Consider the following 72,089-nt stretch of genomic DNA (forward strand, 5'->3'; position numbering starts at 1 on the left):
AGAGAGAGAGAGAGAGAGAGAGAGAGAGAGAGAGAGAGAGAGAGAGAGAGAGAGAAAGAGAGAGAGACGCCAAGAAACACTAAAGAGAGCACCGGATCATCCATTCAGACCTATCGCCGCACAGAGTATTCGAAAGTTGAAATATTTGGACGTGTCGATGAAAGAGTCAATATAACGGTTGTTCAGTTTTTGCAAAGGCACCCGCACTGCCCATTACCATTCCTGGAGTTCTTGGGCTGTAACCCATGGAGACTCAAAACACAATTAAGCCTCTCTCTCTCTCTCTCTCTCTCTCTCTCTCTCTCTCTCTCTCTCTCTCTCTCTCTCTCTCTCTCTCTCTCTCTCTCTCTCTCTCTCTCTCTCCTCTCTCTCTCTCTCTCTCTCTCTCTCTCTCTTTCTCTTTTTCCTGCATATATCTCGCTGTCTCTCTCAGCTCTGTGAGTCTCTCTCTCTCTCTCTCTCTCTCTCTCTCTCTCTCTCTCTCTGTCTCTGTCTCTCTCTCTTTCCGTTTGTGTGTATGCATGCGTGCGTATGTGCGTGCGTGCGTTAGGGCGTGCGTGTGTGCTTTTAAAAGAGAGAGAGAGAGAGAGAGAGCGAGAGAGAGAGACAGAGAGACAGAGACAGAGAGAGATAGACACAGAGAGAGAGCTAATGTTGATACTTATTTTCTCAACATGTCTCTTAGCAATTGCGTTAGTGTCGACCAAAAATGAACTATTCTAACCCCTCCCAGCTGTATCGACTGTATTTGGCAGGGTAATACACTGGAACTGATATGAAATAATTAGTTTCGGTCAGCTGGTCAAAGTATGCTGACCTCTCGACAGCGCCCTACGTCCACGCAGCTTCCTGGCAACGTGTTGAAACCAGCAAGGTCCATGCGGTGCGTTTAGTTTGATTCGTTAGGTAACGTCATTCCAATGTCCAGCCTGCTGTGTACTGAGTGTTTAGGCCAACAAAAAAAAGCTCTGTTTACAGTAACCCGACCGACCCTAGTGTTTTCGCGCGACCCTAGACTTTTTTTTGGCATTTGGGAAAAAAAATTGTTTTTTTGGCAAAATAACGTAAAAATATGGTTTTTTGGAAAAAAAAAAAAAAAAAAAATCCCGACCTACCGACCCTATTTTTTGGGCCTATGTTACCGTAAACAGACCTTTTTTTTTTTTTTTGCCTTATGTGTGTCTATCAGGTGGAAGCAGACATTTTCGTCAGAAACGATGTCTGTACGCAGTAACAGAAGGACTGTCTATGGTTATCGAGGAATTATTTTAGAAGTTCTGTCAAAGAACAACCACTTGCTTTTTTTCTGACATTTATTTTATGCCTGTAATATCTACCCAAGCAAAAAAAATCTGTTTTCGTACCATCTTTACCCTTAAACCACTAAATTTAGCGTCACAAAAATATCGTAGGAGCGCGTCTGCATGATTTTGTCCAACAATAATAAGGTTAACTTTGCTATTTCAACCTCGACCTACTCTTTGAAACTAAAATAGACGACGATTTTAAGATTATTTGTTTTAAGCAAATGCATTGAAAGGCATCCATAAGGTGAATCATGCCCCCCCCCCCCCCCCCCTCCACCCGTATTGAGATAATTTCTGTTGCTCTGATTTGGGATACCCTGATGATCCCCCTTTATGATCTGTTTAGCTGCAGGAAGTCGATCGCGTTATCTTATGTTCAGGGAAACCAAATGGTCTATTTAAAAAACCAAATAGCCTACCCCATGGTCGCTTCGATCAGTTTTGTAGACGCCCCTATAGCTCTTTGTCTTGGAAAGATTAACATAAATGAGAATGTATGTAAACCCGTATATAAGCACAAACGTGCGCGCGCACGCACACACACACACACACATACACACACATACACACACACACTCACACACTCACACACACACACACACACACACACACACCGTGACACACACACATACACACATACACACACACACACAAATACACACAAACACACGCACACAAAACACACACACACACACAATCTCTCTCTATCTCCCTCTATCTCTCTTGCCCTCTCTCTCAGTCTCTCTCTCTCTCTCTCTCTCTCTCTCTCTCTCTCTCTCTCTCTCTCTCTCTCTCTCTCTCTCTCTTAGAGTTCAGTCACAGTCTCAAACAGTCTCTCTATCCTAAGATTCGTTTAAAAAAAATTCAAATCCGGCCCAATTCTAATCTGCATTATGACCTACTTTATTCCGTGACGGAGACATACCTGCCCACCATATGGTTTCCCCGACAGACCTCGATAGGGGCCACCAGTCGTGGGGATGCATGAAGCCGACCTGGCCCGGAAGTCACGCCTAACATCACGCTCTCTTGCGCGGGAAGTCAGGATTGGTGCTCGCGGTAGTTTCCGGTCGACTAGACGAACTAATGGACGAAGGTGATTAACATTGAGATAATCTGAGGGATCGTTTGGAGCGCGTGCACATGATCACGAAGTGACAACGTTTGTTTGACGGGTTGGCCTTTTAGCCTGTGAGTGTGGGGGTGACCGCGGGAACTTTGCAAGAATGTGTTCGAAAGCCGGTGTAACGATATCAGGTTTCTCATACAACCAGCTTTCTCAGTCGATTTATACTCGAGACTGAAATGTTGTTTCCTGGTCAAACTGAATTAAAGAAGTACACTTATTTACAGGACAAAAGCACGTCAGTTTCTTGCAAGTGAAGGAAATTGGTGGAGAAATTCATTAGATTTCACCCCAAAATTCGATTTCTTCGAAAACGCCCACCGAGTGGTTATGTCCCTTGAATGAGAAAGGAATGATTTTTTGATAAAGCAAATTGTTAAAGGCACAGTAAGCCTCTCGTAAACCATCACAGAGCTCCCCGAGCGTCTAAATACAGTACAAGCATACTTCCATTTGAACGCTCACCGAACGGGAACATCCTGGCTGCTTTCTGTCGAGCGTGAGACATTTTCCAAGAATTTATTTTCGTGGACTTGGCCCTGAAGAACAATGGCGCCACGTTTTTGCGCTAGACCTAACTTTTAAAATCTAAATAATAAATTGACAGCTTGTTACACAAACATTCTTTAATCATAAAAGAATTCGTTTTTCATCAAGACAAGATCACAACAATTCGAAGTTGTGAAAGTTTAAAAAAAGAAAAGCCCGGAAGCAGGGTCACGCAAGGGTCGTGGCAGACGACGGTTTTATCAGTGCAAATCGCCGTTCCTCTCAACAGTCAAAAGCCATCGCTAGAGTTCTTGTGAACCACAGCCGTTGTTTCGTGCATAAAAAACGTGCTATTGTAGATACGCTCACGTCGAGTCGCATTCAAATGACTAACTATGACGACTGCATTGTGAAAAGGGAAAACTGGATCACACGGGTTCACGATGGCTCAGGGGTAAGATAAACCACGCAAAAATAAATTCTTTGAAAATTGTTCGCTCTTTACGGAAGGCACCTAGGATGTTCTCAATTGGTGAGTGTTTAAATGAAAGGGTGTTTGTATTGTGTGTAAAAGCCTGACCGTATCTGTGATGGTTTACGGGAGGCTTACTCTGCCTTTAAGTTTAAATGCCAGTTTCATTTTTTTTAACGAATTTGACCCCATGAATGTAAAGAACCTAAGGTCGAGCATCAGTACTAGGGATTGAAGGGATGGGGGAGGGGGGGGGGGGCTTTTCAGTACGGAATTGATACCAGATGAAGCTGGTTGAATGAGAAAGCTGGTTGAATGAGAAAGCTGGTTGAATGAGAAAGTTGGTTGAATGAGAAAGCTGGTTGAATGAGAAAGCTGGTTGAATGAGAAAGCTGGTGAAGGGGCGGGGATGGTAAAGGGCAGAGGCTACAAACAAACAGTGATGAAAAGCGAGCATGAGGATTATTTTAAGTGCGACACTTCCTGGGTTGGTTACTTCATACGACAGTTTGCAATCTTGACATCATCACTTTAGAATTGTTGTCATCAACATCGTCATCAAGATGGAGAGAAAGCAAGCAAGAGGATTATTTGTAATACAACAATTTGCAGTTTACTTCCTATAGCCGTTTGTTACATTGACGTCAGCGCACTTAGAATTGTCGTCATAGACTTTGACATCATTGCATTAGCCTTAAGTAGAAGTAGTGTGAAACGAAGCTGCGTGAACTCCCTACAATAGAATTATAGGCAGGTCAAGCTTCATGCAGTGTTATCATCATTCATTCAGAATGACACACAGACAAAAATGCAAATTCCCATTGCGCATACCAACAGTTGAAACCACTTCAGCCACCTTAAAGAGATACGATATCGATTAAAAACACCATGGCCTCTCTATTTGACCCTCTCTTTCGAAGTGAAATCTCTGACTTCAGAAGCCAAACAATGTTTGAAAAGACGGCATAACATGTATCATGCCGTCACGTCAAAAATCTGTCACTTCTTCTGCGCGTCTCCGGAGAAAGTGACAAAGAATTTCGAAAACGAAATTTGTTTCGGTGACTTCAACATAATGATCAGCATTGAAAAATTAATGGCAAGGTCACCACCAGGCTGTGCATGCATGTATTGGTACCGTATATTATTAAAGTGACGCGGGTTATTATTGCTGGAACATCCTGTGGTGACCAGCTGTATTTCACTGTAATATGATTTAATGAGGAGAATGTGTCCATACGTGAATGAGAAACTGGGCGAAGGGAGTGTTAAAAAAGAAATAAAAAGATAAAGAAACTAAATTCATAAATTCATTTATAAGGTATTAATCAATCAGGAAAAAAATGTGTGTTGGTAAATTTAGATATTCATTATTAGTACATCTCTTATGTATGTTTAAGTCGGAGTTAGGTTTGAGACACGTTTCGAATAATGATATTAACAGCGGTTATTGTAACCGAAAAAAGAACTGTCAATGTTAATTGTTATGTGTTTTAGTCAATGAGAATCAAAATTCGGGCTAAGTTGAAAAGAAAAGGCCAACGAAGAAAGATGAAGAAGTATTCACCCCGCCCGAATAGAAAGGAAGGAAAAACATAAATTACTCAGCATGCGAGATCTTCAAGCGTTTCTATCTAGACGAACTCCGGAAATAACTCTGTCGGATTTGTATCGGTTGTGAAGAGTGAATACCCTTGCTTTAATTGAGTCAACCTTTCCCACGTGACATTGTAGGCCAGTCACTAGCAAGGGATGTGTCTGAAACACGTGGACAAAGAGCACGTGTTTAAAAACTTGCCTCACTAAAAGCAAGAGGATTCACTCTTTCACAACCAATATAAACCCTACAGAGTCATTTCCAGAGTTCGTCTTTTCATGCAAAGCCAAGATATCTACATGTTTATACGATACCCCGGTGTCCACGTCCGCATAATAATGCTGCTTTGTGTTGAACCAAAGATGAGTAGGACATTCGAGCTAGGGTGTCTGTTCAAACCGTTTATACATGAGGGGATGGAGAGGGGGGGGGGTGCGGACCCTCCGATCAAACTAGGTTTTTTTCGGATTTCCTCTGTAGCTTTGAATTTTGAAACAAAACAAAACTATCAAGCAACAGAGTAATACAAACAAACAAACGTAAAATGCCTCCTGCTATGAAATACAAGATTCGATGTTATTGTCTTCCTGTCTTTATTGTTCCTTTTCTTTTCTTCTTTTTTTTTCTCTCTCCTATTTTTGCTTTTATGTTTTCTTAAAGCGATCAAGGACAGGGTTAGGACACCATAGGCAGTCTCTTGTGCACGTCAAACACTTTATTGTTTCTTTGCTGGTTTTTCTTCTTATTTTTTCCCCGATTAGTTTCAATTCTGATGCCATTTTGTTGCCCTAAACGACTTTCACGCGTCACCTAACACACAGCTCATTATCCTCACAAAAAGCTATAACTAATCGGATAAGCTATCTTAAAGCAAACAGACTTTCGAGCCCTAGACGAGGGCTCAAATACTTGGGACTTATTTCCATTGCCCAAACTTCCATAGACCGCCCGGGCAACAATCCATTGCTCAATATCTGGTAGGCCTCTGATGCTTGGCCACTGGCTGATCGTGATGTGAAAGTGGACGATTGTAATGCAAATCATTTTGATCCTCACCCATCAAGTGCCGCCAAGTCGCGAATCCGTGAAGAGGGAATGGCAGACGGAATAACTTATCATGCAAGAGCCCCCCGGATTATTGAGGTATACGGCAGAGCGGACTATTAGTGCGCACCGCTTACACACATCTGCCCAGCCCCCAGCCCCCAGCCCCGTCGTAAATCTTGCCTCCCTCGCACTCGCTGTAACATGGCAAACAATTACAGATAACAGATATTGTTTTGAGATTTCTAAAAATGAACATGATTATTTGGTTTACTGAGTTCGTTTTTGTGTGTGTTTGTTTGTTTATTTGTTTGTTGGTTTCTTTCTTTTTTAATTCTGTGTTTGTTTCTTTGTTAAACAAAATCAGCCCTCAGTTCGTTGTTTAAAAAAAAATTTAAAGGGGGGGGGGGGGGGTGGTGTGTCGCGGGCTGTGGCAGTATCGTTGCTTGGTTGTGTTTCATGTCATTCATTCATGTAGAAAAAGAAATTGCCATACAAAACAAGTGCTGTTTTTAGTTTAGATTTTCTCGTCGACTTTTTATTGGTGTTTGCTACTGCCATCTCTGGTGCTTTTCGTCTGTTTGTTTGCTTGCTTGTGTTTGTTTGTTTGCTTGTGTGTTTATTTGGGTGTTTTTTTGGTTTTTTGTGTGTTGCTTGTTTGCTTGTTTCTTGCTTTTGTTTGTTTGTTTGTTTGTTTATTTGTTTGTTTCCTTGATTGATTGTTTGTTTTTTAGAACCAGTAGGTAATACACTTGTATATATTTATATGGTCTCCTCAGCAAATGTATAAACTACGACTCTGGCATCACAAGCGTACGTGATGAATTTCATCAAACCACACAGACAGGCAGACTGAACAGGATGGGGAAACTCTGCGTAATAAGGGAGGAGACTCGGAGGACTCAGCATCCGCTGGACACCCAAGCTTTATTGCTAAGCAAGAGGCCGAAAACGATGCATCAAAGGTGTCAACACACCAATCTCCTTGTGGTCAATAAAATGTCCAAACTTCGTGCGGGCGCGCACTGTGACGAACAAATACGCTTTTCACGTGCAAAGACTTCGCTTGTCTTTGTCAGGGGGGGTGACAGGACAGCGACTGAAGACACTGCGAGGCTGCGCCTTTTGTCTCCCTTTCTTCTTGCCCTTCAGCCAATCTAGGATTGTCCCCCTTGGAGGACTGTACTGGCTTTTACGCTGCGGCGGCGCTTCCAGTGTGGTAGCATGTCAAAAATGCTTCCATCATACTCCTGGCTTACGCCGGGGTCCTGGCAGATGTTTTTGTGTCCACAGCTAAAGTTAGATCAGTCCATTGGCCCAAGACGTCGTTGGTAGCGATGAAAAGTGTATCTGTCTGTCTTCCTGTAAGCTTACTCTTCATGTGACGATTTCCGTTGGTGTGGGTCCGTACTGTGTATTGTATGCCAGCGAAGAGTCCGAGTTGAGAACTAAGGGGTCCCACTTGTGCGCTAGTCGAACCTGCCCTGGGGACCACCTCTTGAAAACGACCACTTGCCCATTACGACCACACTAAAGAAACCCCGACGAAGTTCTTACCTCTATAATTCCCCTTTCCATGATGACCACCTGTCTGTAAAGACCATTTTTAGTTAGTCCCTATGGAGGTCCATTTAGACAGGTTCCACTGTATTTGTTTTCCTGTTGCTTGCTTGGTTCCTTCCTTCTCTCTTTGTAGCTTGCCTAATTGCTATTGTGCTCAGTTTTTGGTTAATTACTTCCTTCCTTCATTTCCGTTTTTGACTCTTCTTCTTTTGATTCGAATGCTATATTTCAATCTGCTAAAACATCTCTGACGATCCACTTACAGAGCATCTCTTTATGTCGATGTTCAGTGATGGATAATGTAACTGACAAACCTAAAATGATTGGGTTTATCTGCCTGTCTGTCTGTCTGTCTGTCTGTCTGTCTGTCTGTCTGTCCTTCCGTCCGTCCGTCCGTCAGGTCTCTCTCTCTCTCTCTTTCTCTCTCTCTCTCTCTCTTTTTTTCTCTCTCTCTCTCTATCTCTTTGTCTATCTCTCTCTCTCTGTCTATGTCTCTCTGTCTATCTCTCTCTCACTGTCTCTCTCTCTCTATCTCTCTCTGTCTATCTCTCCCTTCTCTCTCTCTCTCTCTCTCTCTCTCTCTCTCTCTCTCTCTCTCTCTCTCTCTCTTTCTCTTTGTTCATGCTCATACATACATAAATACTTATTTATATATTAAAAATGATATGCATAAAATAATATGTAACTGTGACGTCTGCGCCACAATCAAAGAATAGCACAAACAACTTCTAAACATGAGGGTGGCATCGGATCGCTTTCCGTAGGTGGGAGTCACTGCCGAAGAGTTATTATTGGCCGATTGTGTTGCAAGTGCGTGGGGGCGGCTGGGGAGGGACAATTAATCCATAGTTCCTGCAACTGGCCAAACTCTGGCACCATGTTGCTGGGTTGTTCACAAGGATCTGGGCGTGAGTAATTGACCTGCTTGGGTACTGAATCAGTGACTCCTATTAATATTCGTTGGTGATCTGTTTGCATCCTTTAAAGGTACTATATATACCCTTCCTAAGGTAATCGTCTGGTATTCAGAAGAAAAAGAATCAAATCAGAAGCGGAAGCTGTTAATTCTTGTTTGTTTGCTTGTTGTTGTTGTGTTTTTGTGTGTGTTGTTTTGCACTCTCCCAAGGCTGGAAAATGTGGGTCGCTTTCTACCAGTGGAAGGCTAGCATCAACAAGAGTCGCTTTCTACCAGTGGAAGGCTAGCATCAACAAGAGTCGCTTTCTACCAGTGGAAGGCTAGCATCAACAAGAGTCGCTTTCTACCAGTGGAAGGCTAGCATCAACAAGAGTCGCTTTCTACCAGTGGAAGGCTAGCATCAACAAGAGTCGCTTTCTACCAGTGGAAGGCTAGCATCAACAAGAGTCGCTTTCTACCAGTGGAAGGCTAGCATCAACAAGAGTCGCTTTCTACCAGTGGAAGGCTAGCATCAACAAGAGTCGCTTTCTACCAGTGGAAGGCTAGCATCAACAAGAGTCGCTTTCTACCAGTGGAAGGCTAGCATCAACAAGAGTCGCTTTCTACCAGTGGAAGGCTAGCATCAACAAGAGTCGCTTTCTACCAGTGGAAGGCTAGCATCAACAAGGGTCGCTTTCTACCAGTGGAAGGCTAGCATCAACAAGGGTCGCTTTCTACCAGTGGAAGGCTGGCATCAACAAGAGTCGCTTTCTACCAGTGGAAGGCTAGCACCAACAAGAGTCGCTTTCTACCAGTGGAAGGCTAGCATCAACAAGGGTCGCTTTCTACCAGTGGAAGGCTAGCATCAACAAGGGTCGCTTTCTACCAGTGGAAGGCTAGCATCAACAAGAGTCGCTTTCTACCAGTGGAAGGCTAGCATCAACAAGAGTCGCTTTCTACCAGTGGAAGGCTAGCATCAACAAGAGTCGCTTTCTACCAGTGGAAGGCTAGCATCAACAAGAGTCGCTTTCTACCAGTGGAAGGCTAGCATCAACAAGAGTCGCTTTCTACCAGTGGAAGGCTGGCATCAACAAGAGTCGCTTTCTACCAGTGGAAGGCTAGCATCAACAAGAGTCGCTTTCTACCAGTGGAAGGCTAGCATCAACAAGAGTCGCTTTCTACCAGTGGAAGGCTGGCATCAACAAGGGTCGCTTTCTACCAGTGGAAGGCTAGCATCAACAAGAGTCGCTTTCTACCAGTGGAAGGCTAGCATCAACAAGAGTCGCTTTCTACCAGTGGAAGGCTAGCATCAACAAGAGTCGCTTTCTACCAGTGGAAGGCTAGCATCAACAAGAGTCGCTTTCTACCAGTGGAAGGCTAGCATCAACAAGAGTCGCTTTCTACCAGTGGAAGGCTAGCATCAACAAGGGTCGCTTTCTACCAGTGGAAGGCTAGCATCAACAAGAGTCGCTTTCTACCAGTGGAAGGCTAGCATCAACAAGAGTCGCTTTCTACCAGTGGAAGGCTAGCATCAACAAGGGTCGCTTTCTACCAGTGGAAGGCTAGCATCAACAAGAGTCGCTTTCTACCAGTGGAAGGCTAGCATCAACAAGAGTCGTTTTCTACCAGTGGAAGGCTAGCACCAACAAGAGTCGCTTTCTACCAGTGGAAGGCTAGCATCAACAAGAGTCGCTTACTACCAGTGGAAGGCTAGCACCAACAAGAGTCGCTTTCTACCAGTGGAAGGCTGGCATCAACAAGAGTCGCTTTCTACCAGTGGAAGGCTAGCATCAACAAGAGTCGCTTTCTACCAGTGGAAGGCTAGCATCAACAAGAGTCGCTTTCTACCAGTGGAAGGCTAGCATCAACAAGAGTCGCTTTCTACCAGTGGAAGGCTAGCATCAACAAGAGTCGCTTTCTACCAGTGGAAGGCTAGCATCAACAAGAGTCGCTTTCTACCAGTGGAAGGCTAGCATCAACAAGAGTCGCGCTACCCAGGCGTGTGCGTGTAACAGCCACCTGCACTTCTGGCAGAATCACCCTGAAGGTCTTTTACGTGCCATGTTGTGACACGGGAGTGGGACATGGATGCTGCTCTTAAAGTTGACCTGCTGTGTCCGTCCTGTCCTGGACTTGAACCAGCAACCCGAGGATATCTCAAGTCCTCGAGTTTACTAACTGAGCTCCTGGACCACCCCACCCCACCCCACCCCCCCCCCCCCCCCCACCCCACCCCCCCCCCCACACCTCGACGCCACCCCCCCTCCCCCCCCCCTCCCCCCCCCCCTTCATAGGGACTGGGTGGCCGAGTGGTAACGCACTTGCGCTCGGAAGCGAGAGGTTGCGAGTTCGACCCTGGGTCAGGGCGTTAGCAATTTTCTCCCCCCTTTCCTGACCTAGGTGGTGGGTTCAAGTGCTAGTCTTTCGGATGAGACGAAAAACCGAGGTCCCTTCGTGTACACTACATTGGGGTGTGCACGTTAAAGATCCCACGATTGACAAAAGGGTCTTTCCTGGCAAAATTGTATAGGCATAGATAAAAATGTCCACCAAAATACCCGTGTGACTTGGAATAATAGACCGTGAAAAGTAGGATATGCGCCGAAATGGCTGCGATCTGCTGGCCGATGTGAATGCGTGATGTATTGTGTAAAAAAATTTCATCTCACACGGCATAAACAAATCCCTGCGCCTTGAATATGTGCGCGATATAAATTGCATAAAATAAAAAATAAATTAAAAAAATAAATCCCTGCGCTTAGAACTGTACCCACGGAATAAGCGCGATATAAGCTCATATTGATTGATTGATTGATTGATATGTCCTTCTTTTTCTTCTTCTTCTGCGTTCGCTCAGACAGGCGCTCCGGTACTCCTGACAAATTCTGCTGTCCATCGAAGGGTCTCAACAGGGCCGTAGAGCTTGTCTCTCACCGGTGTGTCAGAAGGCCAGATTTCTGCTCTCAGGTTCTGTTAGATTGGACATAATTTTGTCCAAATGGAAGGAACCCCTTATCTGTGGTGGTTTATTTGATCGTCTACACTGACGGTTAGGAATGTACCTTTAACACTAATGTAAAGTCAACGTCCAGGATTCGCCTCACACTGTTTAACGACTGTCTTTCGCTTTTGGGGCAATATGATATTTTTTCCTTGAAAACTGTATTTCTTACATCCCGCTTGGAGGACAAAATTAAACTATCTCGAAGGCAGACACTGCGAATAGACAGTGACTCCACTTCGATTTTGCAAACATTCGTTTGTTTTATTTTAGTGTTGTGTGTGTATTTTAGTGTTTTGTTGTTGCGTGTGACTGAGAGCACGTACGTACGACACGCGAATAATTATGGTTTATTTTTCTGTATTTTGGGAAGGGGGGGGGGGGGTTACAGAATACAGAATACAGAATCTTTAATTGCCCAAGGTTGGGAATTTGTTATGACATTGCGGTTAAAAAAACATTCAATCCAGCCATGTACACCGACACACGCATCATTCATACAAACTGATCAACAGCATCAATTTAAAAACAACACTGGACAGCATTTAAAAATACATTCACTAAAACTAGCAGCATACACTCAAAGCTTCCTCACCTCAAGTCCCCCCCCCCCCCCCCACACACACACACACACACACACACGCGCGCGTTATCACTTTTCTGCAATCAATAAAAACCAGGTTATGGTTGTCAAAGATATATAACTTGATCTCAATTTGCATTGTTTTGTTGCAAGTTCTTTCTTTGTTTATATGTTGATAACTTCTTAAAGTTACTGAACTTGTCACGTCCAGGTGCACTCAGCCCCTAGAGCTTTCAGTCATGCTTCGGGCAGGTGTTCTTTAGAAAAAATACCAAGTTTCATTGAATTTCATGCAATGAGTCAAAAACTGCAATTTGTTTTACGAATTAGTGTGTGTCTGTTACCTGGCAGGAAAGAGTCGCCCTCGACCAGGCTCACATCAGGTCCAGCACGTGAACTGTTTACGTCAAAAGCCTTCATGGAAGTCTATTAGCCTGGGCGAGAGGGAGAATTCTTTCTATGTTGGGTACTTTGTGTTTGATTACGTAAGAACATTGTAAAAGATGGCATGTGGGTCCATTTTGACATACCGCACACAGCCTTGAGCCCCAGAACGTGTTCACGGGGAATGTTAATTACATTTTGACATACCGCACACAGCCTTGAGCCCCAGAACGTGTTCACGGGGAATGTTAATTACATTTTGACATACCGCACACAGCCTTGAGCCCCAGAACGTGTTCACGGGGAATGTTAATTACATTTTGACATACCGCACACAGCCTTGAGCCCCAGAACGTGATCAAGGGGAATGTTAATTACATTTTGACATACCGCACACAGCCTTCAGACCCAGAACGTGATCACGGGGAATGTTAATTACATTTTGACATACCGCACACAGCCTTCAGACCCAGAACTTGTTCACGGGGAATGTTAATTACATTTTGACATACCGCACACAGCCTTCAGACCCAGAACGTGTTCACGGGGAATGTTAATTACATTTTGGCGGGAGATGCAAACTGACAAACCGCAGAAAGTTTCGTTTGGCTGGCAACAGTAAAGGTATATGTATATTGGCAGCTGTGCTTCTAACTCTTTATATCGCCATCTGCGACAAAAATACAAATCGTTGCTTCAGCAATGCTGTGACCCCTGTTACCCCTACATTGCCCCTTTAACGTGTGTTAGTTGATTATGTTATATCAATTTATCTGTCCTAATTGTACAACACAACACAACACAGACTTGCGAGCAGTAATGTATGCCAGCAGCTTAACTTGTCTCGCCTGATAACCCGTTGTGTCCATTCCCCATTTCAGTCTTGTACTTGGTCGTCCGATCCACATCAATTAGGCAAGGGAAATCACTGCTGTGTGACAGCAATCACCTGATTGTCGACCTTTAATGGCCACCAACTTCTCCCGGTAGGCGGCGCTCTGGCACTGCCGTCAGCGCATGCGCCGGCAGATTTGCATAATCCGTCCCGGCGACGGTCGTGTCGACGGGCCATAAAGATCTCCTCCTTGTAAATGCGATTCGTGAGCCAACGATTTTCGATGTGCGAACTTTTCACCAAGTCCTGAGGCTTTTTTGCTGAGCATGTTAAAGAGTATACTGGACAACTTTAACAGACCTGCTGCGACGTCATTCAGTCGTGTGTTTGTACTTATTCGCCATAAAAAGTCCGTTCTTGAGATCTGCCTACATCCCTGTCTTCACTCCGTCTTCAGTCACCCAGCCTCCCTCTGTCGGTCTTCCATCCCTTTCCCTCTGCATCCTCCTCAGTGGAAACCTCCCACACAGTAAGTCTGTTGTCCTCACTGCACTAAACGCTACTACTATTTTTGAACCCCGGTTTACGTGCATGTGTTCTGCGCGAACTTAGAATCCGGTTTCATTCTAGAATGGACCGGGTCCAGGTTGGAATTCTAACCCTGCGCAAGTACAGGGGTGCCATTCTAGAATGAAACCCTTGAATAAAGGGGGCCGTAATGTTTGTATGTAAGACAGAGTTGTCTTCCTTTGAATTATCTCCACCTGCACCTTCCCTTTGATAAAATGGGGCTGATTTGTCTACCCCTGAAAAAATCCTTTGGCGATCTTGCGAATGTCATGTCATGTCAAGAAAGTTGACACTCCTGAGTACGCAATAAACAAAGGCAGACCATAGCAAGGGGGACTACCAGGGCGGTATTGTTTGCAGGGCAGTTGTTTTTGTGATGAGAGCCGGTTGCGGCCGCTTGCAATGTCAGCGCTGTCTCCCTCTCGGAAATGTCCGGTTTTTTGACAATTTTTTTGACAGACAGACGGTCAGACCGACTAACCGACAGACAGACCAACAGAAGGACAGAGTGAGTTATAGAGCTGTTGTCACAGGTTTAAAAAAAAGTTGACATTATATCTTCACAATTCAGTGAATTTTTTTCTTTCGGCAGGGGTGGGGTATTCAGTTTTGGATGAGAGGGACTCGTGACTTTCTTTTCCGGGGGGGGGGGGGTAGGGGGGAGGGGGGGGCAGAGGGGGTGGTTGTGATGGGGAAAGCAAGAGGGGACCAATAAAGAAGTCAGGACCAGACTTATGCTGATTCATATCGTGCGATAGCGAGCCATCTTGTTATGTAATTCAAACAATTACATTGTCCGCAACAAGCAACGGCTTGGCCAGTAGAGAGGGCTCACACTAAATGTGGCTGATGCATCACTCCATTCTCCGTCCCTGCACCAGCGGCACGTCCTTTGCTTCACCTTCCAACAACATGTGGACCTCTAATTCGTGTTCAAATTTACAAAGCTGATCGCTCATAACTAGAGCCATTATCTTTGCAGAATCGACGAATTATGGAAATAACTCTATTGTGTTTTTCTTTACTTTTTTTTGGGGGGGGGGGGGTGGTTGTGCAAGAGTTGTTTTTTCTTGGAAACATCGAGGCAAGCTACATGTGACCGTTAAGACCAATCAACAGCAAGCAGTGAGTCTCCACACGTGGTGGCTCGATCTGTGCACTGAGGGACGCCGCGCAGGCCAAATGCCGTTTGACCGTCTCGATGCCGTGTGTATTTTCGAACGAAAAGAGCGTTTTATTGACCGGAAAATGCAGAGAACACAGATCGGAGCTATTTCTCACTGGGATGTCAGTCGTTCGCATCATTTCCCTGGCACAGATCACCGTGAAGAAAGTTGCTCTAATAAGCGCACACGGCTAATGCGCACAGCTGCCGTACTGTAGTGGGGGTAACTTGAAATAGGTGATACATTTTAACAACAACAACAACAACACACACACACACACACACACACACACACACACACACACACACACACACACACACATACACACACACACACGCGCGCGCGCGCGCGCACACACTGTGACACACACTAAATCACACACACACACACACACACACACACACACACACGCACGCACACAAATCGATACAGACGGGCAAATTGCGCAATGCTATTATGCGATGATTGTCTAATTAAGAACAATTTCTTCCAACAACAACAAGAGAGAGAGTGAGAGAGAGAGAGAGAGAGAGAGAGAGAGAGAGAGAGAGAGAGAGAGAGAGAGAGAGAGAGAGAGAGAGAGAGAGTAAATCTTATTTTACAAGGATAAAGCTAGAGAGAGGGAGAGACTGAGAAAGAGAGAGAGAGAGAGAGAGAGAGAGAGAGAGAGAAAGAGAGAGAGAGAGAGTAAATCTTATTTTACAAGGATAAAGCTAGAGAGAGGGAGAGACTGAGAGAGAGAGAGAGAGAAAGAGAGAGAGAGAGAGAGTAAATCTTATTTTACAAGGATAAAGCTAGAGAGAGGGAGAGACTGAGAGAGAGAGAGAGAGAGAGAGAGAGAGAAAGAGAGAGAGAGAGAGAGAGAGAGAGAGAGAGAGAGAGAGAGAGAGAGAGAGATATGTTCTGATGGATTAATTTTAGAATAGAACTTATTATAGAACTTCATTCATCAAAAAAGTCCAACTCAGTTCAGCAAGCAGTCATGGTGTTCAGTTTTTGGCACGAGACCAATTAGGGCGGATAATCTTTTCGGATCTCATGTACAAGCCTGGCCAGATCTGAGATGGTGAGTTAAACTGTTCTCACAAGAACGAGTGTGTTTGTTTGGTTGTTTGTTTGCTTAACGCCCAGTCCACCACGAAGGTGCTGCTTTGACATTTAACGTGCGCCACACACAAGACAGAAGTCGCAGCACAGGCTTCATGTCTCACCCAGTCACATTATTCTGACACCGGACCAACCAGTCCTAGCACTAACCCCATAATGCCAGACGCCAGGCGGAGCAGCCACTAGATTGCCAATTTTAAAGTCTTAGGTATGACCCGGCCGGGGTTCGAACCCACGACCTCCCGCTCACTGGGCGGACGCCTTACCACTAGGCCACCGTGTTGAGGTACAAGAACGAGTGTGCTTTCAATGTAATGGTCCCTTCCTGTATTAATCATTATTATAGACAGTGCTTTGAATGATTTTTGAAAGTTCACACCTAGAAGGACGATGTCTGCAGTTTAACGCCAACGTTTGACATCCATCACAACCTAACTCCGCGATGAGATGGTTCTGAGCATTTGGGAATTGTCTCAGGGAAATTCAAGCTGCTGTCTTTGCAGTAAGCTTGCTGCCTGCTTGGTAAGCTTACTACGTCCTACGTTCTAGTCATTTCACCAGCAGGGAAGTGGTCACGTGATCTCTTGTCTGGAACATCGCACGTGTGTTCTTCAGGGAGCCTGCAAAGTCTAGTTGACCCGTGCACATACTTATGATTGCATTGTCGTACTGACACACCGGGCAGCGAAAGAGCGAGTGATTTAGAGCAAGTTTGTGTCGATGATTATGATTGATTCTGTAATAAGAGTCAAAACTGTCGGTATCTAGATTTGTACTAAGTCTTTCTTAAGATTTACAATCATTCGGAAAATGTACAACCAACATGACAACCAAATAAGGGTTCATACTTATTCACACGCAGTATGTCGTTATACATAGATTTGTACCAAGGCTTTCTCAAGACTTACAATCATTCGGACAATTTACAACCAACAGAACAACCAAATGAGGGTTCATACTTATTCGGACCCAGTATGTCGTTATACATCTTTGGAAAGATAAAGAATGGTGCCGGCAAACTGTCTGTATCTAGATTTGTACCAAGACTTTCTCAAGATGTACAATCATTCGGACAATTTACAACCAACAGGACAACCAAATGAGGGTTCATACTTATTCGGACCCAGCATGTCGTTATGCATCTTTGGAAAGATAAAGAATGGTGCCGGCAAACTGTCTGTATCTAGATTTGTACCAAGACTTTATCAAGATTTACAATCATTCGGACAATTTACAACCAACAGGACAACCAAATAAGGGTTCATACTTATGCACACGCAGTATGTCGTTATACATCAATGCCAAACTGTCTGTATCTAGATTTGTAACAAAGGTTTGTAAAGATTTCATTACTATCATTCGGACAATTTACAACCAACAGGACAACCAAATGAGGGCTCATACTTATTTCCACCCAGTATGTCGTTATGCATCTTTGGAAAGATAAAGAATGCTTAACTGTCTGAATCTAGATATATACCAAGGCTTTCTCAAGATGTACAATCATTCGGACAATTTACAACCAACAGGACAACCAAATGAGGGTTCATACTTACCCGCACCCAGTATGTCGTTATACATCTTTGGAAAGATAAAGAATAGCATCAAGGCTGGAAAGTTTGACAAAGCTCTTTCTTGGAAAGTGGTTCTCCAAGAAATAAACCCACGCGCGCCAGGAAGCCATTTGTCTCTTTCAATCTTCCACTTTGATTAAGACTAATTATCTTTACATTTTTATGAGCAAAAATCGTCTTTTCGGCCGCAAAAGCCATTTACGATTTGTCAGCAGTTACTTCACAATGCCAGATAAAAAAAAATGCTTTTCTGCTCGAGGCCACGACTAGAACGGAAAGGGAGAGATTGAAGCAATTTAGAGAGAGAGAGAGACAGAGACAGAGACAGAGACAGAGAGACCGAGACTGAGAGACAGAGAGAGAGACAGAGAGAGAGAGACAGAGAGACAGAGACACAGACAGAGACACAGAGAGAGACAGACAGACAGACTGACAGACAGACAGACAAATAGACAGACAGACAGGCAAAAAGAGAGACAGTGAGAGACAGTGAGAGACTGAGACTGAGGGGGACAGAGACAGTGAGAGAGACAGAGAGAACGAGAGAGAGACAGAGAGAGAGACAGAGACAGGGAGAGACAGACAGACAGAGGAGCAGTGGGAAGCGATAGGGCGGGCAGCAACCATATGAATCTTCGTCTTCTTCTTAATTCTTCTTCGTCTTCTCGTTCGTTTGTCACACTGGGAGATCATTCCTCAAGATGAACTCCACAGGTCCGTGCAGTTTGTTCTCAAGGGTGACGGGGCTCGGCCAGATTCCCCCCCCCCCCCCCCCCCCCCCCCCCCTTTGGCTGTTGCAGGCATCCAGTGCATGGCTGGAGGATGTGATCTGCGTTCTGTTCTACTTCTTCGCATGGACACATCAGGGAGGGCACCAGATGGAATCTGTGCAGATGTTGGTTCACATGAGTGACAGTGTGAATGATGCGAGCATGTTCCCTGAATCAAAAGGAGAAATCAGAATAGGTCCCAAAGGATCTACAAGTATACTTACACGAAGAGACCCTTTTTGTATTGAAACTAACAAACTGGTGCTGGGTATATAAGGTTGTATTTATAGTAAAGTGATTGAGAACTGAACAATTATGACTCGATTTCACGTCATTCATACCAACTCGAATGCGGTAGCCTGATTGAACTGAGGCGACGGGCGAAGTGGCGCAGTGGTAAGACGTCGGCCTAGCCTAGTTAATCGGGAGGTCGTGAGTTCGAATCCCGGTCGCTGCCGCCTGGTGGGTTAAGAGTGGAGATGATTTTTCCGATCTCCCAGGTCAACTTATGTGCAGCCCTGCTAGTCACTTAACCCCCTCAGTTCGTGTAGAAGAAGAAGAAGAAGAAGATATTGTGGATATCAATCCAATGAACTGCGTTTCTGTTGTGTTTTTACCATTTTTCTCTCTAACGTAGTCACATTTTCGCTGAAATCAAGTTTTCTTGAGCGTTTGTGCTTAAATAACACGCCTAAATTTCAAGCAAAAAACACTGTCGGACTGCTTAGTGCAGAAAACATCAGTTCACACCCATAACTGAAATAATCTGTTTTTAGTACGCTTCTGATTCTTTTCTGTTATAAAATTCTAGCCAGTATACCTTCACATTGCATTCGCCTTCTGGGTACAAAACTGACTGATCGGGCGTAACAACCGTCTGGGTACGTATATTGGGCGTAACGTGTCTCCACCGTGAAACCTCTCCTTCAGTTCGGCACAAAACATCTTTTCATTTCCACAGTCCAAACATCCAGACTTCATAAAATCCATGTTCACACAAAACTGCCTTTAGAGAGAGAGAGAGAGAGAGAGAGAGAGAGAGAGAGAGAGAGAGAGAGAGAGAGAGAGAGAGAGAGAGAGAGAGAGAGAGAGAGAGAGAGAGAGAGAGAGAGAGAGCACTTTAGTTCGTCTGCTTCAAGGTGTAGCAGGATTTCCTCCCTTGTTGGCTCTTCTCAAAAGTTGAATCGAAAAAAATTAATCACCACTTCAAAGAGGAGAGAGAACGAAATCGAAATACTTTTGATAACATTTTGCTCCTCATTGTATTTCCTTGTTGATGAATAAATATACTGTCCCTTTTTTTATTTTATTTTTTATTTCTCAACATTTGGATTCCTTGTTTTTGAACTACCGATATACATACCAACGGAAGTAAACAGGTTCGAAAGCGTGTTCCAACCAAACCTTACACAGTGAGCAAATGTGTCGTGTTTTCTCAATGATTTCGTGTGAGCAACTCATCGTGAAGTCAACGTTACGTTAGTTTCTGGTTTGTATTTGTTTGTACGCTACTGTTTTGTCTTAAAACACGTAACTATTTATTGAGAGAACTTGAGCTACAAAGTGCTGCGCAGTGAAGATGAAGCGCACAAGACAAGAATTGTAAGATGTCCACCATTATTGTCTGTGACAAGCATTGTTCTCAGGTGTTGTTTTGTTGTTCTTCTTCTTTTATGGGGTGGGGGTGGGGGTGGAAGCGACCTTGGGGTTATCTAGAGAGTGTGGCTTTGAAGTAAGAGTATTGGGGAACAATTTTTAAGTTCGCTGCTCGGAAAACGAAGTGTTCTCTTCAGGAGCAGCTAATTCAGACTTGCACTGTTGCAGGACCCCGTGACCAGCATAACTAACAGGCCCAAGGTGAAGGTTTGTTGGGGGACAACGAACTTGTAGTTAAAAAGACATGGACAAAATACTTGGAAATTTCACTACAACATGGAATGCTTCGCAGGGCTGATTGACTTACAGTTAAGCTCTATACGCCATAACCTACCTGTAGCTACTTACTTTGCGAAAGAAAATACTCGGTAAAATGTTCTCTCACAAAATTCTCACATGCTACACCACGTGGGAAACATATTTTACCCTTTCCGATTAGTCTTTTCTCAGAGACAGCAAGAGGTTCACAATCACTTTCAGCTGTGGAAAAAAACCTTGAATTGATTACATCCCTTTGCTTTGTTGCATTTGATGTGGTTGTGACGACAATTTTCTAAAAATACACCAGAAGTGTGTTGCCCTCCAACAAGCTGAGGCTAATAATGGCGGCCACCATGCGCTTATAGTCGCAAACCTATAGGTACTATAGTATAGTGATATAATTTTTAAACAGGCAATGCATTGCTTCTATTTGTAGGCTTATTTTAGTAAGTGTGTGGGTACAATGTTTGCGTGTAACGCTATGATGTGAATATGCGAAAAGCGATGTGAATGTTACTACATGCATGGTTGATTGATTGATTAATTGATTGATTTTACAGACACACAGTCAAGCTTGTAATTTCTCTTTTAGAGATGAATAAAGATTATTGTATTGTATTGTATTGTATTGTATTGTACTGCAATTAAGTCGTGAATTAGGCTTCTGCTGCAGGCCTCTTTGAAGGAGTCAAACTCATCTGAGGTAAAATGATTTTAGAGAAAAGAACAGCATAGCCAGTCTTTATAAGCATTAATAAAGTTGCTTATAATTTGTATGTTTCTTGGGGTGGCTCGGGAATTACCCACTATAGTCAGGCAAGGGAACCAACAGTCACCAGCAGCTCTTAAGATAAATCTCCTTTGTTTTGCTCACAGTCACACTGATATCATTTGTAAACTGAAATAAAGGTAGCTTGTTGAGAGTGCCAGTCCCTGAGCCGGAGGGCTCTGTAACCGTCCGACTCATCGGTTCTCTAGCCTTGGCCTTTTTTGTAATGTATTTAAAGTGTTACGTCAGAGGCAGTCTTGGTTGATGAAAAAAAACTGCATGATAATAAATCTATGTTTGCTTGCAGAAAACATGCACAATAATGCCACCAGCAGGAATACAACAGACTGAGATGGATGAGCAGACACTGCTGGAGGTGGAGCTTCAACAGGAGCTTGACCAAATCAATCTCGACAATGATGACTTTGTTGACGATGACGCTGAAATCAACAACAATGACCTCTTCGATGTTGATGCAGAAGTTAATAGGAATGCACCTCAACCGATGGAGGGAGAGGTAGACACCGTAGTTATACAGCAGTACCTGCAATGTGTGGACCCTCCCATGTGAGGACACCTCCCTTAAAAGGACACCTGCTCTTGTCCCTGTTTATATTATCTGCACCAAAGTATACCTGTCATGAAGGGCCACCTGCAATGTAGGGACACTTGTGGCTGGTCCCAAGGGTGTCCTTTCATCACAGGTACCACTGTAGTACTATTTTATTGAAGAAACAAAATGCTTCATGTCAAATTTTGAAGAAGTGAAACGTGAGGGAATGCTATTTAAGCTTCATCGCGGAACTGGTATACATAAACTGAGGTCAAGTAAGTTGGAGAGGAAAAACTGCTTTGCTGAAAGCTTGAAATAATGATCATTTCAACTGATACGTATTATTTCAAATAAGTTGGATGCGTTATGTTTCACAAATGTGCATGGCTATCCTTATTTATGTATTATAATGTATTCATCTGCATCTAAAACTTAAAGTTAGTACCGTATTTGACAGATTACAAGACGCACCGTTTTATAAGCCGCACCCCCGACTTTTAAAAAAAAAATTGGGACGAGCCACATATAGGCCGCGTCACTATATTAGCCGCCGTCGAAAAAAAATATAATCAGATTGTGTCAATCAATCAAAACAACCAGGCAAACGAAAGTACGGTATTTGGCGAAATCGGCTCCGAGAATAAACAAGTGAAACAAAGAAGAAAAGTGAAAAAGTTTGAAGAAAAATATCACACACACAATTTGTAACCAACACACACAATGTAGTCCCGCCCGGAATAAGCTTTTTTGGGATGATTTACGACTTTTGCGCACATTTCGAGCAGACGAATTTTAACACAACATGGCGGATCTCGCTCCTCCAACTATCGCGAGACACAAAAAAACGAAATTTCGCACGCGCGCGCGAGATCCGAAATCATCCGGTGTTTCTCTGTACGCTATCTTGTCACGACGACTTGTTGACAGACGAAGATTCGCGAAAGAAAGAGAAAAGCGCCGAGTCTTGAGTAGAGAGCTAATAAAGTACCGGTAATCGCTAATCGAGCGAAATGAAAATCCGCGGCGACTTCCATTAGGTGAATGCTATTCAAGTTTAGGTAACGTTTTAGCAGCATCGTTTTATAAGCCGCAATGCGATCTTTTTTGAAAAAAAGTCGCGGCTTGTAGTCCGTCAAATACGGTAAGTGGAAATTTGATGCAATTTCATTGTCTGATCAAAACATATGGTTCCATTCTTTGTTTTGTTTCCATTGTTGAGGGCTTTGGTTGTAAACACACACACAAACACACACTAACATTAACACACTCATGCGTAACCACATACTTTTTATAGGTGTTGTTTTCTTCTGTGCAGAGTGTCCCTGCAGAAATGCAGGATTATCTCAACACAATTCAACAGCAGCGCCTCAAGTTTGAGGAAGAACTGGAAGAATGTGACGCTCTGATCGACACAACCATTGCCAGCGTCCGAGGGGAGAAGAAGACAGGTACCTGCAGATCTCTTACAATATCGAAGTCAGTGAGGTTGTTTAGCCGGATGTTTAGTCAACTTATGTGCAGACCTATTTGTGCCTTATCCCTCTTCCTGTGAACATGCATTCACAAGACCATGTACGCACGGAAAAGATCCTGTCATGCTGCCAACCCTTCCGAATTTTTCAGGAATCTCACGATGTTTTAAATCCATCAGGAAATCCCAAAATTTGTTCGATTTTCCCAAAAAGGAAATGTTCTTAAATAATTTGTGAAAGCAGCCTCTTTTTTGTGTTTTTGTTTGAATTCTTTTATGGAATGATTATAAGTTATAACATGACTGTATGTGTTGTTCTTTCTTTTATTAAATGATTGACAATTTTGAGCATAACATACCAGAAAAAAACCATTTTTGGCACCTTTATTTACAAAAAATCTTCAACTTCTGGGAGCACAGCCCCCAGACCCCCACAGGAATTTCATAGTCATAAGGTTGTCAGCCGTGGTTACAAAACAGAAATAAATTAAGAGATTTTGAACAAACAAAACTGGAAAAAGCGAGGACATTTTAAAGTGGAGGAGGGGGGGGGGTCTTAAAATGGGGGTTCCACTGTAATGAATGAATGATGCATTTGTGTGACAGAAGAGGAGAAGGGCGTTGTGCGGTACGAGGAATGGCAGGCACTGGAGGAGGGGGCTGCCTTGGTGGGGATGACGGTGCAGGAATACAGACAGAAGGTGAGATCACTCAGCTGCTATGTTTTAAATGAAATTGCTACAGTGGAACCTCCCTTTTAAGACCCCCCATTTTAAGACTCCCTCCTTTTTAAGACCGGATTTTCTCAGATTTGTGGAGGTCTTAAAAAGAGGAGTCCCACTGTACACTGTTACGCCAAGATTAAAATTGCTACGCTCAAATGAATAATCACAAGCATTCAACAGTTCCCTCCTTCTTGTGAGTCATGGTACTCATTTCTGCTCCTCACTCTGTGTCATAGTCAAAATATGCAGGGTTTCATTTACTAGTGCGCCATTGGCGCATTAAATCTAAAAATGTCCCATCACAATTCCCTTCAGTGCGTCAAAAGGCGCATTGAGATTACGTACCACTGCGCCACCAGCTTTACATCGGATTACACACACATGCACACACACACACACAGATAACACGATATATAGCGGCTAATTCTCAGATGGCACCATTTTGCATCTTTGGTCAAAACGCGTACAGGCCTCTTTGGCGCTTCTTGCCTTCGACTATGTCACATCGGAATTTGGTTGAGGGGGACAAATGTCCCACTGCCTTTTTCTCCCAGGCTAAACCCTGATATGGGACATAAAACATGATGTCTACACTGGGGGAGGTTGCATGCATGTGGTTATAAAAATATGTTGCACTGATTGATGGGTGGAACTCACTTGTTTTACAAGGAGATGTCATTTGATTTGGTAGAAAGTTATTTGTGTATGTGTGAGAAGGTGTTGAAGGTGCATGATTACAGTAGTAACAAATTAACACACACACCATTCCTTTCATTTGTTGGAAAACTTTACACCAGTGTTGCATTTTTTCTTCTCACGCTTTGACTTTAAGAGAATTTAATTGTCTTTCATGGAATGCCTGTTACTGCACTGCTTATAGAACCGTGTGATTCTCACTGAGACTGTTCTGATCTTATTGTTTTCTCACCAGCTTCTACAAGATCTAGAAGATGAGCCTTATGAACTGGAGGAAATGGACTTCATTACAGACGACAGCGAATTCATCCTGCCGGCATCCAACTTGGATCAGCTAGAGTTAACCGAAACTGGAGAAATTGAAGAAACTTCCAGCAATGTAGTCATGATTCCGGAGAATGCTTGGCGTGATGAGTTTTCATCCCGCGAAGACCAAGAAATGGTGGAAAAAGCGCTGGATCTGGCGAGGAACCTTGAACGGGAATACGAAAGAAAAGCTGCAGAGCTGGTGCCTGTTCGGGATGAAAGTGGCACTGCCGTTTTGGAGGGAGAGGAAGGAAGGGATTTACAGCTGGTGCCTGTTGGGGATGAAAGTGGCACTGCCGCTTTGGAAGGAGAGGAAGGAAAGGATTTACAGCTGGTGCCTGTAGGTAAGGGTGACCAACCAGGGGAAAGGCAAGAGGAAAGTGAAGATTCCGAGGACAGAAATGACCACCAGCTGGTGCCTGTGGTTTCCGCTGATGATGATATTGACGAGGAAACTGAAGAGGATCAAACAGAGGGACACATGCCTCAGGGAGAATTTGAAGGGAAAGGTAAAACTATCTGGGTTTTTTATTTTATTGATTCTTCTTCTTCTTCTTCTTCTTCTTCTTCTTCTTCTTCTTCTTCTTCTTCTTCTTCTTCTTCTTCTTCTTTTTTTTTCATGCAAGTTGATTTTTAGAAGTTCTGTTGTTTTTTGGTTTCTTTGTTCACTTTGCTGATGTGATGGAAGTCTTCTGAATCATTAAGGCCATTAACAGGAAAGACCAGAATCATTACAAGTTTCCGAAGGATTTTTGAGTCACTTGAGAAAATGTGACTCTATGTAATCGGTCAGTGTTAGTCTGTCCGGCCGGCCGGCCGGCTGGCCGGCCGGCCGTCCGTAGACACCACCTTAACGTTGGACTTTTCTCGGAAACTATCAAAGCGATCGGGCTCATATTTTGTTTAGTCGTGACCTCCAATGACCTCTACACTTTAACGATGGTTTCGTTGACCTTTGACCTTTTTCAAGGTCACAGGTCAGCGTCAAAGGAAAAATTAGACATTTTATATCTTTGACAAAGTTCATCGGATGTGATTGAAACTTTGTAGGATTATTCTTTACATCAAAGTATTTACATCTGTAGCCTTTTACGAACGTTATCAGAAAAACAAGGGAGATAACTAGCCTTTTCTGTTCGGCAACACACAACTTAACGTTGGGCTTTTCTCGGAAACTATAAAAGTGACCGGGCTCAAATTTTATGTGAACGTGACTCCCAGTGACCTCTACACTTTGACGTCTGCTTTGGTGACCTTTGACCTTTTTCAAGGTCACAGGTATGCTTCAGGTATGCATTGTGTTGTGAATAGCAATTTCTTCCTGTCCATCTGATGCCTCATATAATATTCAGAACTGCGAAAGTGACTCGATCGAGCGTTTGCTCTTCTTGTTAAAGCATATTCAGACCCATCTACATCCATACTTTCATGTCCCAAGAAAACATAGACAATGAATTTATAAGGAATGTTTTACTGAATGAAAAATAATGAAAATACATGTACTTGTTAATTTTTTCATTATTCGTATATTTTATTTGTTTGCTTGACTTTAATCTTGCATATTCTCTTCGCTTTCTCAGAGCTTGGGAGTGAGAGGCACGGCACTATTGCTGTGGTGCGCATAAATCCCCTTCAGGAGTTTGAACAGTACCTGAGGGAACAGTTTCACCTTGCCGGGGAAAAGTATCGACAGAGAGAGGAGCAACTGAAACAGGTCTGAGCTGATGCCAAATACAGTGGAACCTCCTTAATTTTAAGACCTCCAAAAATCTGGGGGAAAATCAGGTCTTGAAAAGTAGACTGAGTCTTAAAATGGTGGAAAATTTAAACATGTTGTAAACAGAAAATCTGAAAAATCATGGGGGGGCTCCACTGTATTTTACTCTAGTGATTAAAATTCATGTCTGCGGGGATTGATTTGAAAAGGTTTTTGATCTTTTTCTGTCCAGTTGGTTAACTTATATATATGTCTGAACGTATCAGGGAAACTTGAGGGTTAGAGGTAAAGATGTAAGATATCATGGAATTGGAATACGGGTGCTTTCGCTTTGACTTGTTCCGATGTCTGATCTTTGGAGAAAAAAATCTTTTGTTTGCTGGAAAACCCACAAAGATAGCTTATACTAACAAGTGGACTGATACTCAATAATGTTGTTTATTTTAAGAGCGCTTGCATCTTTTTGTTCCCTACGCTTCAAATTAATTGGGAGAAGTCAACTTTGCGAAGTCTACTTCACGAAGCAGGCTGCTAAAGTTTTGACACTGAATTTTCAGTAAAAAGACTTTGTGAAGTCAACTTGAGGCTCAATCAAGGACAGTCTGTAGATCTTGTCATTACATCTCTGCCTTACTTGGTTATGTTTGTATCTTCAGGCTCAATCAAGGACAGCCTGTAGATCTTGTCATTACATCTCTGCCTTACTTGGTTATGTTTGTATCTTGACTCCCCGCTGTCAACATATGGCGGGGAAATAGCTCAGTCGGTTAGCGCCGCTAGTTTCAAAACCAGTTGTCGCTATATCGGCGTGGGTTCAATCCCCACGTTCGGCGAGGGATTTATTTCCCATAGTCAACTTTGTGCAGACTCTCCTCGGTGTCGGAACACCCCTGTGTGCACGCATGCGCACGATAAAGATCCCAAGTTCATAGCAAAAGTCTCAGGGCTTAGAAACACGAATACACGCATGCCGGGAGAAAGAAACAAGTCGCGTAAGGCGAAAATACAATATTTAGTCAAGTAGCTGTCGAACTCACTGAATGAAAGTGAACGCAATGCCATTTTTCAGCAAGACCGTATACTCGTAGCATCGTCAGTCCACCGCTCATGGCAAAGGCAGTGAAATTGACAAGAAGAGCGGGGTAGTAGTTGCGCTAAGAAGGATAGCACGCTTTTCTGTACCTCTCTTTGTTTTAACTTTCTGGGCGTGTTTTTAATCCAAACATATCATATCTATATGTTTTTGGAATCAGGAACCGACAAGGAATAAGATGAAAGTGTTTTTAAATTGATTTGGACAATTTAATTTTGATAATGATTTTTATATATTTAATTTTCAGAGCTTGTTTTTAATCCGAATATAACATATTTATATGTTTTTGGAATCAGCAAATGATGGAGAATAAGATAAACGTAATTTTGGATCGTTTTATAAATTTTTATTTTTTTTTACAATTTTCAGATTTTTAATGACCAAAGTCATTAATTAATTTTTAAGCCACCACGCTGAAATGCAATACCGAAGTCCGGGCTTCGTCGAAGATTACTTGACCAAAATTTCAACCAATTTGGTTGAAAAATGAGGGCGTGACAGTGCCGCCTCAACTTTCACGAAAAGCCGGATATGACGTCATCAAAGACATTTATCCAAAAAATGAAAAAAAACGTCTGAGGATATCATACCCAGGAACTCTCATGTCAAATTTCATAAAGATCGGTCCAGTAGTTTAGTCTGAATCGCTCTACACACACACACAGACAGACAGACACACATACACCACGACCCTCGTCTCGATTCCCCCCTCTATGTTAAAACATTTAGTCAAAACTTGACTAAATGTAAAAATGGGTAGCGCTGCATACAGTATGGCAGCTCGCTTTCCCCAGGGAGAAAGCAGCCCAAATTTCCATGAGGGTAACCTCACAGGACTATAAGAATCTTACCTTACCTACCTTACCTTGCCTTACCTTACCATACCTTACCTTATGTGCAGGAGCTGGAAGCGCGTCGAGGGGTGGAAGAACAACTGATGCTGGCCATGGAGGAACAGAAACTTAAGGCTATGCACGCCTTGCAGGTAGAAGAACAGAAGCTGGCAGACCAGAAAGAGGTAAAGATCGATATTGAGAAGAAAAAAACACACACAAAATCAGACACATATTATCATATACAAATTAACCTGAGACTTGATAATTAGTCTTCAGAGCAGAATCAGAATACTGCAGTATTCTGATTCTGCTCTGTATATGTGTGTGTGTGTGTGTGTGTTACCTGTGTGTGTGTGTGTGTGTGTGTGTGTGTGTTACCTGTGTGTGTTACCTGTGTGTGTGTGTGTGTACATGCACACCTGAGTAAGCTCGTTTTGTTTTCCAATTTACCATAAAACAAACATAATCCTTTTAGTTCTTTTTCTGTCAATTCACAGAAGATGTTGATGTCTTATTTATAGAAACTTGACCCACGCATAAAACAATTGTTGGAAATTTGACTTGCACTTTTCTTGATGTTTCAGGAGTCCCAGAAGAAACTGGACGTGGAGATTGAGAGGCGACAGAAGGTGTTGGAAAAAGATCTCAAACTGCATGAGGTACTGTACATGTCAACCTCCTTCTTTATCTATTATGTTAAATATGAAGTACACTTGTACCTTTGAAGAAAGCACACAATTGGGGCAAGGGCACAGCAGGGATGTCGTAAATAGCATCAGCATTCAGCAAAACGCCGCATCTTATTTTGAATAGCCCGAAACTTTACTGTTTTCTTCTTCTTCTTCTTCTTCTTCTTCTTCTTCTTCTTCTTCTTCTTCTTCTTCGTTCATGGGCTGAAACTCCCACTTTAACTCATGATTTTGCACAAGTTTTTTTTTTAACATGTATGACGGTAATTTTACCCTGCCATTCAGGCAGCCATACGCCGCTTTCAGGGGAGGCATGCTGGGTATTTTCGTAACCCACCGAACTCTGACATGGGTTATATGATCTTAATTTTGCGTGCGCATTGGTCTTGTGCTTGCGTCTGGGAGATCAGAAAAATGTCCACCCTTACCCCACCAGGCGGCTGCGGCCGGGATTTGAACTCACGACCTTCCCATTAGGAGGCCAATGTCTTATCCATTAGGCGACTGGGCCCGTCTCCTTTACTGTCATTTTGGCAGAACTTTCAAACTGCGCCTTTAACAGCAGAAACGTTTAACCCTTTTTACCTCATAGCTTGGAAAGTACAGTGGAGTCCAGCTATAACGAACCTGGGTATAACGAAATCCCGCTTTTAACGAACTGCCATTGATTTCCCGGCAGACAGCCTTCTATTTCTTACTTGTTACTTTCCGCCTACAACGAACCTTTTGAACTCATTTGCATAATGAACCCCTCTTATAACAAACACGTTTTCATCGCCCCAGAGCCGTTTTGTCTCTAAAAGTCACAAGGCTACAACAAACTGATGTCAATAATTGTCTCCAAAGACAAAAATACACAAAAATACACAAACACAAGTGCACATCGCGTGATGAGCGAACTCTGAACAAACAGCGGGAGGTGCACGAAACAGCCACTGCCGCTGTGTTTTCACTATTCCGATCAGCTGCTAAGCTATGACTGTGCTCTAAAAAGTCACAAGGCTACAAGCTGTTGAAAACATGCAGAGATTGTACTCTCCAAGGAAAGATCGATGGGACGATCATTTGAAGGTGAGTGGGAAAACTTGTCTTAAGGCCATTTAGGGTTGAAAACTCTACAGCGAATGACTGATATAATGAACTAAAATGTATCTGCCTTGAGATTCGTTGTACCCGGACTCCACTGTAACTCCGTCTGCAATTTCAAACCTTTCAGCTTTGTCACTAAAGTGAATGTGTTGTTGTTTTTTGCCAGGAGTCCATAGCAACACTAACTGCCCAACAGCAGAAACTTTTAACCCTTTTCACCTCATGGCTTGGAAAGTAACTCCGTCTGCAATTTCAAACCTTTCAGCTTTGTCGCTAAAGTGCATGTCTTGTTGTTTTTTGCCAGGAGTCCATAGCAACACTAACTGCACAGCTGGAGGAAGATCGCTACGAACTGGAGAACATTGAAAGAGCAGAACAGGAAAGGAAGACACAGAAGCGTGACAAGGCCTCCACCACTATACAATCCTGTTACAAGGGATACAGGTAGGCATCCATGTATTACAGTGTTCTAGATGAGCCAACGTGTAGCAAAGACCTGTACACGTACGTGTAGATATTACATCACCAGTTCTTCTTCTTCTTCTTCGTCGTTCACTAATTAATTTGTCTCCATCATTTTGTGATTTGCATGATGCAGCGCTTTTTGGCACCCAGGGGGTCCCGCATCTCCGACTTCGGCCTTGGACGTTGGTCAGGGGTCCCTCCCCTAGACCAATTGCCTTCCTGGGCTGTTGAGCTTGGTCTGCCCGTGGTTCTATTTCGGAGTTTTCCTTCTCCTAGACTGGTTACCTGCCAGGGTTGACGAGTCTAGTCTACCCGTTTGGAGGTTGCTGAGATGACCGCTTGTGTCCTTGGGCCTCTGTGCCGTCACACCGGTACTGTCCAGCACACCTCCGTCTTCACCAGAGCCCCGTTAGCCAGCAACCAACCTGTCCGCCAAGGGGGAGCCCTACCAGTATACTTCTCACAATGAAAAATCACCCCCATGTTTTAGGGACAGTGAGATTTCAGCGATTTTCTTCCGACGGCATAGCTTGGTTCTGTTTCACCACCATACCACGATGAGGAGGGGATAGTCTTTATGGTGGACATCACCAGTAACTCCCCTTTTTCTCCAATGTTCCAAATCAAACGTTGTTTTGCTCCCACCGAGACATGTAGATCTTGGCAGACGCTTGACGTAAAAACAAGATTTGATGACGTTACCCGTACACGTGCTGAAAAGTTCCATATCTAGATCTGTCTATTACTTAATTACTAGATTGTCTTATTCTGTAATAGAGTGTCTTTACAACTCTTGGAGAATGTATTGTCTTCTGTATTTGTTTCCTTTTCTGTGTATATATGTTTTAATGGTGTGTTTTTTGTTTAGTTGCATGTACCGTACTTTCCGGGTGACAAGGCGCTACAGCGCATAAGGCGCACCCCCTTCTTTTTAACAAAAATTGTAATCCAGTCACCCATTGGGCGCAGGGGGCCGATAGGGCGCACCAAAATTGAAAAAGTATACCGGTAACAAACGGTCGAAGAATGAAAATAAGCCGCACATCAAAGGAAGAATACAGAGTGGAAATGACCCAGTTTTTGCCATGAGAGGTGGTTCCCCTGTCCTATCTGAGAGAGGAAACACTTCCTGCACCGGGGTCAGTGACCGGTCAGTGACCGAGTTTAACAGAGTGGAAATATGTGTGCTCTGTGTGTGCGGCGAGATCAAAGGCAGGTCCATTGTGATAGCTGGGTGGCTTGAGAGCTCGAGGAAACTTGGCCAGGGCAGTACCTAGTAGCTGAAACATGCATTATCACAAGTTGTTTGACTGGTACTCAGGCGGTCTCTTTGATTTTTTTCGTATTTCAAACACGGATTAGGCGCTTCGTTATACAAGACGCAGGGGTCGAACTCGAGGAAAAAAGTCGCGCCTTATGACCCGGAAAGTACGGTATGTGTGTGTTGGAGGGGGGGGGGGGGGAGGGGGGCTGGTTTACTTCAATTGTCTTTTCGGCATTGCAAAAGAATATCAGCAAAACTGTTGTTGGAACAGTGCGTGCGTGTCTTTTTCTGTCTGTGTTTCCGTGTGTCCTTCTGTCCATCCGCAAACAAATGAGGTTTATAATATTTGTCAACTATTTTTAGTCTGTGAGTAAACAAGTTAAAATTGAAAAGAAAAGTTCCTGTTTAGAAAATGTTTTATGATGACTACCAGTTTTTAGTATTGAATGATAATTAATTTTATTGTCTCTGTCTTCAGTAGTAACTTTACAGTCAGAACTTGGACAGTCTTGTGTTTGAAATGTAATAATATATCCCGGTTTTCCAGTAAACACTCCGATCATATCATTTGTACAGTCTTTCCAAGCATAGCGTCATGTTTGCTGTTCTGTTGACAGAGTAAGAAAGCTGTATGACACAGAGATAAAAACACTGGCGGAAAAGAAAGAGCAAAGGAGACTGGATAAGGAGCAGAGACGTATTGTAGAAATAGAAGGGGAAATACAGCAACGAAAAGATGAACAAGCAAAGTAAGTTTGGCTTTTGTGTGTGTGTGTGTGTGTGTGTGTGTGTGTGTGTGTGTGTGTGTGTGTGTGTGTGTGCAAAGATTTCAATGTTAAAGGATGATATGATGTTCATGAACCTGTTTGTTGAGAGAATTAATGGAGATGTAAGGGAGATAAGTTTGAGTAGTGAAGCTGATTTGCTAATGTCAACTTCTTCCATAATGTTAACCAGACAGTGTGTGTGTGTGCATGCAGGTGTGTCAGTGTGTTTACATGTTTTCTGGAGTTGGTATGAACACTTAACCCCTTCACTGCCCACCCCGTATGTAGTACGTGGTCATTTTTGGTTTGTCCTACGCCCATAACCGTATCTCATACGTGGGATTTGTGTCAACAACATTTCAGGACATTTCTGAAAACTAAATGGGAGGTAACCACTGTCCAAGTACTTGTAGGGGTTCTAAACACATTTCTTTCCCATAGACCGTTCGGATAATGCTGTTATACTGTGGCAGTGAAGGGGTTAAAAATGCACACATTTTCTGGAACCGATTGCATGTCTAAACTATTGCTAAAACAACTTCATTTTAAAGGAGACTGTATAGGATATAATAAAATTCTATCTTTCGGCACTGTATATGATATAATAAAACTATCTTTCAGGAAATCGGAGGAGGCCCGGACAGCTAAAGAAGAGGAGGAAAGGAAGATTGCAGAAGAAAAGAAGATGGTGGAGGAAGAAAAGCAAAGGAAGAAAGAAGAGGAAGAAAGGAAGAAGAGAGAAGCTCAGGAAAAGAAGAAACAGGAGGAGGAGGAGAAGAAGAGGAAGAAGGAGGGAGAGAAAAGACAGAAAGAAGAAGAGAAGAAGAGGAAAAGAGAAGAAGAGGAGGAACGAAAGAGGAAAGAAAAGGAGGAAAAACAGAGAAAAGCAGAAGACGTAAAAAGGCAGAAAGAAGAAGAGGAACGAAAGAAGAAAGAGGTAGAAGCAGAACAAAAGCGATCAGAGGAAGAGAAGACGAGGAAAGCTGAAGAAGAAGAAGAGCACAGAAAGCAAGAAGAAAAGCTTGAAAAAGAAGAAGAAAGAAAGAGGAAAGAAGAGGAAGACAGAAAGTCAAAAGAGGAAGCAGAAGAGAGAAATATACAAGAAGAAGAAGCAGAAAAGACGAGAAAAGAAGAAAGCAAAGATAACGCTGAAACAGAAACGTTGCACGAGGAGGATGAAAATGTTGAAAGAAAAGAAGCAGCAGATGAGATAGCAGCAAAGGAGACTGTGAACAGTAGCGTGAACGATCTGGGAAAGCACTCGTCTGAATCCGCCAGTGAAAAGCCTCCCAGGTAATATGTGTTTCATTCTTATTTCTGTTGTACTTGTAGAAATTAATTGCATGATTCATGAGTTTAGGCATGAGTATTTTTGACTCACATGCGAAGCAAAAGTGAGTCTATGTACTCACCCGAGTCGTCCGTCCGTCCGTCCGTCCGGACGTCCGTCCGGAAAACTTTAACGTTGGATATTTCTTGGACACTATTCAGTCTATCAGTACCAAATTTGGCAAGATGGTGTATGATGACAAGGCCCCAAAAAACATACATAGCATCTTGACCTTGCTTCAAGGTCAAGGTCGCAGGGGCCATAAATGTTGCCTAAAAAACAGCTATTTTTCACATTTTTCACATTTTCTCTGAAGTTTTTGAGATTCAATACCTCACCTATATATGATATATAGGGCAAAGTAAGCCCCATCGTTTGATACCAGTTTGGTTTACCTTGCTTCAAGGTCAAGGTCACAGGAGCTCTTCAAAGTTGGATTGTATACATATTTTGAAGTGACCTTGACCCTGAACTATGGAAGATAACTGTTTCAAACTTAAAAATTATGTGGGGCACATGTTATGCTTTCATCATGAGACACATTTGGTCACATATGATCAAGGTCAAGGTCACTTTGACCCTTATGAAATGTGACCAAAATAAGGTAGTGAACCACTAAAAGTGACCATATCTCATGGTAGAAAGAGCCAATAAGCACCATTGTACTTCCTATGTCTTGAATTAACAGCTTTGTGTTGCATGACCTTGGATGACCTTGACCTTGGGTCAAGGTCACATGTATTTTGGTAGGAAAAATGTGTAAAGCATGTGAGTCGTATGGGCTTTGCCCTTCTTGTCCTTTTTTATTTAAACTGATCCGATATACTACTGTAGCAATAACATTGAATATCTTCCAATGATTTCTGTGCTCTTTTCATTTCTTTGGCCTGGTAGTTGTGTGTTCTCGTTTGCTTTGTTTTTTTATGTATGACAAAGTAATGCTCACAATGACTTCAACTTCTTTTTTCTCACCTTTTTTTTAGCCCCATTGTGTTTGATCTGGAACCTGTTAATGCGAACAACTTGCCTGATTCCTTGGAGAAACGTCGATTTGCGTGGATGAAAAAGTGTTTGCCCTGGAGGTAAGTCCTACTGTTTGTTACTTTATGTGACCTAGGTATCGGTTGAGAAATGACCACAGCAAAACAAAAGAACTAAAAAAACTAGCCAAAGATAATTTGGTTTACGGTTGTTAAATTTCAAAAATGGAAAAAAATGATGATAGATCTGTGGGGATTGACTGGATGGTCTAAGCTGTAAAGCAGGTAGCTTTGACTTGTCTGTCTGTCGATCCATCTGTCTGTCCAGCCAACTAAAGATCAGATGGTTTGATGGACGAATTAATCTACAAGTAAAAATGCATGCAAAAATATCGTAAAGAAAAATTCATGACATTTTTGCTGTGATGCTTTCAGCAAACTGAGCAATGAACCATGGAAGGTGAAGTCGGGAAAGGAGAGGGGACATCGACGACCTGCCTCCGCTAAGAAGTTACCTCCCCTGCCAGATACAGCTATCTTGGAATCAGCGCAGGTTGCCTCCCTTAGACAGGTAAACTTTCTTTCTTTCCTCCTTTCTTCAGTTAGCCAGTGATCGTGCTCGTCATTAACCAAACCAGTACGGTTTGCCATTCTGTCACTAAGCCTACTAATTGCTAAAAAAAATCGTCTAAAAAATGTTCAAATAAATTATCAAGCAGTGTAGACCATTCCATTTCCGGTATTTTCAGAATGTTACTAGTTATTTAAAATACCAAATATTTTCAGTGACTCTTCTGTTATTTTTCTACATGGAATGTACTTCTGACGTGTTACGTATGTGTGAGAGAAATTTAAGTTTAACGACCTAACGGCAAAGCCATTTGGGGCATGTTTTCGGGTGTTACTCCAACTTTAGTTGTATGCTTGTTTTGGTGTAACCAGCCACCTGCACTTATGGCAGAATGACCAAGGTCTTTTAAGGGCCACTGTGGCGACACGGGGGTGGGACATGGATGCCATCTCTGAGTCTGCACATGAAGTTGGGGGTCTGGGTAGCTCAGGTGGACTCGCTCTGGACTTGTGATCCTACGGTCACAGGCTGAGGTTCGAATCCAGGCCGGGACTAACATTACATAAGTGTATTTTCTCATTTGTATTTACAACAGGTGACAACGGTGGAGCTGCGTGATCTACCTGGACACTCCCTGGCCCCCCTGGGGTCGTGCATCAACCTCAAACATCTGATGATGAGGAACTGTGGGCTGATTGCCCTGGACAGCCTCTCACACTGCAAACACCTGCAGTGCATTGACGTACAGGTAAAATGTCCACTGGGGATGTGAAATGATTGAGGTTTAGATTTTTTACTTATAGCCCTCGAAAGCTTTTGTCTGGGTTTCTTTTTTCTCTGTATTGTTGTTTTAAATGCATGTGTTTATTTGTGGGATAAAATGACTGAGGTGAGTTGTATAGATTAAGGTGAGAGAGAGAGAGGAGAGAGAGAGAGAGACACACACAATGGCAATGACAAGGGAGAGAGAGAGAATGTGTATGTGTGTGAGTGTGTGCGTGTTAATTGTCTGCATGGAGGAGTACTTCAAAATTTTGAACATACAAAAAAACAGTCGTCATAACAATTTGTCTTGGTCAAGGTAGTGTGTTAAAACATTTAGATTACAAATGTCATTTGACATTCTTTGGTTGGCAGGACAATTTGATAGAGTACGTGGATCTGAGTGAGCTGAACACCCTGTATACGTTGAACCTTTCCCACAACAAACTGTCTTCGGTGCACGGCCTGACGGGTTGCACCAACGTGCGGCGGCTGGACATCTCGCACAACAGGCTCACCAAACTGGGTGAGTGGCTTACCCTCTTATCTGCCAGTAGATATGTGTATGCCAAGCATTACCTGTATTTACCTGTATTGATAACTTACAGTGTGCCCTTGATGTATTCATGAATACACCACACTCACACATTTGTTGTTGTTGCTGGGATTGTTTTCTAAAACAGTGAACTAGCTCACCATATGTCTGCACACTCAAGAGCATGCACACAGCTTTCATAAAGTGAATGCCTTTAAGATGTTAAAACTTATCCTAGCGTCTTGGTTTACAGGTGGTCTGGCCCCGCTACGAAGACTTCACACCCTGAATGCGTCCAACAACCAAATGGTGACCACGTCAGGCCTGGAACAGTGTCCCACAATCCAACAGCTGGACCTCTCAGCCAATTACCTGACTGGTGTGGAGGGGTTGAACAAGGTGGCACTTCTCGTCTCGCTCAACGTGGCATCCAACAATTTGACGCAGGTTTGTACATGGATCTGTGTGTCTGCTTGAATTTGAAACTGAAGACAGAAACAACTTTTACTTATTATCTAGCATCTGATAAACAAAGTGTCGTAAGCGCTCTTCATGCATACGACATGTGCACCTTGAGACAAGTTTTGCATAACTCTCTCTAATTACTCCATTACACACGTCATCTGCACCTTGAGACAAGTGTTGCATAACTCTCTCTAATTACTCCATTACACATGTCATATGCACCTTGAGACAAGTGTTGCATAACTCTCTCTAATTACTCCATTACACATGTCATATGCACCTTGAGACAAGTGTTGCATAACTCTCTCTAATTACTCCATTACACATGTCATATGCACCTTGAGACAAGTGTTCCATAACTCTCTCTAATTACTCCATTACACATGTCATATGCACCTTGAGACAAGTGTTGCATAACTCTCTCTAATTACTCCATTACACATGTCATATGCACCTTGAGACAAGTGTTCCATAACTCTCTCTAATTACTCCATTACACATGTCATATGCACCTTGAGACAAGTGTTGCATAACTCTCTAATTACTCCATTACACATGTCATCTGAGCTGTTCACATGTCATGTTCACATGTCATCTGAGCTATTCACATGTCATCTGAGCTGTTCACATGTCATCTGAGCTGTTCACATGTCATCTGAGCTGTTCACATGTCATGTTCCATGTCATCTGAGCTGTTCACATGTCATCTGAGCTGTTCACATGTCATCTGAGCTGTTCACATGTCATCTGAGCTGTTCACATGTCATCTGAGCTGTTCACATGTCATCTGAGCTGTTCACATGTCATCTGAGCTGTTCACATGTCATCTGAGCTGTTCACATGTCATGTTCACATGTCACATGCATTGAGAGCACTTCCTTCCCTTTGTTTATCAGATCTGTAAAACAATTGCTCTGCCAAACTTGTTTAAGACAATCAACTACCAGTTGAAAGAAGAAGGGCCCAGCATGTGACGCGTTTGTCCTTCCAAAGTCTCCCGATTGGCGCTGCTAAAAGCCAGAGTGGTTGAGCAATGGGCGGTTCTGGTGAGGTTATGCCCCCTCTTTCTTTTGGCTGGTAACTGGTGCCACCTCGTGGCAAGATCACACGAGAAAGGAAAAAAAAACTTCCATTGGTCCCAAATAGCATATCGATTTGGTAACAGTTCGTGTGTAAGTCGTGCATTTTTTACGCTTGAGTCTTGAGTTGAGTTGAGTAAACAGACAATGGTCGGTTCTGGTGAGGTTATGCCCCTTCTTTCTTTTGGCTGGTAACTGGCGCCACCTCGCGGAAAGATCACAGGAATTGTCTCGCGTTATCACCCCAGAAGCTGTCATTAGTTCTCCATCAGGCTAACTTCTGTCCCGATTGCAGCTGCTAAATGCCAGAGTGGTTGAGCAATTAGTTCTCCATCAGGCTAACTTCTGTCCCTGTGTTGCACAGTACAGTGGAATACAGTGGACCCCCCTTTTTTATATTTAGTCAAGTTTTGACTAAATATTTTAACATCGAGGGGGAATCGAAACGAGGGTCGTGGTGTATGTGCGTGTGTGTGTCTGTCTGTCTGTCTGTGTGTGTGTGTAGAGCGATTCAGACTAAACTACTGGACCGATCTTTATGAAATTTGACATGAGAGTTCCTGGGTATGAAATCCCCGAACGTTTTTTTCATTTTTTTGATAAATGTCTTTGATGACGTCATATCCGGCTTTTCATGAAAGTTGAGGCGGCACTGTCACCCCCTCATTTTTCAACCAAATTGGTTGAAATTTTGGTCAAGTAATCTTCGACGAAGCCCGGACTTCGGTATTGCATTTCAGCTTGGTGGCTTAAAAATTAATTAATGACTTTGGTCATTAAAAATCTGAAAATTGTAAAAAAAAAATTAAAATTTATAAAACGATCCAAATTTACGTTTATCTTATTCTCCATCATTTGCTGATTCCAAAAACATATAAATATGTTATATTCGGATTAAAAACAAGCTCTAAAAATTAAATATATAAAAATTATTATCAAAATTAAATTGTCGAAATCAATTTAAAAACACTTTCATCTTATTCCTTGTCGGTTCCTGATTCCAAAAACATATAGATATGATATATTTGGATTAAAAACACGCTCAGAAAGTTAAAACAAAGAGAGGTACAGAAACGCGTGCTATCCTTCTTAGCGCAACTACTACCCCGCTCTTCTTGTCAATTTCACTGCCTTTGCCATGAGCGGTGGACTGACGATGCTACGAGTATACGGTCTTGCTGAAAAATGGCATTGCGTTCAGTTTCATTCTGTAAGTTCGACAGCTACTTGACTAAATATTGTATTTTCGCCTTACGCGACTTGTTTCCTTTTAGTTTTACATTTCCTACTGTCATCCACATTTGTTTCACCAGCTCTTTCATTTGCAGATGCCATTTCTGGAAAACAATGTCTTACTGCAAGAGCTAATCCTGCGAGAAAACAGCATCGGTCCTGACCTTGACCTCTCAGTTGCCTGGTTACCCTTGCTGTCCTACCTTGACCTTAGTCAAAATGTGTAAGTAGTCTGCAACATCACCAGCGAATTTAAGTTAAAAGCAGCATGCAGCAACAAAAAGTTGATTGAAAGTTTTTCAGTTTACAAAAAAATAGTTATGTACTGAAATGCTTTGATTTTTGTGGCGAATTGCTTTTGCCAAAATCTTGTAGGGTTAGACTTTTTGGCTTGCATATTTTGCACATCCTGCACAAGGATGCACACACACACAAACACACACACACATACACACACACACACACACACACACACACACACACACACACACACACACACACACACACACACACACATGCTAATGATGTTTTCTTTATGTATGAAGAAAATGTGAAGAATAGGATAGTTCGCTAGCAATATTAATATATATTGAATCTATAGGACTATTGTCAGTAAAGTTTCTTTGCTGTCAGATGTTAATTGGCTTGATTATTATTCTTTTTTAATGAAAATGCAGTGTTTTGTGTATTTCATTTACAGTTGGACTTTTTTTTCTTTTCAGAATTGAGGAATTGAAAGGTTCTGCCAGTGGACTGTTTGTGCTGAAACGTCTCGACCTGGCTGTCAATCAAATCACAGGTATTTAGGCTGAAAAGTGGTGTGTGTGTGTGTGTGTCAAATTTCACAGAAGTTTTGGTAAATATATAAAGAAATAATCTGCTTTTCTTATGTTCTTGAGCTACAGTTTTGCACTTTCTGGGGTTTGATTACACCTATACATGACACAAATCTGGCTGATTTTTGTCAAATCTAAAAATCACAGAGGGGTAAATAAATAGGATATTATCAAGCTTGAGATTCACAGTTGTGTAAGAGCAGCAATTAATTTGCTTCTGATTCATATTAGGTGTGACAGAGATGAGCTGTCCTAAGATCATTGTTTTTCTTGTGTTTGTACAAAAGACACATTCTGGAAATAACTCTGTGGGGTTTGTATGGTTTGTGAAAGAGTTAGTGAGATAAGCAATCCATAGGTCAGTCACTAAGCAAGGGGTGTGAAAGAGTTAGTGAGATAAGCAATCCACAGGTCAGTCACCAGCAAGGGGTGTGAAAGAGTTAGTGAGATAAGCAATCTACAGGTCAGTCACTAGCAAGGGGTGTGAAAGAGTTAGTGAGATAAGCAATCCACAGGTCAGTCACTAGCAAGGGGTGTGAAAGAGTTAGTGAGATAAGCAATCCACAGGTCAGTCACTAGCAAGGGGTGTGAAAGAGTTAGTGAGATAAGCAATCCACAGGTCAGTCACTAGCAAGGGGTGTGAAAGAGTTAGTGAGATAAGCAATCCACAGGTCAGTCACTTAAGCAAGGGGTGTGAAAGAGTTAGTGAGATAAGCAATCCACAGGTCAGTCACTTAAGCAAGGGGTGTGAAAGAGTTAGTGAGATAAGCAATCCACAGGTCAGTCACTTAAGCAAGGGGTGTGAAACACGTGGGATCAAAGGAGCACGTGTAGTTTGTTTTTCTCACTGAAAGCAAGGAGATTTACTCTTTCACAACACATACAAACCCGACAGGGTTATTTCAGGCGTTTGTCTTTTGCCGTGTCTTATTAGATTTGCAGCAGAACCCATGTTATTTCTCTGTTGTAACAAACAACTGTTTGTGTTTCAGACGTGAGCAGTTTTTTGCCGGCACTGTCAGACTGTCCCCGGCTTGAGGATTTGAGTCTGCTGGGCAATGCTGTCTTGGATGAAGACAATTTCAGGTCAGACTTTCTGTTTTTGTGTGTGTGTGTGTGTGTGTGTGTGTGTGTGTGTGTGTGTGTGTGTGTGTGTGTGTGTGTGTGTGTGTGTGTGTGTGTGAGCGTGCGTGCTCGCAAGCAATCGTGCGTGCGTGCATGCATGCTTGCGTACGCGCATTCACGCATGTTTGTGTTTCTGCAGGTTTGGATTTCCTCAACCCTTAACCCCCTGCTGTATATAGATATAATACTTGCAAAGCTGTAAGAAGATCTCTATTGTTCACTAATTACTCTATTTACAGCATTAAGAGTTAGTTTCATTTGTTTTTAGAACGATATCAAGATTTTGTGTGTCTGTTTGTCTTTTATGTTGATCCCGCGGGATGCACGTACTGTGCGTATTTGATGCATTCTCACTGTTCTTGCTTGAATTAACAGAGATGAGGTGAAAAACGCTGTGAAGTGCCTGCTATGTCTGGATGGGGAAGCCCTGCGAACACAGGCCTCTGTTCGAGCGTCTGCCAGTCCTGACAAAAGTTTTGAGATGCTGTGCCTCAGCCAGTTGCAGCTGCATAAAGACATCAAGATCACCTTTGATAAAGAATGCAGGTATGTCATTGTACTTTGGTTTTTTGGTGTGGTTTTTTGACTCACATGCGAAGCAAAAGTGAGTCTATGTACTCACCCGAGTCGTCCGTCCGTCCGTCCCCCCCGTCCGTCCGTCCGGCCGTCCGGCCGGCCGTCCGGAAAACTTTAACGTTGGATATTTCTTGGACACTATTCAGTCTATCAGTACCAAATTTGGCAAGATGGTGTATGATGACAAGGCCCCAAAAAACATACATAGCATCTTGACCTTGCTTCAAGGTCAAGGTCGCAGGGGCCATAAATGTTGTCTAAAAAACAGCTATTTTTCCCATTTTTCCCATTTTCTCTGAAGTTTTTGAGATTTAATACCTCACCTATATATGATATATAGGGCAAAGTAAGCCCCATCTTTTGATACCAGTTTGGTTTACCTTGCTTCAAGGTCAAGGTCACAGGAGCTCTTCAAAGTTGGATTGTATACATATTTTGAAGTGACCTTGACCCTGAACTATGGAAGATAACTGTTTCAAACTTAAAAATTATTTGGGGCACATGTTATGCTTTCATCATGAGACACATTTGGTCACATATGATCAAGGTCAAGGTCACTTTGACCCTTATGAAATGTGACCAAAATAAGGTAGTGAACCACTAAAAGTGACCATATCTCATGGTAGAAAGAGCCAATAAGCACCATTGTATTTCCTATGTCTTGAATTAACAGCTTTGTGTTGCATGACCTTGGATGACCTTGACCTTGGTTGGGTCAAGGTCACATGTATTTTGGTAGGAAAAATGTGTAAAGCAGTTCTTAGTGTATGATGTCATTGCTAGGTTTAGCTGAAGGTCAAGGTCATGTAAAGGTCAAGGTCAAGCATGTGAGTCGTATGGGCTTTGCCCTTCTTGTTTTTGTTTTTTTTGGTATACGTTTACTTGTTTGTTTGCTTGCTTATGTGGTTAGTTGGGTGGATGATTGGCTGGTTTGTTTCCTTGCTTTATCTTTTCTCAAAAGAAGATCCAAACTTGTTTTAAATTCTGGTACAAATTTGTTTTTCTGTATGACATCTTTTCTTGAATCTTTATCAGAGTCCTTGATATACAAGCTAGAAAGACTTTCAAAGCCTTCCTGCTTTTACCAAACTCTCATTTTAGAGAGGAAAGTGAAAACAGTTTCAGTAAGCCTGCTGTTTTTGACTTGTTTGACTTCAGCAGCAATTAGCTTTTTTTCCCAAACAAAACACACAGTTTGGGCTTCTTCTGAAGTTTTAATTTCTTATTATAGCACCTATGGGATTTCCAGGTAATGATTGAATAAAGTTTTAAATAAGTGCTGTTCGATGCGTACGAGAAAGGCTCTTTCTTATGTATTGACATTGTTCAGTTAACTTGAAACTTTCCTTATCGTGTGTCATATTTTTTAGGTCTTCCTCAGCCTCGATAAACAAAGACAGCGCACACATCTGTGACGTGCACTTCAAGTTCTGCGACGGGTCTTTCAAGATGGCGGTGGAGCATCGCTACGCTCATGAGTATGGAGAACTCTCGTCCTATGTTCCTGCCGCGCCTGAGACTCCGAGATCGGCCAGACCAGTATCCGGGAGATCTCCGAAAATCCCTGCTTACGCCCGAAGCGCTGTTTTAGGGAGTTCCCAGTCCATTGAGGATAACAGCCACCCGGTCCACAAGCGAGAAGATCGTGTTGATAGTGTGAGTCAACCCGAGCGATCTGGTCACACCGATGTGTCACACAAAGAGACAGTTTCGGCGCATTCTCAGGAAGAAACGAGGAATGTTTCTCTCAGTGAATCACAAGAGAAGATAAGGAAAGGCTCTCTCAAAGTTGAAAAACCTGCAGCTGCCCCTGAGCTGAGCGCCAAGGAAAAGTTTGAAATGGCACTCCGAGGGGATACGGCCAAAGTCGGTGCTTCTGAACCAGAGTCTAGTCACCACGCGCAGTCTTCAGTTGCCAGGGGCAGCGTTTCTGACGGTTTTGTAATGCAGCGTCAAATGGGGAAGGAGGTGAGGAAGAGAATGGAAGCCAGTCCTAGACATTCCTTCTCTGGTGCTAGTGGTGGTGGGGGAGACATGGTGAGCAAGCAGGTGAGTGGTCAGCAACAGATGAGTGTCTGTCGGTTTGTCTGTCTGTCTGTCTGTGTCTTGTCTCTGTGTCTTGTCTGTCTGTCTGTCCGTCTGTCTGTCTCTCTCTCTCTCTCTCTCTCTCTCTCTCTCTCTCTCTCTCTCTCTCTCTCTCTCTCTCTCTATCTCTCTTTGACGTCAAATATTCATAAGGGTTTGCAAAAGATTGAAGTTCCATAGGACGCGTCGAGTGCGGGATGTTTTGAGCAAAAGACAGGCAAGTACAGTATGTAAGATAAACAGAATACTTAACATGGCTTAACATGTAGTACCAGCTTTGCACTCTTTGCTTTTTGAAGTATTGAAAAGCATGCTTTCACTAACATTTCAATATTTATAAAAGCAACTCGTGTAAATCGTGTACGACACATGAAGCCATGTAGTGTTCTCTACATATCTATATATATATATATACGACTTGTGTCTGTCTGTCTGTGTGTGTGTGTGTGTGTGTGTGTGTGTGTGTCCGCGATGCACGGCCAAAGTTCTCGGTGGATCTTTTTCAAATTTGGAGTCCGTATTCAGCTACACCCCGGACACAACCTCATCGATGAGATATTTCAACACGTGCTCTCAGCGCGCAGCGCTGAACCGATTTTGGTTTTTCTCTGGATCCATTCCCAGTAACTCTTCCTTATCTTCTCCAGTGTTTTCAGCGTTTATCTCCCTTCCTTCGTGTGGCGTCAATCCATATTCCCGTTGCTACGTTACTATCTTTAGAATGTCACTGCACTGTTCAGAACGCTTTCCTTGCACCCGTAAGTTGTCCTTATAAAGTGAAAAGGTCGAATCAATTTATAGCCACGCGAAAAATACACTGTCATCTATCTCTATATATTTATAGATATAGATACGGCTTCTCTCTGTGTTTGTGTGTTTGTGTGTGTGTGTGGGCAACACCTGTGGGTTGTAGAGTTCTGTTTGTGATGTGGTCTGGCGGCTTTGGTGTGTCTGTATGTTCAGGCCTTCCTTCGAGAAGCCATAACAGTTACTCTCAATCCCGTTTGAGTGGACTTTGCCTTCAAAGGTGATTGTGGTGTTTCGGCACTCGATTACAATTGGCGTCGTCGACAGCGATGGGACTCGACATAAAATGTTCAGGCCGCTGAACCATTTTCGTGCTGTTCCCATTCCACCTGGGAGGGACCTAAGCTTGGCGGGTCCATTGTTCGGAACTTTGGGGACAAAGTTCATTCAAAGGGGGTCGAGTGTGACAGGGAAACTACCGTCGCCCTTCACAGCAGACTCTGCAGAGTTGTTCGCCTTAGAAGTTGTGGGCTTTCCTTGCATGTACCCGTAAGTTGTCCTCACTGTAAAATTGCAAAGGTCGAATCTATTTATCGAAAAATCCACTGTCATCTATCTCTATATATCTATATATATATACGACTTGTGTCTGTCTGTGTGTCTGTGTGTGAGTTCGCGATGCACGGCCAAAGTTCTCGATGGATCTGCTTCAAATTTGGTGGGCATATTCAGGTAGACCCGGGACAGGACACAACCTGGTCGATATTTCAACACGTGCTCTCAGCGCGCAGCGCTGAACCGATTTTGGTTCCACCTCAGCTACCCGGGCCCCCATACCAACACACCAAAGCCGCTACACCACATCACAACGCCAAAGTTCTCGGTGGATCTTTTTCAAATTTGGACACCGTATTCAGCTACACCCCGGACACAATATCATCGATGAGATATTTCAACACGTGCTCTCAGCGCGCAGCGCTGAACCGATTTTGGTTTTTGTGTTCATTTCACCATTATAAGTAACTCTTCCTTATCTTCTCCAGGTTTTCAGCGTTTACCTCCCTTCCTTCGTATGGTGCACTATAGTATGAGTGGGGCATCTTCGGATATTCCCGGCGTTCTGTTACTATTTTTAGAAGGTCACCGCAGTGTCCAGAACGTAAATTGGACCCGTAAATTATCCTCACTGTAAAAGTGCAAAGGTCGAATCAATTTATAGCCACGCGAAAAATACACTGTCATCTATCTCTCTATATATACGGCTTCTCTGTGTTTGTGTGTGTGTGTGTGTGTGTGTGTGTGTCTCTCTCTATGTGAGCAACACCTGTGGATTGTTCAGTTCTGTTTGTGATGTGGTCTGGCGGCTTTTGTGTATTAGTATGTACTGGCCTTCCTTTAAGAAGCCATAACAGATCAAAAGGGCTTAGAGATAATCTCTAAATTGCTCAATCCTGTTTGAGTGGAGTTCGCCTCCAAAGGTGATTAACACGGTTACATTCGTCGACAAGGATGGGACTCGATATGGTCAGGAATGGCATTATGGCCACTGAATCATTTTCGTGCTGTTCCCATTCCACGAATCTGGGAGGGACCTAAGCTTGGCGGGTCCATTGTTCGGACCCGGCAAAGCCGGCGTACGGCTCTAAGTATTTCATCCCGGCGAAGCCGGCTACCCGGCGAAGCGGGTATTCCTCTAGTTTATACATATATACATAGATATATACGGCTTCTGTGTGTGTGTGTGTGTGTGTGTATGTGTGGAGGCAACACCTGTGGATTGTAGAGTTCTGTTTGTGATGGGGTCTGGCGGCTTTTGTCTGTATGTTCTGGCATTTGAGAAGTCATAACAGATAATATAGGGCTTAGAAATAAGCTCTAAAAATTCTCAATCCCGTTTGAGAGGACTTCGCCTTCAAAGGTGATTGTGATGAACCGCCACGCTGTCTGTCTCTGTCTCGACGCGATTCACCCCGGCAAAGCCGTGTATTCCTCTAGTGTAACATATAGGAGAAGCATACATGTTTATTCCAGTCATGGTTTACGTCCTGTGCATTTCACATTGTTTCAGCCTCAGCTTAGTGAGAAGGAAAAGTTTGAACGAACTTTGATGGGTCTACCCCCCAACCCCCCACCTTTATCCCTGGTGACGGCAGCCAATCAACAGGCTGCAAATGGCCAATCAGAAGTGACAGGAATGGAATCTGACATGATGCTAAAGAGGCAGGGTCAGGGGTCAAAGGTCACTGCTGATGTGGTTGGAGGTCTCATGCAGACTGAACAGGGGTAAGTTCATTTGAGTTGATTAGTTGTGATGACTTCTTGGAAGGAACATGCAAGATAGAATTCTCTAACACACAAATTAAGCTCTCGATCATCAATAAACAAATAAAGAACAGAGTCATTTGCCAGGATGTTATTTGCAGGTACATCGCTCAAATAATTGTAATGAACACTCTAATTACCCCTTCTCACAACAGCTCACATTGATATACAAAACCTGGGTATGTACTTGTATACACACAATGACAGTGCCCTAGAACAATTTTAAATTTAATTTTAGTAAATGTTAGCCTCAGTGGTTTTGATAGCGATTAAGCTGTGAACATTTATTTCTGACTTGTTTTCCCATCATATATAGTTTCAGGAGTTGACGAGTTTTACCGACTGCAGGTACTTAAAAAATAAAGAAAATTGAGAAGTTGAAAATTATGATATAGACGCCTGAAACAAGTATATTTACATAATCCTGTGTCTGCCCGGCAACCTAATTGTGCACCATGCAGTTAACCTGTTCGCTGCCAGCAAATATTGGTATACAAAGTATTCCCTGTATTTACCGGAAATACCGCAACACGGTGGCCTAGTGGTAAGGCGTCCGCCCCGTGATCGGGAGGTCGTGGGTTCGAACCCCGGCCGGGTCATACCTAAGACTTTAAAATTGGCAATCAAGTGGCTGCTCCGCCTGGTGTCTGGCATTATGGGGTTAGTGCTAGGACTGGTTGGTCCGGTGTCAGAATAATGTGACTGGGTGAGACATGAAGCCTGTGCTGTGACTTCTGTCTTGTGTGTGGCGCACGTTAAATGTCAAAGCAGCACGTACCACCCTGATATCACCCTTCGTCGTAGACTGGGCGTTAAGCAAACAAACAAACAAATTTACCTGAATTGACAACTTTAATTACAGCGTGCCCTTGATGTATGCATGAGTGAATACACCACACATGCTGTCACATCCTTTGCTTGATGTTGTTGTTCTTCTTCTTTGTTGTTAAATTGAACGGTTTGTTGCCCGTTGAAGCAAGATACCGAGGACGTCAGTTGACGTGCTACAGGCAGTGAAAGGGTTAAGAGCTTGTAACCTGTGTTCTTAGGATGGACGTGGAAGGCGATGACCTTGACATGGATGACCTGGAGGACATGATGGAAGGTCTTCAGTTTGACCTTGAAGGTTTCCTTGACCTTGACCAGTTTGACTTTGATGAGGTAGGGTATATATATATTTAGCATTATTTATTCTCTTTTTTTCTTTTTTTTCCTTTTTGACTCACATGCGAAGCAAAAGTGAGTCTATGTACTCACCCGAGTCGTCCGTCCGTCCGTCCGTCCGGAAAACTTTAACGTTGGATATTTCTTGGAGACTATTCAGTCTATCAGTACCAAATTTGGCAAGATGGTGTATGATGACAAGGCCCCAAAAAACATACATAGCATCTTGACCTTGCTTCAAGGTCAAGGTCGCAGGGGCCATAAATGTTGCCTAAAAAACAGCTATTTTTCACATTTTTCACATTTTCTCTGAAGTTTTTGAGATTCAATACCTCACCTATATATGATATATAGGGCAAAGTAAGCCCCATCTTTTGATACCAGTTTGGTTTACCTTGCTTCAAGGTCAAGGTCACAGGAGCTCTTCAAAGTTGGATTGTATACATATTTTGAAGTGACCTTGACCCTGAACTATGGAAGATAACTGTTTCAAACTTAAAAATTATGTGGGGCACATGTTATGCTTTCATCATGAGACACATTTGGTCACATATGATCAAGGTCAAGGTCACTTTGACCCTTATGAAATGTGACCAAAATAAGGTAGTGAACCACTAAAAGTGACCATATCTCATGGTAGAAAGAGCCAATAAGCACCATTGTACTTCCTATGTCTTGAATTAACAGCTTTGTGTTGCATGACCTTGGATGACCTTGACCTTGGGTCAAGGTCACATGTATTTTGGTAGGAAAAATGTGTAAAGCATGTGAGTCGTATGGGCTTTGCCCTTCTTCCTTTTATCTTTCTCTTTTTCTTTTTACATTTAGTCAAGTTTTGACTAAATGTTTTAACATAGAGGGGGAATCGATACGAGGGTCGTGGTGTATGTGTGTGTCTGTCTGTGCGTGTGTGTGTGTGTAGAGCGATTCAGACCAAACTACTGGACCGATCTTTATGAAATTTGACGTGACAGTTCCTGGGAATGATATCCCCGGACGTTTTTTTCATTTTTTCGATAAATACTTTTGATGACGTCATATCCGGCTTTTTGTAAAAGTTGAGGCAGCACTGTCACACCCTCATTTTTCAATCAAATTGATTGAAATTTTTGTAATGTAATCTTTGACGAAGGCTGGACTTCGGTATTGCATTTCAGCTTGGTGGCTTAAAAATTAATTAATGACTTTGGTCATTAAAAATCTGAAAATTGTAATAAAAAATAAAAATTTATAAACTGATCCAAATTTACGTTTATCTTATTCTACATCATTTCCTGATTCCAAAAACATATAAATATGTTATATTTGGATTAAAAACAAGCTCTGAAAATTAAAAATATAAAAATTATGATCAAAATTAAATTTCCGAAATCGATTTAAAAACAATTTCATCTTATTCCTTGTCGGTTCCTGATTCCAAAAACGTAAAGATATGATATGTTTGGATTAAAAACACGCTCAGAATGTTAACACGAAGAGAGGTACAGAAAAGCGTGCTATCCTTCTCAGCGCAACCACTACCGCGCTGAACAGGCTCGTCAGTTCCACTCCGTTTTGCACAAGCGGTGGAGTGACGATGCAACGAGTATACGGGCTTGCTGCGTTGCGTTGCGTTCAGTTTCATTCTGTGAGTTCGACAGCTACTTGACTAAATATTGTATTTTCGCCTTACGCGACTTGTTTCTTTTCCAGTTCAATTGTTTGTGTACATCCTCAATTGATCTGGAACAGTGTCACCATAATTTTAATTCACATCCAAGAGAAAAGACACGAGAGTCACTGGGGTATAAATGTAGAAGGAACTATTTCAAGCAAGAAACAGAATTAATGGTGGTATTGATTTTGGAACCTTAGCGGTCTGTTTTGGATTTGTGGTTTATGTTGTTTTGAATTGTTTCACAGGACTTCCTGGAGAAAGGATGGAGGCCAGAAGATACTCCACAAATGCCACAAAAGTGAGTTGGGTTGTCTTCAAGAATGGTGGTGGTGGTGTTGGTTAATTGCTACTGTTGTTGTTGTTGTTGTTGTTGTTGTTGTTGTTGTTGTTGTTGTTGTTGTTGTTGTTGTTTTGTTATGTTCATGTTTGTCACTTTTATTTAATCCTGAAAGTACTTTATCCAAATGCAGTAAATTTGTATCTTCCTATAATGCTCTTTGCTGTGAATAACACTGAGAGTTAATTACAAACTCTTTTGAACTTACTATAAGTGTGATGTAATGCAACTGTGAACACCATGTATTTAACAGTCCAGTTTAGCTGCACATTCATTTGCAATAATCCAGATTTGTGATGCATGATTGACCACAATTAGGTGAACAGCATGCACTGGTTAAAATTCTCCAGCTTTTAACTCACTGCATATTGTTTGATGCAATGTGATTTTGGCATTGCTGCACCTGTGTGTCTGTTTGATTCAACTGTTTAGCTGTCATTAATTCCAGCTGAATAATAATTGCACCCACTCTCCTGGAACTTTGCGTCTTCTCTGTCTGTCTGCTTAACCCACCACTAATGCTTCTTTCAGCCTCCGTCTTTCAAATGTCAGATGTTGATGTTCTATGAACACGGTGAAACCCCCCATTTTCAGACGACTAAAAATCAGGGACTATCCTTTTGTTACAGAGAGGGAGTCTTTGAATGGAAGTGTTGTGAGAAAAAATATATAGGAAGACATGTTCATGAAATGTAGGTTTGGTTTGGGGGGGGGGGGGGGGGGGGGGGGCTTAGAACAGAAAGTCTTAAAAGGGGGTTCCACTGTTAGAAAGATGAGCCTCAAGATTGTGCCCGTGCTACTGTAAATTAAGACAGCCAAAAGTCATTTTCAAAACATTAACTGCACAGTGTTTGTACTGACTTCAAAATTGGATTAATTGCTGTGTAAACCATTCCTTTTCTACTGATGTAGATTTGAAGGGTATATGGGTGTGGTTGAGTAGGGAAAATACTGCAAGGCATAAAATGACCTAGCTTCTCCGATCAAAACTGCATCATCAAACATTATAAGGTACTGGGGTAACTCATACGCACATACCTGCAACTGTTAGACAGCAGCCTATAAGCTGGGTGTGAACAGACGTCTTTTAAACAGGAGTGGCAACACATTTGCTGACAGTAGATTAGTGTAGATTATAGTCCTGTTTTTGGCAAGGTATACCTTAAAAAATACAGAAATAGCACAGCTGCATTTGTACTCATTGAAATTCACAGCTCAGTCATGGGTTATTAGTCGTAAGAGTTGAAAGCAAGACATCTTGAGGTTCATCTGTTTCAAAATATTTGCATGGCTGGGCAATCCATGCATGCTTCTCTCCTTTCGCCCGGTGGTGGGTCTCTCAGCCTGTGCATGCATGTAGCCGGCCGTCCCTCTGTCTAATCTGTCCCAGTTACCCTGTCCTCGGCAGACTCTCCTCCAGCGGCTCAAACTCCAAGCCCCCCCTCCCCCCAGCCCCCTCGGGGGCCACACGCCCCCACCCCGCCACCATGCCACCAGGACCCCCACGGCAGCCCACGCAGGCTTGGAACTACGCGGAGAGCGTGTGTAGCGACGGTCAGCCGCATGTTCCCGCCCTGAGGCCGCCCTCCTCTATTGCCAGCGGGGAGGACTCGCAGGCCATGACCACTGGACGGTCCAGACGGGAGGAGAGGTTGGCTGAGGAATGGTGAGTTTGGTGATAGTAAGGGGGGGGGGGGGGAGGGGGGGGGTCTTTGTTTGTCTTTGCCAGTAATTATAGTACAGGACGGTCACAGGAAGAGGATAGATTAGCCACGGTTTCATGAGTTGTTGATAGTGAGAGGGGGAGGGTACAGTCTGCCTGCCTCTGTGTCCGACTGTATCAGTAGTTGTCTGTCCGTGCCTTTAGACTCTGGACTCAAATTTTACTGTCCTTATAAAAACAAGGAAAATTGCCAGTACAGGGCAGTCACAGAGAGGGGAAAGATTAGCCAGGTTGTTGTGAATAATGTTTATAGTAAAAAGGGGGGGGGGGCTGTCTGTCTGTCTGTACCATCAGTAAAGGATGGTCGTAGTGATTTAGCCAAGGTGCTATGTGTATGGTGAGCTGTTGAGGGAGAGAAAAAAGGTGTCTGTGGAATAAAGGTAGAACTGGTAATTAGTAAACATTTCATGTCAGAGTTCGGTGGGTTATAGAAACACGAAAATACCCAGCATGCTTCCTCCGAAAGCGGCGTATGGCTGCCTAAATGGCGGGGTAAAAACGGTCATACACGTAAATACGTGGGAGTTTCAGCCCACGAACGAAGAAGAAGAAGTAAACATTTAATTAAGACATAGACGATTTTATGCACTGACCCATGCCAGGAACTAAAAACAAACTTTATCTGAGCATGCAGTAATGGCCTTGAGATGAAAATCTGTGATTTGGAGGAAAAGAGGGAGCAAGGTGAAATTTAGTTTCTTTTTGAGAGCTGATGTACATTTGCTGGTAAAAATGTATCTTCACACGTTAGGCGGCCGCAATATAGTCTCATTGATTATTCTGCCGCGTTGAACATGAAGAGGAAGTGTGTGATACACTGAGAATCCTCTTTCTCATAAATGTTTGTGTCTTGAAACTTTAAATAATGGAAATTTTGAAGCCAGGGGTAGCTAATGGTTTTAATTATTAACAAGTTTATCTGCAAAAGCAATATGGACATTTCTGTCTAGAGTGTTAACATGTCTGAATTAGGTTGCATAAAGTGATTGTGACCTTTCAGGGGCTTCAAAGACAGCCGCACAGCAGAGATGATGATGCAGAGAGCCAAGAAGATGAAGTACAACGCAGAGCGCCGGAAGAAACTCAGCAAGCTAGGTAAGTGGTAGAGAGAGATACACCACTGTATGCATTGTGTAAAGCGTGAGAGCTTTGAATTTGCTGTGTTTTTCAAGGACCAGAGGGGGAGAAAGGATTAGGAAGTTATATTAGTAAGACAGAGAGAGAGTATATGGTGTGTGTGTGTGTTATAGTATGTGTGTTTGTGTGCGCGTGCATGTTTGCATACGTGCATGCTTTCATGCGTGTGTTTGTGTGCGTGCATTTGTGTGTGTGTGTGTTCTCACTGATTATTTTACCTTGGAATTTGTCGGTGTAAAAAATAGCGGCAATAAGATGGCATACATATTCTGTCAATTGTTCAGTTCAGTTTTTTGCAGTTATAGCTCTGTTAGATAAGGCGCTTAGAACTATTGCAGGATTTTTGCCATATAATTATGTTTATTATCATTGTAACTAAACATTTGTGATAAACTCTTTGCCACAGACCCCAAGCAGCGACTGTTGCTGCTCCGTAAGCTGGAAGAGGTGAAAGGAATCAACAGTGTGCGCCCACGTCCGCCCCACGTTCTGCCCAGGAAGGAGTATTTCCAGGGTAAGGCTTTCACTGTTGTACAGTCAAACCTGTCTACAAAGGCTGACCATGCACCCAATTCCAAGGGTCCAACCTTCTTCTTCTTCTGCGTTCCCGCAAGGGTCCAACCAAAAGTGGTCCTATATATATATATAGACAGGTGCTTGCTATGGAAAGGTGAATCACATGGGAAAAAACTCATCGGGGTTCCTTTTGGTGGTTGCAATGGCTAGGTGGGCGAAAAACCTTTCATTATTTGGGCGAAGTCTACTTGTTGAAGCTGGCTGCATGAAGCTTTGGCACTGAGGTTTTGGTAAAAAGCAAAGTTTACTTGTTGAAGCTCGCTGCATGACGCTTTGGCACTGAGGTTTTGGTAAAAAGCAAAGTTTACTTCAGCTGAATTAAGGACAGCCTTCATGGAGATGCGACTGTTCATCTGGGCAGGTTCAACTGTACTATGTATCTATATGTGCTCTTATCAGCGTATACACAAATTTAAAGTTTTAATTGAGTTGCTAGCTAGTGCAGTGTCAAGAGAATTGTCTTTTAATACGATTGTCTCCCCTTACCACGTATTGTGCCGTCTGCCTCACCAAACGTATCTTTTTTGCGTTACATGTACATTACACTTGCAGCGCGAGAAGACGAGGCTCAACGCAAAGATGCGGATAAACACACAGAGTTCAGGACACGGGCCGGTCGCACCTTTGAGTGGCTGCACACCCAAGTCGGGGTCCACGATGTCTCTAGCTCTCGCATCAACCATGGGTACGGAATGAATCGCACTCAACTACAGTGGTACCTGCTATAAAAGGACACCCTTGGGACTAGCCGAACATGTCCCCACTTGAAAGGTGGCTTGTCAAGACTAGATAATAGACAAAGGGACTAAAGAAGGTTTACTTTACTGAAAAATGTCCTCTCATGGGAGGGGATCCATTTGGCAGGTAGCACTGCAGACGCTACTCCACTGATCTTTGTTCATGCTCGTGTGTCTTTCATTTCTGTCTCTGTGTGTTTGCCTGTGTGTGTCAGCCTGTGCATCTGTCCATCTTAGCAAAGAAGTCAGAGTGAGTGAACAAAAATAACTGATGCATGTAGTCACAAATATGGCTTAATCTATTGGACTTCGTTGCATGTGTTAGGGAGGCTCACGCTCTCCGCGGCCCCGGCAGTCAAGCAGAGAGTACAAAGAGCTGTTTTCAACTCAAAATTGTGCTTATTTGAATTTTTATTAGAAACAAATAAAGTATGATTGCTCTTGAGTATAGTCATCTTAGTACACTCATCTAAGTTTGATGTGCAAAAAATGTGTTAACATAGTTGTATTTGGATGTGTAAAATGCCCCAAAGCGTCGCGCGCGTGCGTCGGACTTAGCCGCTGGCTCGCTGTGCAGCGATTTGGCCCCAAGCCACGGTTTTGTTCTAAATCGGTCCCAAAACAACCCGTTTTTGGTTGGTTCGCGTTTGCAAACTATAAATAATTCACCAATGAAACTTGGCACAAGTAACGATCTCCCCTTTGTTTACGTCATATCAAGCGTTGAACCAATGGGAAGCACTGTAGCATATCACACACGAACCATCTTCAAACGAAGAGCTCACAGTTGTTCCATTCATCGTTCGAAGTTCAACGCATCGCTATTGATCGTCAACATCTTGAATTTTCTTGTGCCAAAGTTTCTCATTTGTAATCGGAGCGGTTTTTTAACGCGAGCGTTTTCAAGACGAGAATTTGAGCGTCGAATCGCACTCCTGACAAAGCCGAGTGGAGACTGAGTTGCTGTGTTCCAAGCTGCAGAATGTGTAATGGCGGGCGAGTCAACTAACTGCTGTGGGGGCGTCGAGTGGGTATGTATTTGATCTGAACTGTTTCTCTGTCGAAATATGCATTAGTTTTAAATGAAAATCAAATTATAACTAAGTTCTAGTTTTTCAAGCTATCGAAGGTTAAATTGTGTTTGTAAATCGGCTTAGATGCAACATATTCGATTTTGATGTGGAGATCATCATCCCCGGTATTTGGGCGATACCACTGTCGGACAATCCCGAGGTTTCGCTGATCGAGCTGTGTTTTGTTTTTTAAAGTAAGCTTAAGTAAACGCATCCTGAATCTCATTAAACATAAGATTGATGAGATATTTACAATAAATCTGTAAATTTGATATTTTCTTCTGGATGGTAACAAATCTAATGGATCAGAGTGGCACTTCAGGAATGAAACGTGTCATATCACAATAGCTACTGAGCACTGTACCAGTTTTGTTTGCTGAATACCCGGGTACGTAGAAGAATAAGTTTGCTGAATATGAATCATGACTGCAGATGATTTAAATTGTTGTTGTTACTATTGGTAAATAAGGGATCAACTCCTGTTCTTTTTGGGATACTACCATACAGCTGGAGACACTGCTACATGTAGTGTATTTGTTGTTTTAGTGATTTTTCACTACCTATTTTATTCATGTTTTTATTACTTAGTTAGTGGAAGAATCTTTTGTAATGTATGTTTGATGGTGTATGCTTTTAATTTAGCGTTGTTGACTATGAATGTAGATGTAAATGCTTGTATAACTGTGTTTTCATTTTAAATGTGTCAAGCACAAAGAGCATAATTGTAAAGTTATGATGTTGCGCTATATAAATGCTCATTTATTATTATTATTACATCTTTTCACTGTCGTATGTGAATTAATTAGAAAGAAAGACAAAATGTTTTGTTTCTATTAGTATTTTTTAGGCTTGAATATATAGTTGTTTTATGTTTTACATGTATGTTCTTTTGTTTTTCAGATTGTTTGCATCCCTGATCAGAAGGCTGTTGGAACCAAGTTTTCACTTGTACCTGGAACCTCTCTTCTCAGCGGCTGCTTAACAACTGAATCAGGACCACTGCGGGAGAATGCTGGCACACTGCGAGACATCACAAATGGGGACTTCATCTCTCTCGGCTGAGAATGTGGAGAAGTGTGGCAAAGTTACTCTTCCGGACGACTCCTGTCTTAGTCGCTACTTCGAAGTTCTTCACTTCTGGCTGATGAAGTTCACCACTCAGGCGTTCAACTCCAGGTCTCCAACTTCCGTGCAAGCAAAGTGTGGGCGTGTGAAAAAGGTTTACGTCAAGCTTGTGAGTAACTACAACAGACGACCGACTGAAAAGAACTGCTCGGCCTTGTTTGACTTTTTGTGTCAGCCTTTCGTGTGGAAACTTGACGTCTTGTCAAAATGCATCTCTGAACAAGATGGAAAAGTGGCTGTTCCAGAGAAGCCAGCCCCTGCGGCCCCTTCAACCATCCCTGCTCCTTGTGCCGTCGACGTGCCGGAGAGTGACTGTGAGATTGTTCTTCGTCAAGGCAAGACTTTATTCGACAGGGATTTGGTGAGCTGCAATATCGAAAAAGAGTTGCTTGCCTACCGACTTGACAGACAGCTTAGATTGAACAGTTTTCTGGAAGAAAAGATTGAGGAACTGTCATCTTTTATGTCAAAGGACAGCAAGGGAATTCTAAAAGAGAGGAAACTGCTGGAGAAAAAGACTCTAGCACTCGAAACCAAGGTGAAGTTCCTGAGAGATAAGATTAAAAGTAAAACTCTCAAACAAGGAACTGTTGACAGGAAAGTTCACGAGAAGATAGTTGCAGGACTAGTGCAGAAGAGTAAGGTGCTCACCAAAGATTTCAACCATCTGAGTCTTCAGTTTGAGGCCGGCGAGAATGAAAACGAGCTGTGATTAAGCTGCACATACAGTACTGTATGTTATTGAAAGTTCTAATGTACTTCATGATGGAGGTGTTATCCTTTTGTGATTTAAAAAAAAAAGTTATGCACTGGTTGTGCTGCTAAATTGAGTTGACAGATCCGCCGTTTGATTTTTTTAAACTTTTTTTGTAAAAAAAAAATTTTTAAGACTTATTTGGTTACTTTATTCTTTTAGTTTGGTCCATGTAACAAATAGTATCCTTGTGACTTGCCGTTGATGTCTCTGCTTTGAACAAACTTTTTATTTTTAATGGTTTTTGAAAGAATTTTTATGTGACGTAATATTTACTTTTTCATTATTCTAACTAAAATTGATATTTTTCCCCATCAAATCTGATTGAATATGTCTTAACTATGAAGAGCAGCTAATTTCCTTTAATTTGATATATTATAAGTTTATATTAGGTGAATAAATCATGTTAAAGTGAAGATCTGCATATCTGAGAAATAAGAGTATTCAGAAGATGTCGGCCATTTTTTAATTTGGCTAAATTGACTTCATTAACTACTTTTTTCGCAAATAATTTCTATATACATGCGTTTTAACATTCAATAAGTACAATTAATAAAACAGTGGATGAAAAAGAACTTTTTTTGTGTTTAGTGCTCTGCACAACTTTTTCTAAGGTGGTCTGGGGTTGGTGTGATGGACATTTTCCCCGACTTTGGTGCTTCCTAACTAAATTTCCAATAGAGCTACATCCCTAAAATTTTCGGATCCCATAGACAATATTATATTAAGCATATCTACAAAATTTCAGAAGAATAAAGACATAATTCGTTGATTTATGAATGGCCAAAGTTATGGAAAAAACGTTAAAAATGAAAATGGCCGCCGGGCCTCCCTACATGTGTTAGTGTATCGGCGTCTGTACGTGTGTCCGCCTTTCAGTTCATCTTAGCAAAGAAGTGATTGTGTCGAGAATAAAATACAAATGTCATCGATTGTGACACATATGGTTTTATATATTCATGTCCTGTGTGGTATTTGCAGAACTGCAGCAGGCATGTACGGGGGCGACAGTCCTCTGGCAAAGACCATCTCGGACTCACAACTGTCACACTATCCCACTCCCCCACCAGTGAGTGTTTTGTGTGTGTGGAGTTTATGTTTGTGTGTGTGTGTGTGTGTGTGTGTGTGTGTGTGTGTGTGTGTGTGTGTGTGTGTGTGTGTGTTCCTCAAGCAAAGATGACCTCAGGCTCAAAATGTTCACATTTTGCCCCTGGTAGGTGTGATATTTCTTTCATTTCAAAGTTGAACAGTATATGGTTTGCTTGTGGTTGTGTTAGATTTGCATCACCAATTTCTTTTTTCTTTTCTTTTTATGTTCCCCTTGCTGGTATATTGATGTTGTTGAACAAGTGTGTGTACAAGTTTCTAGATCAATCTTCTTTCTTACTTGCTATCCTCCACGACTCCTTTTTCCTCCACTGGTTTGACCCAGCACGCACATTGTGTTCACTGAGTTACGTTTGCTTCTTATTCTCACCTGTAGCACGGACACAGCCCGATGTCGCTGGAACTGGAGTCGGCCAGCTATGCCAGCGGTCAGCGCCCCGTGCCACACAAACGTCACAGTGTGTCCGGGGAGGAGCTGGTCATGACCGGTCAGTTTTGTACTTACTCACGTCCCTTCTTTCTGCCCGCTATGCTGGTTGGCTATGCTGGTTGGCTATGCTGGTTGGCTATGCTGGTTGGCATGTAGGGTAGCGTTGTTGTTTCCATAAAGCCTGTCCTTAAACTGGGCCAAGTTGACTGCGCGAAGTATACTGTGCGAAGCTGGCTGTCCGTAAAGCTTTAGCACTGAGTTTTCGGTGTAAAAAACTTCGAAGTCCACTTCAGGCTCAATTAAGGACGGACTTTACAAACATTTATTTAAGGGACTAGCTAAATCACTATAGCTGTTTTGTTTTGGTGAATAAATGCAGTGCGTTCAGTTTTATTCTGTGCGTTCAACAGATTGACTAAATGTTGTAAATGTTGTTGTTGTAATTTTGCCTTACGCGACTTGTTTATACTTTTTTTTTTATTGTCTTTTCGCTTCCATCCTTTTTGACAAAAAAAAAAAAGAATGACGTTTTAATGTTGTTGTTACCAACTGTTGCAGGCCATGGCACAATGTTTCCACCAATCAAACCCACCTCGGCCACCAGCCAGCAGTCCAAAGAACGAGAGAAGATGTCTTGGCGCACCAAGCCCACACAGCAAAGTGTTGGTTGGGGAGGGGGGCAGAAGCGTACTGTGCGAAAGTGAAAGCCTACATTCCAGTCAAGTTGTCAGAGCAAGTTTTTCTGCAACCTTTGAAAATTGTGATGAAAAGTGTGTGATAATTTTTATTCACATGTGACCGCTTTGTAATTGTAAAATAACATACTGTGTGATTAATGTACAAGACTTTGGATCAACATTTCCTACAGTAATGAAAAATTGTGAAGAAAGAGTGAGTGTGATATTTGAATTAAAAGAAAAATGACTGCTTAATTGTCTTGTCAACATAATGTTTCTGTTGACTGAATACTTCATCAATGTTAATTCTTGTCTGGAGATGAAGGATTTTTGGAAGCTATGGCTGTTTTAATAATGTATTTTAGGGCAGGACTTACATTTTATGTTTCCCACTTTATATCACATAGGAGGGATTTGATACTTCTGATAGATCCAGGAGATAATGACTTCACACTTTCATGGAGATTTCACCCACTCCGTTATCCTAACTTATCCAGAAGAGTAGCCTTTCTTTCTAAGGGAGAAGAGAGTGGGAATGGAAACATGAGGGGACCCTCAGTTCCACATGGCCGTACCGGTGTACTGTAGCAGTGGATGCTAATGCCAATCAGACCTGTCAATAATGAATAACCAAGGGATCAACCAAAAGTGGACGTTATAGACAGTTGGTCACAATAAAAAGGTGATTTACATTTTTTTTTTTAAAGCTTGTCGAGGATCCTTTGGGGTGGTCGTTGGCAAGTGGTCGTTTTCGAGAGGTGGTTGCAAGGGCAGGTTCTCGTGTACCAGTATTTTTGCGAGTCCTACAGGTTACTTGAAGGTGAGAAAGTGTCCGTAACATGTTTTTAATTGGCTATAGGCAAGATTAGCATAGTTGAGTGATAGGTTCTTTTTTTCTCACAGAAAAACTAGATTGGCTTACTTCAGTTTGCACAAGCTTGGAGTCTTCACTACAATTGGTGCAATTATGATTTGATAGACATTGTTTTTAAGATTTAAGCACATTTTTGAGACATTTTCAGAAAGCAAAACAATGGTGATTGCAAGTTTACACCAATAAAGTTAAAAACAAAGCTTGGAAATAGTTTATTTATGTATTTATTTATTTATTTATAAAAACATTTTCAGTCAAAAGCCTAGGATAAAAGAAAACTGCCCCGGGCTGTGAGATTTCTTGTACATGTAGTCTGTTACTGCAGGGATGGCCAAATCTCAGAAATGTCAGCCAGGCGAGTGACTTCTAGAAATTCACTTGCCCGCCGAAAAATTTCACTAGCCCGGTACATACCACAAACTAAAATTTGTGACTGCATGTCAGAAACACACAAGATTCGATAGGCAACCGGGCTGTGGTCAGCGATGAACAGGCTTTCCCCGTGCTTATAATAATAAGGCTTTGAAAACCAATAGTTCCACAAAGTTGTTTTGCATTTGACAAGAATTTTCACTGGCCAACCGGGCGAGCTACTGCAGACGGTTTCTACTATTGTGCCCGGCTGAATTTTTACTCGCCCCTGGCTGATTTGGCCATCCCTGTACGGTATAGACAGTTAAACTGTATGACTGAAATGATTTGTCATATCTGTGATGTCTCAAGTCAGCTTGTCAAATTGTGGTGCTCTAACGTAGAAACTGTCCTCACATGTGACAACATGTCTCACATGTGACAACATGTGAATGTATTTGATGTTTTAACCGCCTGATTGCAGATTTGAACAAGGTTTTTGTGAAGTTAGCAAAAGTGAGATCATGAAGCCAGAAGCAATATATAGAATGTGTTTGGTTGTATGTTTGTTTCTTTGTATGTTTCAATTTAATATCATAGTTGTTAAAGTTATCAAATGCAGAAATACTACACACAAACAGTGACACATGCAAACACATAATTATGCAGGTATGCGCACACGCACACACAATAATAAACAAACAACACTGCAAATTGTGTGAAAATTGCTGTGACACTGTATTTTGTTGTTGTGGTTTATAGAAGTCTTTAAAATCTTGAAACTTTTAGCTGACAAAAATATGATGTTTTGCTATGTCCTTAAAAATATGTTAGGATGAAATTATTGTTGTTCTCTGTCAGTTTGTCTCTCCGTCCATACATCAGTCAATCCGTCCATTATATACATTGTGCCCAATTCACGGAATTGCCAAATTCGCGGAATCTGCAGCATTTTGCTGAAAATGCGGTTACAAATCGGGCTTCAAAAACCTGCCCATTTTTGCAAAAGCGGCAGACTTTACTTTACTTTATGCGTCACCAGAACATTGCATTAACATTGCTTTACCTCCCTGTTATGGGTTTTATGGTCTGTGTTGAGCATACAGTGGTACCTGTGATGAAAGGACACCCTTGGGACCAGCTAAAAGTGTCCCTACATTGCAGGTGGCCTGTCATGACAGGTATACTTTGGTCAAGATAATAGACAACTGGACAACAACCCCCCGCGGGTGAGGGGGAAGAATTTACCCGATGCTTCCCAGCAAGAGGCGACTAACGGATTCTGTTTCTCTTTTTACCAATTGTTAAGTGTTTCTTGTTTAGAATATAGTCAATTTTTGTAAAGATTTTAGTCAAGCAGTATGTAAGAAATGTTAAGTCCTTTGTACTGGAAACTTGCATTCTCCCAGTAAGGTAATATATTGTACTACGTTGCAAGCCTCCCGCAGTGGGGCACTGCGGTTATGAAATTAAAGGCCCCTCCTGTTTTTGGAACCGCAGGAGCTTTCTAGTTTGCTGTTAGGTAGATTTTTGGTTCCTCTTTCCTGTCATGCTCTCTTTTTCTTCATGAATTCTTTTCTTTTTTCTGCCTTCTTGCTCATTCACCTGTATTTTTTCCAAAAATCTCTTCTCTTGCCGCTTGTCTCGCGATTCATGTATAGTTTAATCTGTTAGTGTTCTGATGTAAGTCCAGCAGTAGATAGGTTAAGCCTATTTTAACATACTGGAAACTGGTAATCTTCCAGTAGGTATTAATTTAGTTTTACTAAAGCCTGCTGGGACACAAGTAATGGGTTAGTGCATAATTTGTAAACAGGAATCGCTTGACAAGTGGCCCCCTTCATCCCCCCCTTCCTCGTCCTGATATGGCTCTGCGTAGTCGGCTGGACGTTAAGCAACAAATAAACAAACAAACGTTGCAAGCCCCCGGAGCAAATTTTTGATTAGTGCTTTTGTGAAGAAGAAACAATTGACAAGTGGCTTTATCCCATCTCCCCCCTTTCCCCGTCGCGATATAACCTTCATGGTTGAAAACGACGTTAAACACCAAATAAAGAAAGAACTGGACAACAGAAATTGTCCTTTTAAGGGAGGTGTCCTCTCATCGGAGGGGCCACACATCGCACGTACCACTGGACCTCCAAAAGTGCACGAAAACTACACTTTGTTCCATAACTTGCCCATTAGCTTATCGATTATTGCGATATGTTTTCATTCAGACATTGTAGCATCCAGCTGCATGCATGTCTGTGTGATGGTATCCAAGGTATTTGAGAACTCTATAACCAAAATGTGGCTGCCAATTTTGCAAAAATGGGCAAGTTTTAAACGCCTTTGTGCATTTGCGGCAAAACACTGCTGATTTCAAGTAATGGGCTGCATTTTGCTGTTTCGTGAATTAGGCAATTCTATTAATTCGGCACGATATATATATATTTCATTCTCTCTCTCACTCTTAATCTCTCTCTTTATCCATATATATATTATATATACTAGATGATTACCCGCTTCGCCGGGTACCGGCTTCGCCGAGATACCCGGCTTCGACGGGAAGAAGTAGAACCGAATACCCGGCGAAGTAGAGGAATACCCGGCTTCGCCGGGATGAAAGCGTTGTGGACAGTGACCTTCTAAAAATAGTAACGGGAATATCCGGCTTCGCCGGGATGAAAGCGTTGTGGACAGTGACCTTCTAAAAATAGTAACGGGAATATGGATTAACGCCGCACGAAGGAAGGGAGATAAACGCAAAACACTGGAGAAGATAATGAAGAGTTACTGGGAATGGATCTGGGAAGATGAACAGAAAAACCAAAATCGGTTCAGTGCTGCGCGCTGAGAGCACGTGTTGAAAATGCTCATCGACCAGGTTGTGTCCGGGGTCTACCTGAATATGCCCACCAAATTTGAAGCAGATCCATCGAGAACTTTGGCCGTGCATCACGAACACACACACAGTTCATTTGCATCTTCAAATCAATCGGTCAATTAATACGATTGGGTGCCGAGGCTGTCAAGTCAGTAGGGGGTGTGACTGCCTTGAGCAGCAACAACTGCCCGGCACCTTCTGGGCATGGACTGGATCAGATGCCGGATATCTTGCTGTGGGATGGTGTCCCACTCCTCCTGAAGTGCCTGCAATAGATCGCGGTGATTTGCCGGCGCTTCTTCTCGCCTGCGCACACGTCTGTCCAATTCATCCCAGAGGTGTTCTATCGGGTTCATGTCTGGCGACATGGATGGCCAGGGAAGCACCTGGACATGGTGGTCGGTGAGGAACTGGGTGGTGAGTCGTGCTGTGTGCGGGCGAGCGTTGTCCTGCTGGAATATGGCATCCTGGTCAGCCAGAAGAGGAAGGGCATGTGGGCGCAGAATTTCCTCCACGTATCGCTGGGCAGTTATGCGCCCTTGGACGTGCACCAGGGTGCTCCTTCCAGCGGTATTGATCGCCCCCCACACCATGACGCCTCCACCACCATGAACGGGTGCCTCATCCACACAGTTGGGCGCGTAACGTTCGTTTACTCTCCGGTAGATCCTCCTCCGACCATCATGTCGCTGGAGCAGGAAGTAGGACTCGTCACTGAACCACACGTGTCTCCAGTGATTCCGGACGGTCCAGCGAAGGTGCTGGTTGCCCCACTGCACTCGGTTCTGGCGATGGCGGCGGGTGAGGACAGCTCCTCTGTGAGGTCTGCGAGCTCTCAAACCAGCTTCATGCAGGCGGTTCCGCACGGTCTGGTCCAATAATCGGTGTGGCCCGGGGAGAGCCTGGACAGAAGATGAGGCCGACAGGAAACGATTCCGGAGGTGGCGGAGCCGTATGAAGCGGTCGTGAGCAGCAGTTGTCGCCCTTGGTCTTCCCGCTCGTGGCAAGTCAGCAACGGAGCCAGTGGCTTGAAACCTGACCCACAGTCTACTGATGGTGCTCTGGGACACGTGGAAGTGCCTGGCGATTGCACTTTGACTTTGGCCTGCTTGTAAACGACCCAATGCAATTTGGCGGTCTTCTCTGCTCAATCGGGCCATCCTTCGTCGCTGAATTGTCGTCTGATTTCTTTGTGGCGAACAATCCGCTTTTATGGGTTTTGGAAGACATGGTGAGAGCTCAATATTCCCCGAGTTTCACGAGATTACACTGAAGCATGACGAGTGGTCATGCCCGCAATTTTGACATTGTAGCCACTGATAACGCATGCGTCACGTGCAGAGCTCACTTGTGGCAATGGACGAAAGGTCGACGACCAGATAAACATTTTCTGCAGTTTGGTGGATATCCTTGTAGCCATATAACTAAATTAACCAAATATTACAAGCTATGCGTTTCTTTTTTTGAACAGTATATTAACAGCTATCGTGTTTTCAGCGTAGTAGAGGCCAATCAGGCTGTTTGTTTAATAATTATGTGGAACAATCGCGGCTTTTGATTCGTGTTTCCGAGGACAACGATTGAAAACATTCACTCTAGAAGAATCAATAAATGTGGATAAGTACCGCGACGACTCATGGTCAATTTTCAAAAAGCTCAGCAATCAGCACACGCACACAAAAAAAAGTCATAAAACATTTAAAATGAAAGGCATTTGCTAAAAACTTACTAAACTCGCAAATACGATGGCACGCGCACAAGCACACACACACACACACACACACACACCCACACACCACAAACACACACTTACAAACACACACACACGCACACACAATCAAAAATGAACACTTTATTATGAAAACAAACGGCATAAAAACTTCCTGGAACAAATATATAACACACGAATAATAATATCTTACTAGTGGTACCCGTGCTACGCACTTTGTGTGCTGCGCATGCGATGTCATTTTGTTGGTTATGTGCTTGTGAAAATGTTGTTTGCACCCCTCCCCCCCCCCCCCCCCCCCCCGCACATTATCCCGCATATAATGAATTATATTCTCTTGGTGAAAAATAAAATGTTAACCCTTACACCGGTGCAATTCTGTAACACATGTTACATAGCCACTGGTGAATTAACAGAGAGAAAAATAACAAAAAACAGTCATATAGGTTTTCGCATCAATGGGAGGTAATCGGAACTGACCAAAAAGACTGCGCGACCGCACGCGACTATACAAACAAACAAAATAAAATACAGCAGGTATGACGTTTGCATGAATCCATGATTACGTCTACATGAACAACAGTGATAAAAGTGCGCATCTCTTCCCAGCCGTGCAGCGCTTTGAAAGTTGGAAGCATTAAAATTTAAACGGGTAAAAAGCCATCGTGAAGATACGAAAAAAAGAATGACGTCTAAAATACTTAATGATTCAAACGCATAGTATAACATATGTAATTGACAACAGAAAATATATACATGGTTCACACACACAATCGAGTGCACACATCCATCCATGCTTATTTAAAGTCATGTACACACTCACACACATACATACATGGCATCAAGCAACACACAATTAAATGACACATATGGAATATGGAAAACGTATAATGGACATGAACATGGCAAGTAATTTACACCGTTACCTACTATAAAATTGATGATATATATATACCACTCACTTGCTATTCGCCTAAAAGCTTGCGGTGTGCTGTGACACATATAAGAAACCAGAAGAAAAAAGGACTTTACTTTGGCGAAAAGAGCATATGCCGCTTATTTTTGTACATAACTGCTATAACTGTATTTTTTCCGAACACTTACATGTAAAAAACATAGAGATATATCTTACCATTTCACTAAGACAGCCAAAATAACGGTCAAATTAAGGGGAGATCATGATGACGTACATGTCTATGGTTGCACCGGGGGAAAATATTTAGTCGCTGGAACCTATAAGGTTATACGGCGACTTATCAGGTGATAATGTTTCGAACTTATCTTTTAAAAATTAAGTAAACAAATCTATGGAATATTTTGGAGTTCCATTAACAGATAAACAGATCTATCTATCTTCTTATTATTTTAGGTTCGTCTGGGGTAGAGAAATAAAACACACAGCTAGGTTCGTCTGAGGTGCGGTCGCGTAGTGTTTAATGTAGTGTTTAGAAGAAGAACCAATCACAGATCTCTTTCGGCGAGGTCAAAGTTCAGGTCAAAGTTCACTGTTGTCTGCTCAAATTTGCGAGACAAACCTCTTGAAACTTTGTTCGTGGACAAAATTGGAAGTCGGGACCTAGCGGAATCGATTTCCTGGGTCACGTTGGCATAGTAACCGAAGGAGAAGGCACAAATCCGCGCGGTTTGGTCACAGGAATCGAAAAACCACCGAAAACCCTACCAGTATTATATAGTAGATTTGCCGTGTAAACCATCATGTAAAGCTACACAGATCAAGCTAAGCTTTTACATTGACTGAGGGCATCTCTTGACTTGGACATGACGGGCGCAGTGGCCTTGTGGATAGACGCCGGCCTCCCCTGCGGAAGGTCGTGGGTTCGAATCCCGGTGCAACAAGAGTAATCAAGGAAAACTGTAGCTTGTTCAGTTCAAGAGATTAAGAACAGAAGAAAAGAAGGAAGAAAGGCACACACGAATAATTTTAAAGAAAAAGAAAGAAAAACAAAACACCTATACAAATGTCAGCAGCGATAGTTCAACACTTTCGACAACAAGCAAACAAACGAAAGAACATTACAAACACAGAAACGTTAAACACAACGGACAAACAACTCAAGCTTATAAGCAAACAAACAAACTGCCAAAAAAACAAACATAGCACATCAACAACAACAAACAAAAGCAACACACCTAGAACCTATAAGCCTAGGTCAATTATTTACATGTTTCCTCTTCGTACGTAACAACGGTCATTTTGTGTGTGGACATGGCTGACCAGACATGTCACCCCTTCAACACTTGCATGGTCAAGGTCAACGCCAAGGTCAAGGTCAGTAGTCCGGAAGTTGACACGGACACTCTGCTTGCATCTGTAAATCATCAGAGAAACCTGTTCAAGTTAGTGAAAAGTATGCAAGAATGATCAAGCCTAACAGAGTTTATCATTAAATCATTTTCATCTGGTTAGTTCCAAATACCTTCAAGTTTACAAGAATATTTAATTTTTTGCAGCTCCAATTTAAAGTTTTTGTTTAACTTTAAGGAGATGCTTCTAAAACTCTTCTTCAAATGTGTACCACTTGTTTTTGTAGACCCCCTAGCAAGAGTGATACAACTAAACACATTCAAGTATAGAGGTTTTTGATTTTATGCATTCATTTAAAAAAAAACAATAATATTTTTTAAACAAACAAAATTGTGTGCTGTTTTCAGAGTCAGAAGAGGCTCAAATAAAGTATTGCATTGCTAAAATTCATTTTCAGCTGGATACTTCCAAATACCTTCAAGTTTACAAGATTTTTTTAAATGTTGTGCATCTCCAATTTTAAGTTTTTGTTTAACTTTAGGCGAGGAGATGCTTCTAAAACCCTTCTTGAAATGTGTATACAACTTGTTTTTGTAGACCCCCTAGCAAGAGTGGTGCAACCAAACACCAAATTCAAGTATAGAGGTTTTTGATTTTGTGCATTCTTACACATCCTCCCCCCCCCCCCTCCCCCCCCATTTTAATTTTTGTGGTAGCTGTTTTCAGTTTTAAACCTGGGAGAGGCTCTAATAGAATACTAATAGCCCCTCTTGAATTACTAAAATTCATTTTCAGCTGGTCAGTTACAAATATATATTATGCATCTCTAAAAAAAACTTGTTTGTTATAAGATTTAGTCAGGAGAGGCCACCTAAACCCTCCCTATAAAGTATAATGCTAAAATTCATTTTCGGCTGGGGGGCACTAGCTGCCACCCTAAACCCCCCCAACAAGGGCGCTGCCCCTGCACCCCGCTGGAGCCTTAGCGGCCCCTGGACCCCGGCCTTCCAAAATGTTTAGTCCTGGCAATATGTTGGGCTCCCACCCATGCTGAATGGGTTTGTGAGTTACTCAGATGTATCATTTTTTGGGTCTCATTACCCGCTTAAACAGCTCCAAAAACTGCCTTTTATGCCTGCCGAGAGGATAGACACCTACACCGCTTAAGCATGCCATAGCGTCCATGTTAGACAAGATATGTGAACAACACTGACAATGACTGATTTAGATGCAGATTTGATTGTTCTATTTGAAAGGGGGGGGTGGGGGGGTGGGGGGTGCACTAATTTGAGTTCATTTACTGGATTCATGGCCCATGTTGTGATGGGTTCTGTTGTTGCACTTATGTCCGTCTGGTCTGAAGGCATACTCTCCTAGCCTTCACCAGATCATGTGTTGGACTACACAGTCCGGATGATGTGGGTCGTGTATGACCCATACCTTCCAAATAAGGAGTCAACGTAAAAAGCTTGGGTCGTACATGATCCACGCAATCCGAATGGGGATAAACGTTTTGCCGCCTCTTTGCAGAGTATGCATCGTACACGACCCACGCCATGAAATTCCTTACGAAGTTCCAAATGGGTCGTCTTCGACGAGTCAGCAAAACCCCACCGTCAATTAAAGCTTTGTGCCAAGGATAGAACTGTTTTCACGAGAAGGAATGTGCCTTTAATCTCTTTTGCAGCACAGAGCTAATATTCCTCAGCACACAGCCTCTTGGTTTTCCAACCTTTTCTTTGTATTTGTGTCCTTTGTTGCCACACACGTTTTGGGTCTTGAACCTTCTCTGAAGATGTGTTGACATCAGCAGCCGATGGCCCAAATTCGGGTGATCCGCCTAGTATAGGGTCGTCATCCAAAACTGGTTCTTGGTTAAGGTTGTTCAGGGTCGTGTTGGGAAGGGCCCAGAGGCTCCGTGCCCACCCCCCCCCCCCCCCCCCCCGCCCCCCTTTTTTGTTTTCATGGTCGTTGTGCAGGTAATCCAGATCAACTTTGAGAACTTATCTTCTTTGTTGTCAAATGTGTCATCCTGAAACATACATAGAGGAACATGTTTAAACGATTTCAAAAACAATGTAAACATGCAAATAAACTTGTCTGTGTGTGTGTGTGTGTGTGTGTGTGTGTGTGTGTGTGTGTGTGTGTTTTGCAGGTGCTTCGCACACACAGGCCGAAGTGGAAGTCATTACAGAAGACTTGTGGCTGTTTCCTAACTGCGTGTGTGTCGACCCGTGACACTTTGAGCTTCAAGAACAGTTGATCAAATTTGTGTTTGTTTTGTTTTTTTAACATGTTTTTACTTCTTTTACTTTCATATATATATAGTATTACAATAACATCAAACACAAAAGACTGTGTTGAATGTATCTTTAAAAAAAAATAGAATAAAGAAAAAAAAGAAAGCACAGTAAACAGTCACACAGCCCATTTCAAATTTATATAAAAAGAATACTATACATCTCTTTTCTTATTAATTATGTAATATTATATTTCTAAAGTCTATTTGCTTTTTTATTCCGCTATTTTTCTTGCTATCATTGACGCTCATTATCTTTGTGTGATGTTTGACATGGATGTGAATTTAAGGAACAGTGATACAAACGTTCAACATTCACACCTAATAAATCAAAATACACTGAACATTCCCCCTGCCAGATATCTTCCAGACTTGCACAATGCAACTGTTCATGTGGTTGTTGGTAATGAGTTTTTTCCCCACAACCAAGTGAGTGAGTGTGATTGCATTATGCCTAATGGGTGGCGATGCCCACCTGGTCACAATGGTACAAACGGAACACATGGTTCAAACCACAGCTCCAGACGGAATGATGATGGACTGAAAAGGTTTTACACATACCTTGTTTACATGGTGTACAGTAAGCTCACTTGATTTTAAATGTCTGGTATATGTATCATACCTCCCCCCCCCCCCCCCCCCCAACACACACACCCAAGGCCAAAGCATACATCAATCTCCACTCCCACCAATATTGATCTATTTTTATTGTTAGATCTGTAAATTGAACAGGTTTTTGAAGCTACAGCATACAGGCTGGTGTCAAGCTTACCCGATTTGTGGCTGAAGGTTGTTTCTTGATGACACTGACAGGCAGAAGAATTAAATGCTCTTGCAAGTACTTTCACTTTGGAGTGTAGATGTCATCTGTCCCTGTCAAGTCCCTTATTACGAAGGATTGTTGTTTGTCTTGATGGCATTAACTGGAGGAAATAAAAGCAGCAAAGCAAAATTAGTATTTCATTTGTCATCTCTCTCCCTCTTTCTCTGTGCATGCGTATGGCTGTGTGTGTGTGTGTGTGTGTGTGTGTGTGTGTGTGTGTGTGTGACGGTATGTGCGTGTGTGTGTCTCACAGTATGCATGTGCGGGTCACAGTGTGTGTGCGTGTGCGTTTTTTTTGGTTGGCAATGAGTGCGTGTGTGTGTTATTGTTTGGTAATTTCAAGGCAAGAGAGCCTTCTTATGAGAATACCCCAGTGACTGAGTCAGCCACTATTTGCTTTGTGTTCGTGACTAAGCTAAATTTGATTTAAACCAAGAGCATAAAGACTGAATGCTACAGTCATGAAAAATGATCGTTGCTGCTGCGTTTTGTTTTTCTCTATCATTTCAACTACGCAATTTACGGTAGGGTAATCAACACATCACTAGACTCTGAAACTGACAGCATTTTCCCAAACAGATGACACATTGATTACAGTATGATAGACTGAAGTTGTCAGATAATTTTACACTGTAAAACTAAAAGAGGCAATGTGCCAAGAGGTAGATACATGTTTTGAACGTAGAACTAGAGTTCGGCTAAGGCAGATTTGAGACAGGAACAGGAGAGAAATGTAGATCTACATACTTGCCTTCAAGACAAAAGCGTACAGCAAGGAAAGCAGAGAGACAGAGACAGACAAACCATCTTTGATACAGACCTTACAATACATGAATGCAAACAAATCTAGATCCAGACGCTTACCTTTCATTTCACCCCACGTCTGCTGCATGGA

The 72,089-nt window shown here is 42.6% G+C and overlaps 1 protein-coding gene across 3 annotated transcripts; it reads left to right on the forward strand.

Annotated features, from left to right (window-relative positions):
• Window positions 1-19,860: 19,860 nt before the first annotated feature.
• Window positions 19,861-60,590, forward strand: LOC138970625 (leucine-rich repeat- and IQ domain-containing protein 1-like). 3 transcript variants are annotated; one of them, XM_070343092.1, is made up of 31 exons: window positions 19,861-19,972; window positions 21,477-21,686; window positions 23,038-23,170; window positions 23,800-23,894; window positions 24,850-25,429; window positions 26,501-26,634; window positions 28,632-28,748; window positions 29,151-29,225; window positions 30,649-30,788; window positions 32,691-32,822; window positions 33,462-34,133; window positions 35,154-35,252; window positions 35,586-35,721; window positions 36,317-36,469; window positions 36,859-37,009; window positions 37,272-37,465; window positions 39,891-40,018; window positions 40,518-40,594; window positions 41,624-41,717; window positions 42,132-42,302; window positions 43,703-44,381; window positions 47,233-47,447; window positions 48,536-48,647; window positions 50,553-50,605; window positions 52,035-52,310; window positions 53,368-53,462; window positions 53,911-54,018; window positions 54,633-54,765; window positions 58,751-58,838; window positions 59,253-59,364; window positions 59,865-60,590. In XM_070343092.1, the coding sequence occupies exons 2-31, from the start codon at window positions 21,492-21,494 to the stop codon at window positions 60,008-60,010; spliced, it is 5,493 nt and encodes a 1,830-aa protein (XP_070199193.1). In that variant the 5' UTR covers window positions 19,861-19,972; window positions 21,477-21,491; the 3' UTR covers window positions 60,011-60,590. The 3 variants fall into 3 exon arrangements, with proteins under 3 accessions (XP_070199193.1, XP_070199195.1, XP_070199194.1); XM_070343094.1 differs by having other exon boundaries at window positions 52,053-52,310; XM_070343093.1 differs by having other exon boundaries at window positions 19,861-19,961.
• The last annotated feature ends 11,499 nt before the right edge of the window (window positions 60,591-72,089 follow it).

Source organism: Littorina saxatilis, linkage group LG7, assembly GCF_037325665.1.
Source record: "Littorina saxatilis isolate snail1 linkage group LG7, US_GU_Lsax_2.0, whole genome shotgun sequence".
In the NCBI taxonomy this organism is placed as follows: Eukaryota; Metazoa; Mollusca; class Gastropoda; order Littorinimorpha; family Littorinidae; genus Littorina; species Littorina saxatilis.

Excerpts from the sequence above, each read along its gene's own strand:
- LOC138970625 (XM_070343092.1), top strand. The coding sequence starts at position 21,492 with ATGCCACCAGCAGGAATACAACAGACTGAGATGGATGAGCAGACACTG. Across the intron at positions 37,466-39,890 it reads CATCCAACAATTTGACGCAG|ATGCCATTTCTGGAAAACAA; the intron begins GTTTGTACATGG and ends TTTCATTTGCAG. Across the intron at positions 54,019-54,632 it reads CAGGAAGGAGTATTTCCAGG|CGCGAGAAGACGAGGCTCAA; the intron begins GTAAGGCTTTCA and ends TTACACTTGCAG.